At 40.5% G+C, this 71,207-nt stretch overlaps 3 protein-coding genes across 7 annotated transcripts in view; 2 read left to right on the top strand and 1 right to left on the bottom strand.

Moving 5' to 3' along the window:
- The window catches only part of GREP1 (glycine rich extracellular protein 1), a 29,080-nt gene extending 2,914 nt beyond the window's left edge, over positions 1 to 26,166 (top strand). Inside the window, exons 2-18 of one of the 3 annotated variants that reach the window (XM_034423422.3) lie at positions 1,702 to 1,758; positions 2,260 to 2,313; positions 4,218 to 4,262; positions 5,863 to 5,919; positions 7,054 to 7,083; positions 9,704 to 9,748; positions 11,974 to 12,006; positions 15,528 to 15,593; positions 16,638 to 16,685; positions 18,139 to 18,210; positions 18,701 to 18,781; positions 19,283 to 19,354; positions 20,795 to 20,848; positions 21,925 to 21,987; positions 22,786 to 22,869; positions 24,987 to 25,040; positions 25,721 to 26,166. In XM_034423422.3, the coding sequence (XP_034279313.2) occupies positions 1,702 to 1,758; positions 2,260 to 2,313; positions 4,218 to 4,262; positions 5,863 to 5,919; positions 7,054 to 7,083; positions 9,704 to 9,748; positions 11,974 to 12,006; positions 15,528 to 15,593; positions 16,638 to 16,685; positions 18,139 to 18,210; positions 18,701 to 18,781; positions 19,283 to 19,354; positions 20,795 to 20,848; positions 21,925 to 21,987; positions 22,786 to 22,869; positions 24,987 to 25,040; positions 25,721 to 25,746 (941 nt within the window). In that variant the 3' untranslated portion in view covers positions 25,747 to 26,166. Of the gene's footprint in view, positions 1 to 1,701; positions 1,759 to 2,259; positions 2,314 to 3,914; positions 4,118 to 4,217; positions 4,263 to 5,862; positions 5,920 to 7,053; positions 7,084 to 9,703; positions 9,749 to 11,973; positions 12,007 to 15,527; positions 15,594 to 16,637; positions 16,686 to 18,138; positions 18,211 to 18,700; positions 18,782 to 19,282; positions 19,355 to 20,794; positions 20,849 to 21,924; positions 21,988 to 22,785; positions 22,870 to 24,986; positions 25,041 to 25,720 lie in introns of those variants that run through there. The other 2 variants (XM_034423423.3, XM_034423424.3) reach the window with 2 other exon arrangements.
- Positions 26,167 to 29,121: 2,955 nt separating this feature from the next.
- Positions 29,122 to 41,065, top strand: PKMYT1 (protein kinase, membrane associated tyrosine/threonine 1). 2 transcript variants are annotated; one of them, XM_034423420.3, is made up of 8 exons: positions 29,122 to 29,409; positions 35,880 to 36,250; positions 36,774 to 37,264; positions 37,443 to 37,549; positions 37,737 to 37,909; positions 38,354 to 38,613; positions 39,665 to 39,763; positions 40,296 to 41,065. In XM_034423420.3, the coding sequence occupies exons 2-8, from the start codon at positions 35,882 to 35,884 to the stop codon at positions 40,528 to 40,530; spliced, it is 1,734 nt and encodes a 577-aa protein (XP_034279311.1). In that variant the 5' UTR covers positions 29,122 to 29,409; positions 35,880 to 35,881; the 3' UTR covers positions 40,531 to 41,065. The 2 variants fall into 2 exon arrangements, with proteins under 2 accessions (XP_034279311.1, XP_087748039.1); XM_087891913.1 differs by lacking the exon at positions 29,122 to 29,409 and having other exon boundaries at positions 35,765 to 36,250.
- Positions 41,066 to 48,205: 7,140 nt separating this feature from the next.
- Positions 48,206 to 70,722, bottom strand: PAQR4 (progestin and adipoQ receptor family member 4). 2 transcript variants are annotated; one of them, XM_034423418.3, is made up of 3 exons: positions 70,043 to 70,722; positions 53,181 to 53,399; positions 48,206 to 51,337 (listed from the first exon to the last, which is right to left on the bottom strand). In XM_034423418.3, exons 1-3 carry the CDS (start codon positions 70,206 to 70,208, stop codon positions 50,904 to 50,906), a joined length of 819 nt encoding a protein of 272 aa, XP_034279309.1. In that variant the 5' UTR covers positions 70,209 to 70,722; the 3' UTR covers positions 48,206 to 50,903. The 2 variants fall into 2 exon arrangements, with proteins under 2 accessions (XP_034279309.1, XP_087748038.1); XM_087891912.1 differs by lacking the exon at positions 70,043 to 70,722 and adding an exon at positions 64,059 to 66,099.
- Positions 70,723 to 71,207: the final 485 nt, after the last annotated feature.

Here is a 71,207-nt window from a genome sequence, read left to right as displayed (position 1 = left end):
GGGAAACATTGACACACTCTTGCAAAGCCATAAAGGGAGGCCAGCCAACTCTCTATGCCAAGAGACACTGCAGTTCTAGGGTGACTTAGAAGTTCTGAATGTTTCCCCACAGCGATTAAATAATCCTTTGGCATGAAAGACTCAGGCTCTGAAAGCAGCTTTGTGAAAAGGCCCAGACTTGACCCCATCAAGTCTGTCATGAAAAATGTTGCATCTGGTGGATGGTTTCCACCAGATGCAGCAGGAAAATTGATCAACAACCAAAATGATCAAGTGTTATAGCAACTTGAAGTGCTACAGCACACAATGGCAGTTGAAGACAAGAGTACATGTGCTGGTCACTGTGGACCTGTTGCTCCATCACTTCCAGAGAGCAGGGTCCACGGTCTGGGACAATGGGAATGGTAATTCAGCAAAATTGGAGGACCTGAGTAAGAAAGGATGTTGTGTGAGGATGGATGATAATGATGATTAATTCAACCATCTGATATATATTACAGAATTACTGAAGAGGGAATTACTAAAGTCTTCTACCCAAAAGACATACTGGAACTTAGAACACAAAAAGCAGATTAAAAGCAGATTAAACTAACCTCACTCATAGTTCATTGATTTATCTTTCTCTGAAACTAAGCTCAAATCTAGGATGAGCATATGCATTTCATAATGAGATGCTGTATCTTCTCCCCCACCCCTTAAAGAAGACAAGGGAGATCGTAGATTGCATAGTATTTACATATAGTAATTTATATGAATAAAAGCAAATGTATAATTGCTATAATTATTTCTACTTAGAAATCTTTCTGAGATAAGATTGGGAACTTAGAGAACTTAGAGAATGTGATTGGTTTGTTTTTTTCATCTGCTAACCAGATGCTAACGGCTGATGGCCAATTTGATAGCTTCTGCCAATCGCTGTTTAAAACTTTCTACCTTTAAACCTGAATGGATTGGACAGCCCTTTCAGTTACAAGATGTTTTCAGCCTTTTTAGAACTGCAAATGATAATTGCAATCCAGTTGAATTTAAGGCTAGTTGAACTAAGGCAGAAAGGCTATGACGTATAGGATCTGTTCGCACAATCCCCATGACATCACTAAGAGCCCTGGTGACGCAGTGTCTAGAATGCAGTATTGCAAGCTAATTCTGCTGACTGCCAACAATTTGGCAGTTCAATTCCCACTGGCTCAAGATTGACTCAGCTTCTATCCTTTTAAGGTCAGTAAAATGAGGAGTCTGGTTGTTGGGGGCAATATGCTGACTCTGTAAACCGCTTAGAGAGGGCTGTAAAATACCATGAAGAAGTATATAAGTCTAAGTAAGTACTATTGCTATTGCTATTTTTCTCCTTGTACCTTAAGCAAGGCATGGATATCCAATCACCATGAAATGAACTGTAGGTACAAACCCAGCTGCTTTGGTTCAGGTCATAGCAGTACCAAAAAGAATTTGACACCGGGAATTTGTGTCTATATAATTTTTTTAGGAATATAAAAAAAGTTTGCCATTTTTTGTCCTACATGATTTTTCTTTTTCTTTCTTTCAAATTTACCACTTCAGCCCTAACAGGCTCTATGCTGCTTAGTTAGTTACTTTAGATCTATGGAAACAGCCTAAGTGTTGTCACCTAGTTGGGCTAGTCAACAAATTGTGATTTAACCTGATGTGACTCATTCTCAATTTTTCCCCAATTTATTTTAGGAGTGAAACCTCAAGTAAGTGGCCATGGAGGAGGTTACTTTTCACCTCTAACAAGAGGTAAGTATTTTGTGTTATTCCCTCTTCCTCAGCCTTCTTAGAAATAGAGTGGGATGCTACCGTAATTAATTGATGGAGGTCCCTTATTGTCAAAGCCTATTCCAATGAGTGATTTAAAATTTTGTACATAGAAATTGAGCTAATTTCCATGCATTCATAGCACAATGTGGTTCTTTTGGAAGAGGTAATAATCTAGCGACAATCATCCACTATTCGTTTCTTCCTTTTTCAAGGAATTCACTCCTTTCAACAGACCTGGTTTATAACTCAACTGAACTCTGAAACTTAACTAAGGAGGAAGGGAGGTCTGTGGATGGGTTAAAAAATGTCCAGAGAGTGGGTATGGGTGCATGGTTGAACCCCCCCCCCCATTTATATGAATTTATATGCACATGATGCATATAAAAAGTGATGGGGATTCAGTCATGGAGTTGCAGCTGCCATCCTTGACCCATGGATGTCCCTGACTTCAGCTTTCCTTGTTTGTATCCTGTCTTTCAGGTGCAGGAGCTCTTCAGCCAGGAGCTGGAATGGGACTAGCTGGAGCCAAAGCTGGTAAGTTATTTATTTTATTTATTTATTTTATTATATTTCTATACCGCCCTTCTCCTGCGGGACTCAGGGCGGTGTACAGCCAAGATAAAACATAACGTATAAAATTTAAAAACATTTTAAAAAACAATTAAATAATTTTGGCCCGAATTTAAAACAACCCAATTAAAACCGAATTCGATTAAAAAACTGAGAGGATGGGATCAAGCCAGCCCAGCTAGATGGAACAAGTGTGTCTTCAGGGCCCGACGAAAAGTCCGGAGGTCTGATATCGTGCGTATCTCAGGGGGCAGGTCATTCCAGAGGGCATAGAGAAGGCTCTCCCCCTGGGGGTCGCCAGCCGGCACTGCCTGGCCGACGGCACCCTGAGGAGGCCCTCTCTGTGTGAGCGAACCGGTCGGTGGGAGGATAACAAGTTGGATAACAAGAGCAAGTGGGAGAAGAGATTCTCTTTACAGGTAGTCCTCAACTTACAACAATTCATTTAGTGACCATTCAAAGTTACAACATTACTGAAAAAATGGCATATGACCCTTTTTCAGCCTTTTAATAGCTACATGGACACGTGATCAAAATTCAGACATTTTTATGATGGTTGCACTGTCCCAGGGTCATGTAACCATCTTTTGTAATCTTCTGACAAGCAAAGTCAGTGGGGAAGCCAGGTTCACTTAATGACCGTGTAACTAAATTAACAATTGCAGTGATTCACTTAACATCTGGGGCAAGAAAGGTCATAAAATGGGGCAAAACTCACTTAATAAACATACCTGTATTTCAAAAGAGGAATAAAATGATATTATTATCCCTTTCTGCCTCTGTTATCAGTTATTATGCACTGTCTTTGATGTAGTATCAAAGATATTTTGCCTCTTGTTGTATAAAGGCACTGGGATATTAGGGAACTGCAGCTTGAGATTGCTCTGAAATGTGTTTAGGACAGGGGTGGGCAACTGTGGCCCTTTTACAACATGTGGACTTCAAATCCCAGAATTCCTGAGACAGCCAAGCTGGCTCAGGAATTCTGGGAGTTGAAGTCCACTGGTCATAAAGGGGCCATATTTGCCCACCCCTGGTTTAGGACAAGGTTCATCCATCAGAGTCATAGATGGGAACAAAGTGAATACCTCTTCGATTTCAGTGATGGCATGATGATCCTTTAACTACAAATGTTCTCTCTTTTTGTCTCTCTCATAAGTCCCAGAATTTCTTAGCTTAGTCCCTGCCATTTTATCGACAGCATTTTTGGAAATGTTTTGCCCTCGCCTTCTTCCTAGAGCCAAGAAATAGAGACAGCTAGTTTTGTGCCTAAAGCAGGATTGGAATTCTTGGTCTCCCAGTTTCTTGCTCAGTGTCTTTAACCTCTGCCTCAAACTGGCTTTTTTATTTGATATGAATTATAATTGTATCTTACAATTTATGATCTATGGCTTGTCACTTTGTTGTTTGTATGAACACTGAAAGCTTATGCATAAATTTCTTGTATGTCCAATCACACTTAGCCAATAAAGAATTCTCTCCTCCCCTCCCCTTCCTTCCCCTCCCCTTCCCTCCCTCCCTTCCATTCCATTCCATTCCATTCCACTCCATTCCGTTCCGTTCCATTCCATTCCATTCCATATTATCCTACTATTAAGGAGTTGAAAGGATTAAGCAGGGTGATCTCCCCCAAATTATCTCTGTAACAGCACCTTAAATTAAATTGAGGCGTAGTTGTTAAGTGATCTGAAGAACCAGTGGGTGTCATAGATGAGGAGGCACAAACCTAGGGGTTTTTTTTCCTGGTTCATATTATACTTAGCATATGGTAAAAGTTAAAAAGCAATATCGGTCATAATTTGTAGCACAGACTAACCTGTTATTATCCTTGTGTTTATATTTTCCATTTTTGTCTTTTATCAACATAGGAAAATACTCTGCCTTTGGGACCCAAGGACTTACTGTAGGAGTAGGTAAGTTTAGCCAGATAAATTAAATAAATCTAAGAAGTATGACACTTTTGGGGTGGGTTTTTTTGTTTTGTTTTTTTTTTTTGTTGTTGTTGTTGTTTTGTATTTGTGGGCTAGAGTTTGACTGGAACAGAAACACTTGTATTTGCCTTCTAAAAACTTGAAAGGACTGGAGCCTCCTTTACATTTGGTGACATAGAGTAGAAAGAATTTGTTGACAGAGTCAGCTCTTGAATATATGACAAATACCATAGAAGCAGAAAGCTAAAAGAGTGATGGAAAATGCTACATTTTCCTGATGTGCCTGAACACAAGTAGTCCTCAACTTACACTACAATTATAATGGAGCCTGCCCATTATAGCTGTGACAATTGTAAAGCAAGTATCACATGACCAGACCCATTTTATGATTTTTTCTGCATCACCAGATCCATTTTTATGATCTTTTCCCTGCAGTGGTTGTTAAGCAAATGCAGCTGTCATAAAGTGAACCCACTGTTCACCATGGGCTGTTTTTGCCAAAACCCAGAAATAAATGCTTGTTTTGAACAAAAACAGCATAAAACATGTGACTCTAGGACACTGGAGCATGAGAGGCATACATACAGGCCAGTTGCCAAACTTCCAACATTTGGTCACATAAACTGGGCGGGGGGGAGGGGGGACAGCCATTGGAATTCAGAACTAGGTCACAAGTACCTTTGGGGGGGGGGTCTAATGTAACTTTGAAGAGTCATTAAACAACTGGTCATAGGTCAAGGATTACCTGTCTATGTTAGTTATTTGCAGAGTTGGTTATTTATTCATGTATTACAATAGTTATGAACCTTTCAAAATATGTTCTACTGATGTTAAATAGTCAGCAATACACTAATATTCAAGATGGCTGATACGGTGTTATCCTCATACATGTGCAAAAGAAGAAGGGCTTCTATTGTTATGCAGCAATAGAAGCAGTTATTTTGATCCTCCCTGTAGAAGGCGTTAAGTCTAGTCCACCTTGATATTTAGACTGAATGTAGACCCAGGCATTTCTAGAACTCGGGTGTGCAAATTTCCCCCCAGAGAAAGTTTGAAGCTAGAATTTTCCATTTTGATTCATTCTGAGGGTTCTGAGTAACCTAAAGACTGTTTGAGGATGGACCATTTCTAAAATGCTTCAAACACTCAGATTAGGTTGGAAGGTCCAAGTCATTTATCGACCACTCTGAACAACCCACTGCAATCTCCAAACATTTTGAACATGACTACTAACAAGTTCAAAATGTGGACTTCTTGATTTTAAAGTAATTGTTTCATATATTTTTTTCATCCCATTTTTCCATCAGTTAAAGAGAGACTTGTTCTTTCTTATTCAATACTTTTATCTTAATAGCAATCCGACTAGGATTTCTAGACCAGCACAGTAACAGTGATTGATAAGCCCATTCTGTTTCTCTGCTGCTGCATTCATCACAACCAATCTAGTCTGAAAGATAGTCTGATGCAAAATTTGGACTCCTCCGCTTTGCCAAAACAAACAAAATGTATGGTTTGAGGGAAATAACCTTAAGTCTGCCTGCAGTCACATACAAGTTTTAGCTTTCCTTGTCTATCCTTGCAGGAATTCAAAATGGATTTGAGGCTAGACGAGGTTCTGGGGGCAAACCAGGGAAGCCAGGTGAGCAATGCCTTTGTTGATAGCCGGATTCCAATCTGTCAGTACAAAATCCTATACTGACAGTTTGTGTGCTAAATATGCATCTGAGACTATGACGCCTACTCAGGATAGATAGAGTAATTGATTTCTTTTACTCAGCATAATGAACCCAACCCTGAGCATAGAAAAGGTAAAATTCCTCCTGTCCAGTCATGTCTGACTCTAGGGGGCAATGCTCATCTCTGTTTCATAGCTGAGGGAGCCAGCGTTGTCTGAAGATGCTTCTGTGGTCATATGGCCGGCATCAGTGCTGGTATTCAGCTGGTTCAATCCGGTTTGGGTGAACCGGTAGGGACGACTGCAGGATGCCCCGCCCACTCACACGGATGTCATGATGTTCCATTTTTCCATGTTTTTGAGGCTCTGTGCATGCATGGAAGGCCTTGCGCATGCGTGGAGATGGCAAGTAAAAGCATAGCGAGTGCACATGCATGCATGCACACATTTGCAAACCAGTAGGGAAGGTAAGTGAATATCACCCCTGACTAGCATGACTATACACTGAGGCGCACAGAATGCTGTTACCTTCCCACTGAAGTGGTACCTATTTAACTATTTGCATGCTTTTGAAGGAGGAGCTGGGGCAAGAACAGATGCTTACCCCATCATGCAGTGCTTCAGTCTTGAACTGCCAACCTCCCAGATGACAAGCCAGTGTCTTAACCGCTAGGCCATCGCATCCCTTAACAATCAAGTTCTTAAGATATTTGTGATGCGCAGATTTAAAAGAGACTTAGCAAAAATGCAGAGTTCTTTTTGGAGCTGAAGACCACCACTGCCTTTTCAGTGGCTTCAGACCAAAAAGGGGACAGGGCTAGGAGATTACTACCTATTTTATTTAATCATTTTTCCTTTTGTGACAATTTAGGAAGAAGCTTGGAACAATAAACTTGGAGGAGCCTGTTAGGTCACAGATTTGCCTACTATGTAAACAACAATTACTGCAGTACTTTAACAGCAATCCCTCTTTGAAATAATAGAAAATACTTATAGCTCGGGTTTTAGATTTTGGCAATCCCTTTTTCATTTTTTTTCTGAAGTGATTGATGTTACTATCTAATGCTTCTCTGTCTGAATCTTTCTATCTCTCCACAGGTTACAGAATGCCAGCTGGATATGGAACTGGTATGATGGGCCTTTCTTGTTCAGTTTCAATACATGCACTGTTCCATGTTCAAAATAGGTATTCAGAGTACATTAGTCCAACATAAAAACAAGCCTAATGTGAACATTTCACATTGTCAGTCTTCCTGGGTAGATGAGACCAGACAGGAGGCATGACCAGATGAGTCAATTCTACTTTATTGCAAAGGATTAGTTTATTACTTTATTAACAGAATCTTGCAAATCTGAAAGTACAAATCTCTCACCCCTTTTACAGACTGAGAAATGACTGAAGTTCCTTTCTGAGTTTCTTCCTCTTCCCATTATGCAGCTGCAGGCTGTGCCATCTCTTATCTGATCATTTCCTAAGTAGCACCTCTTCCCCCACCCTTCCCAATGCCATTCCCACATTTCATTACACACGTGGTATCACTTTTGGAAGATCTAAAGCAGCCAAGGTCACAATGTTCTGTGATGGCATATTCTACACACACCTACTTAAAACTCAACATTGGGAAATGTTGAGCTCAATATCATGGGAAGGTTGAGAGATAAGAATTCGATTTTTGAAGTCTTCTATCCACTGAGTTGAAGTTCTCTACCCTCATCCTTGAGTCAACAGAGGATTACATGCAAGTACAGCTTGCTACCCCACTGTTGATTCCTGTCCTGCTTCAAATGGCTTTGTTTCCAGTTATTGAAATCAATTGATTTCTCTTCAAGATAATGAGGGATGAAATGAAACAAATTTTCTATACCGTAAGACTGTCCTTAGATGCTGTCCAGATAAGGAGGGAAAACCCCTACTTTAAGACTGGAATGACTTAAGCCTGTCTCACTTTTTACAAGAGGATAAAGTAGGAAAAAGATGTTTTTAAGATGTGTTTGTGCTGTAGTTAAATGTATGTGAGACAAAGTCCATAGAAATTCCTTTGGTTATTGGCAGCTTTAGCACAAAATGGGGGGTCTCACCTCTCAGTGCTCTGTTATCAAGCGAACAGAACTGTAGGAGAAATCAGTGGTGAAAAATGAACTACTTTATTAAGCCTAACTCTGTTTGCATTATTGAATAATATAATTACTTACGGAATTTTGTGCCCCAAATGATTGGACTTTATGCACAAATAAGAAAGACCGTGTCTTCACATTTGACATGATTCATTGGAAAGAGAAGAGTTAAAGCAGATGGAAAGGAAAGTGAAAAGCAAAAGCATTGGAAAAAGCAGAGTGAATCATCATGATAACAGGCCCATCCAGAGAAAGAGCTTCTAGTAGAGGAGGACCAGTTATCTGTTGGACTATGTAAACCAGTTTCCCAGTCTTTCTGGGTTGGCGGCCCAGAGCTGCAGGGAAGGGGAAAAGAGGAAATAATTTTGTGGGAGGGGCAGGCATGTGCACAAGCACCTGTTTGCTCACGTGAATGGAGTTGAGAACACCTGCAATGCTTGTGCGAGTGGGGTCGTTAGCCCCTGCAATACTCGCACGAGGGGCTGTGAATGTGCCAGTCGGCCACTCACACGGTCCGGTTGCAAATAGGCCGTGGCCCACAGGTTGGGGACCCCTGCTGTAAACTAAGAAGACTGTTGAAAGAGCAATGGTATTGATGCCTTCTCTAGACCTCTGATGGTGGAAGATAAGACCAAGGAAAATTAATATATATTTGCCTGCACAAAGATGAGAGATGGTTGGCATTTTAAAACATTATCTTCAAAATCAGAGATTTGCTTGAATTTTATGATATTCAATGCCAGGAGTAGGAGCCAGCTGGCTCTGTTTTTCTAATGGTAAGACAGACAGGCCATGGACGATTTGCTGATGACATTTGATTACAGCAGTATTTCTAATGAAAACATGAAGATTTGATATGGCCTAAACACAGAGCTCTGCCCATCTTTATAGATATGGGAAGGAAGCCACCTGCTCTGTGTTTTGAAGAAGTACACAGATCCCCTTTTTAAAACATTTTGCAAGATTAGGTAATTTTGCAGGACTATTAAATAAAAACTATGTTTGATTAAGTGCAGAGAGATACATCAGGAACTATTTTGCCCAATGATTTGAGAGACAGTTATGGAATATTTCAACCAAACAGGTTGTCTTAAGCAAATGCTTCTACTGTCTGGCATTAAAAAGAAATCTGAAATACTATGAAACTTCTTTGACTTAGATCTGTCAGAAATGATGTAGGGTCTCCTGCTTGGGTGGGGGTTTGGACTAGATGACCTTCAAGGTCCTTTCCAACTCTATTAATCTGTTAAAACACAAACTTAGGATAGGCTGATAACTGGGTATGAATTTGGGAAGTCATCTGAAGTCTTTAACATTAGGTCAGCATACTTTTCTCAGTCCTTATTATGCTCTAGCCCAGGGGTCTCCAAACTTGGCAACTTTAAGACTTGTGGACTTCAACTCCCAGAATTGAAGTCCATAAGTCTTAAAGTTGCCAAGTTTGGAGACCCCTACTCTAGCCTATAAAAATATCTAGACAGTATCAGATTAAGGAAAACTGATTTGATATGATTATCTAAAAATGCATTGTTCACCTAGAAATGAAATATAACTACTGATAATTTAAAAGTTTGAAAAGAAATGAGCATCGTCCAAACTAGGATTTAGCTCATGATGCATCTTTGCTTTCCAGGCATCAGAGGTGTTGGTTATCCCCATCAAGGTCCCCCCTTGGGAGGTAAGAATCCTGGCTTGGATATTTCTTCTTCGTTTTATGACTCTTCTTCCCAGCTGAAGAAGCACTTCTTTTCTAAAATGTTGGGGAAATAAAAATAAGGGAAGATTAGAAAATACAGAAATCGCATGGAATTTTTTTGCAGAATAATGTATGGTAAATTAGAACAAGGTACAAATTACTAGAAGAACCATCTCACACTAATAAATCCATCTGAATTAAAACAAATGTAAAATTGATTGTGACAGTTTAACACCTTAGCATTTTCAAAACTTATATTTAACTATAAAAGTAAAATTTCAGATTAGCTGAATGATCTATACAATAAAACTAAACAATCTTAGTCAACAACTCTTATTTTAAGATAGCCCAATCCTCAGATAAGGCAGCAAACCACATATAGTCTTGTGTTCCATATATAGTTTAAACTGAAGTTGACTTTGGACCAGCTAGATGATTCTACATTTTTTTCCCTCTTAACATTTTTGTGCAAAACACATCTTGCTCGAAGTATGACTTTTTACAAGCTTAGAGGCCCACCAGGTGATTTAATTGCATTTCTTGGTTAAAAACAACCCTTCTTTTGCCTGTGTTGACTTTCTGGAAACAGTTGGGTGCCTCTTTCATTTTAAGATTCTTAGGGATCAAGTCTTGTAATGATTAGTTTGCTGATTTTTCTTTCCTTTTATGTGAAATCTTAGATTGTTTATTTAATTGATAGCTCTTGTTGGGTCCATTTGAATATTTTGGTTTTCACTCATTAACACTTGGCAGCAGTCAGCCTAATTAGCCCATTATTTCTATTTATTGTGGCAGATTCTTTTTTAAGTGTTTTTCTTATGCAAATCATGTTTCCAGTTTCTTCCTTTGGAGTCTGTCTGTATGAGAGTATATACATGTATATATATACACGACTATAATAACGTGACTGTTATTAGTGTGAATGCTCAGAATGTCATTCTTTAGAATTGCAGATGTTACCAAAAAAAAAAAAAGATGAGCAATGCCAGATTTGCATGTATTATTAATAATAATAAAAAAGGAGATCACTGTTGATTTTAGAAAGAGCCTGCATAATCATACTCCACTTTGTATTAAGGCTACAGCTGTGGATGTGGTCAATAGTATGAAATATCTAGGATAACTAACAATCTGACTTGGTCTCTTCATGTTACCTTTAGTGAAGCATGCAAACCAGTATCTGCATTTCCTGCATCGGATAAGGAGAGCACATCTTTCTCCTTCTCTCCTGGCTACTTTTTATAGAGGCACAATTGAGTGTGTTTTAACAAATATGTCTAGCAAATAGAATAACAGAGTTGGAAGGACCTTGGAGGTCTTCTAGTCCAACCCCCTGCTTAGGTAGGAAACCTTACACCATTTCAGACAAATGGTTATCAATCTCTTCTTAAAAACTTCCAGTGTTGGAGCATTTACAACTTCTGGAGGCCAGTTGTTCCACTGATTAATTATTCTAACTGTCAGGAAATTTCTCCTTAGTTCTAAGTTGCTTCTCTCCTTGATTAGTTTCCACCTGTTGCTTCTTGTCCTGCCCTCAGGTGCTTCAAATTGCATAATTGTTTGGTTTGCTGCCCGCAGTGCCTCAGGTAGAAGGTCCATACTGAGAATGGTAAGGACAGCCAAGAAGATTATAGGAAGCTCACTTCCTATTATTCAGGATACTGCTTATAAGCACTGTGCACTTAGAGCTCGGAGCATTGTTACAGACCCCACACACCCACTTTATGGTCTGTTTCTATTGCTCCCCTCTGGGTGGAGATTTCAAAGGACCTATAGCAGGACTACTAGATTCTGTGACAAATTTTGTTTCTTATGCCATCCATCTTGCAAAATTGCAGGATTCTTTTTTTTTCTCATCAGTATATGTATACATTTGAACTAGACTGATGTTTCTCTGTCATATGTGGGTATATGCATAATAGTTATTTTTTCAGAGCTGAATGTAATGAAATTTCATTTTAACAGCAATGTATGCTGATTAGTGACATTTAAAGTGACAATAAAGTTTTTAGTCTAGTCTAATCTAGTCTAGTCTATCCCATCCTATCCCATCCCATCCCATCCCTATTCTACTCTACTCTAGTTCCTGTTCTGTTTTGTTCTGTTCTACCCTGTCCCTGTCCCTGTCCCTTTCCATTCTAGTCCATTCAAAAAGCTTCATCTGCAGAATATATAGACGTCTGACTTCTCACTCCGTCATCCCACAGGTCTTGGAGCAAGAGGCAAGCCTTCCAAAGCAGGTAACAGGATCTCAGCTTCCCCAGTAGTTTACTTTTGGGACACCTGAAATATATACAAGGTAGTCCTCAACTTGCAACTGCAACTGAGACCAAAATTTCTGTTGCTAAGCAAGATTGTCGAGTGAGTCCCACCCAATATACTGACTTTTTTTGCTATGGTTGTTAAGTGGGTCACTGCAGTTAAATGAATTATGTGGTCATTAAGTGAATCCAGATTCTTCCATTGACTTTGCTTGTCAAAAGCCAGCTGGGAAAGTTGCCAGTGGCAATGACACAATCCCAGGACACTGCAACCATCGTAAATACGGGTTACCAAGTGCCTGAATTTTGATCACGTGACTCTGGGGCTGCTGCAGTGGTCATAAGTGCAAGAACCGATTGTGAGTAATGTTTTTCAATGCTGTTGTAACTTCCAGCGATCACTAAACAAATGGTTGTATGTCGAGAACAACCTGTATGTCAAGCACCAGGGAAAATCAGGTGATTTAGGCAGTTCAAATGAATATAAAGATTTATTGTAAACTTAAGCTCTCTACAGGATTCTGAGCTCCTAATGGTCAAGGGTAATGAGCAAGAATTAAAAAGGCATTCAAGGTGGGCTCAACTTAGATATCTTGTGAGCACGCAGGGACTCATGGCTTATGACATGTTTGGCCCCTCCCTCAGGCTTAGCTTGGTCATCTCCTACACTGTATTACATTCCAACACAAAAAGACTAAGCTAACTTGCATACAGCAGCTCACATATTTATATTGCTCAAATTGATGCTGTTTACTTAAAAGCAAGAGCAAATTTTCATCTTGTTACCGCATATGGGTTCTATACTGGTTAAGCCTATCCAGAATATTCGAGCTATTTTTAGCATTCAGTCTGAAAAACCAGAACCTTCATAGTATTCAGCATGTAAAATTGGGACTCTTTCTTCCCATAATCCTTTGTTCTCTTCTAAGCTCTACAGAAGTAGCATCTCTTGTTTTGTTCATCTCTCTCTCTCTCTCTCTCTCTCTCTCTCTCTCTCTCTCAGCATCATCTTAAACTTCTTTCAAGGGAATGCCAGAAAGGTGGCAGCAAAGTAAGCCTTGTTTTTGCAGGCTCATAAGAACTGGGATTTTTGTCTCAGGCCATCTCCAGAAAAGGCTCTGAACCAAGACTTTGGAGGGATTCTATGGCCCACTTGTAAATCTTGGTCCTGTCCATATTGGTATTGAAAGCCTTAAACCGGCCCGTTTTATTATTTCTTGCAAGACATCCATTTAGTTCTTATTAGACTATCCAGAAGTGCCAGAAAACTTGGTATTTCAGGTTGACATGAGATTTATTATGTCCATAGGACAAAGTCATCCTTTTATCAGCATTCCAAAAAAAACCCTGCCAATGTTTCCTGCCAATTGAAGTTTCTGATTTCCCTTTGCTACTGCACTGCATACTTCCCTCCATGTAGATGCAGTTCCAATGCAAGAATTGAATTGAGTGCAACTGATCAGCCAGTTACGAATCCATCTGGTGGTGATACTGTCTTACCCACATTTTTCTATCTTATCAAGCAGTAGTTGTGATCTACTTTATCAAATGCCTTTATCAAATGAACTCTAGGTGTTCTCTGATTCGTTGTTTGATTATCTTTGATAAGTTACCTAACCAACTTATCCTTGTCACTTGGATCCAAAAATAACACACCACATCTTGTAGCTGTCTTTGGATGTGAGGGAATAGTGGGAGTCTCATCATTATAAGCCATGCAGAGCAAAAGAAGGTAAAACTTCAAACCAATGCTAACGTATGAGAAAATTCTGAATAGGTTAAGTCCAGGTGCAGAACCTGTCTGTATGAATTTATAATCAACCAGAGACTACAGTTGTATAAGTGAGCTGTTCTTCCTAGTTTAGGATTTTCATCTGCTACGTTTGAGCCCTTCATTTCATAACATCCCCTTGCTCTTCTCTAAACCATTTTTTTGCAATCTGACTTTCCACTTTGTTTGTTTGTTTGTTCGTTTATTGGCTGCCCATATTACCACGGGGCAGCTTACAATCTTAAAAAGATAAAACTATACAAAATCTAAAAGACATAAATAAAATACTGTAAAGATCCAATTATTGAGACCCAATAAAAAGATGGGGAGGGAGGGAGTAGGGTGAGAATGGGGGGAGGCGGGATTTGTTAATCTGTTTTCTAATTTTTACTTTTGATGTATCTCTACAAAGATCTTCCCAAAGAAGGATTATTTTTTTCCTTCTGGGTCACTTATCTCCACAGAGATTCGGCATTTCCTTCTCCTTATTTATAAGCATGAATTTTCCAAACATGAACATAATGAATAAGTATATAATGTCTTTAAATGTCACATATTTAAATAGGTGATCATCCATGATCTTGTTTTGATGGAATTTTGAAAGTTTGCAGAAAATAGCAAAAAATGCCCACATGCTGGCTTCACTTAATGACCACACGGTTCACTTAAATACCACATGATTTGCTCACTTAATGACCACAGTGACTCACTATGTGACCGGTGTAAAAATAGTTTTAAAATCAAGTTTTAATAATCGCAACAACTTACAACTAAAATTCTGGACTCAGCTGTGGTCATAAGTCAAGGACTACCTGTATGGTGTCAACAATAGGAAAACCCATAATGCAGTGGTCTTGAGCTTGAAATGCTAATGTATCCATGTTCATTGGATATCTGGTGTCATAAAGACAAGGGAATCCTGGGAAATCATATACTGTATACTAAGCTCTCTAGCATAACAGTATAATACATTGCTGTTGCATTATTCAAGGGATTAAGAAAGGAGCAAAGGATTGCTTTTAGGGATTGGTTCAGCCAGATCTTCACACTGTTACTAGTGCCAGGGAAATGAAGAACAAAGGTGGCAACAAGGCAGGATCAGAGAAGATTATCAAGGGAAGCATTCAGAACATTCTTAGCTTCTGATTACCGTGAGCAAGTTACAAACAGGGCTCATTTCTGAACACAGCTTGATAACCTAGGAATTACCCCACAGGGGGTTTAGCTGCAAAACTGTGGCTACAGAGTCACTGAGAGTTTTCTAAAGGTTTATCTCTCTAAAGGTTTAGGCTCAATTTTCTTTTTTTAAAGCATACCTTTTAGCTATTCTCTGTCCCTCCTTATCTGAACAAGAAAGATATTTTACATATCTTCAGAAGTAATTATTTCCAGTTTTCCATGTCAACCCTGCTGTCTGAGCTTTAAGTAAATGATAAGGAAAAATAGCAGCAGCACTTAAAATTATATACCGCTTCACAGTGGTTTACTGTCCTCTCTAAGTGGTTTATAGTCAGCATATTGCTCCCAACAATCTGGGCCCTCATTTTACTGATCTCAGAAGGATGGAAGGCTGAGTCAATCTTGAGCCGGTGAGTCAGCAGAATTAGCCTGCAATTCTGCATTCTAACCACTGCATTACCACGGTCTTAGGATCTCTCTTTCCTAGAAGAGGAAAAGAATGTCTCTCTCTACCCGTGTCTTGGTTTTTATAGTGTATTTTCTTCAACAGGATATATGGGTGGTGTTGGAGCTGGAAGCTTCCCAAGTAATGGAATGCAGAATGGATATGGCAATGGTAAGAAAGCTACACATGTTGTCACACAGGATTCTGAGATGTAGGTACTATACAAATAGACTCCTTCATAGAGTCACACTAATTATACTCTGTTGTTCGTGGACTTGCATGCAAAAAGTTTAGCACGTGCCAACTTCTAGTCAAGGAACATCTGGTAGGAGGTGGGTCAGAGTGACTACTACTAAGCTAGTGGGGCAATAAATGTGTTATAAAGCAGCTTCTTTGGGCATACTATTATGTGCAGATTGTCCTTTTAGTTTCCTCTTTGTTCCCATTTCTGCCATCTTGTTTTGGGATGCTTGAGACACAGGTAGTCCTTGACTAATGTCCATAATTGGGACCAGAATTTCCATCATAAATCATTGCGATCCTAAGTCAAGTTAGACTCAAATTTACCACCATTTTTAAGTGAATTGCCACAGTCATTGAGTGATTCCAGGCTCATTAAGCAAACACCACAATTGTAAGTGCAAATCCATTCTTCCAAATGGGCGTTTTTTTGCCATAAATCAACACTTCAGGACGCTGCAATCAGTCGTAAATGTGAGTCAAACACCTGAGTTGCAATTATGTGAACATTGAGTTGCGTGACAGTCACAAGTGCAAGGATCAGTCATAAGAGTGAAGATTGGATATTTTTCAGCAGCATTATAACTTTGAATAGTCACTAAACAAGTGGTTGTAAATTAACGATTACCTGTCTACAAGTTTTTCACAAAGCTAATCCAAGTTTTTCACAAAGCAGATAAAAATCACGGCTGCATATCTATTTCATGCAAATTGTTCTCGGTTTTCCCTGGTATCACTAATTCACAAGCATAGACAGCTGCATAAATGAAACAGCCCAAAAACATTTGCACATCACTTGCTGCAATAAATAGGTATGTCCAGAATGTGGAGCTGTTGACCAATGTATTAAAAAAATAAAAGCTGTCTTCTTTATCTGAATTCAGCTGCTTTAAAATACACAATAGATAATTCAAGATTGATGGCTTGAGTTTCTAGCTGGCTAGAAAAATCATATCTCTTCTTTTACTTTTTCAGGCTATGGAGCTGGAGGCAATGGATTCCCTCTCGCTGGAGCTCAGCCAGGTGGAAATGAGGATGGGTGGCATTAATTTCTCACATTTGTTTTTCTCCTTTCCTCCAAATAATTTAGAGAGCCGTTTTAACATAACAACTGATAAGGGAGGGTAGGCTAACCAGATGGCAATCTGCTTAAGCCTTCTGGCCAAGTTGATGACAAAAGCCGTATTTGAACATTGGTTGCTCATGTTCAAATTCAGCAGCTGCTGCAGCTGCACCATATTGGTAGTAATGGAGAAATTCACTTGGGACTGAGATAGTATGAAGGAACCAAAGAGTAAAAAAGAAGTGGGCTACAGAAGTTGTTATGGATCTCTAGCTCCATGTGAGAGCTTATTTGGATTATTATTATGTGCTTCAGCCAAGAAAGTGTGACGGTTAGGGAGCAAGTCATTTGAGCTGGTGAAAGTGTAAGGAACACTAGTTGAAGGTGCAAGGAAATTTAAGTGAGACCCAGACAAATATACCAATTTTCTTCAGTGTAGTTCAAGGTTCATGGCAATAGAAATGTTCTTCTGAGTATGGCTCATGGTTGGAATATCAGGCCCAGTCGCTTATACTGCTATAAGTATAGAACCAAGTAGTATACTAGTTTCCCATATTGTCTTGCAATTGTAGTCCCAACTAAATATTCAGCTAAAAGAGATGGCCTACTGAGCTGCAATGTTTTCTCTTTCCAGTGAGATTTATAATTAGATGGATCAGCATTTTGCAAGAGCAAATGTGTTGATTTCACACATTATGCTAAGCCATGATTCCTTTCAATCATGTTTTTTTGAACAAGCCACACTGGGCTGAACCATAAACCACTGATTCCAACTGTCTGTGGCTTTTACCTCAGACTAAGCAATTAACTATGATCCACATAGTGGAGTAAAATCTACAGGGACTCGTTTGTTGTTACTCTCACAACTAACATTCTCACTTTCTCCTACTGTTTACAACTGTGGATTTGGGGAGTGAATACTTTCTCCAGTTTAAAGAAAATAGATTTTAGGAAATATGCAGATTTGTAAGAAATTAATCACAATCGATCTTGAATAATTGAATCAGTGCTGAGATGCAGTAGCTAACCATGTTTTAGCCTCACTTTTGTGCAAATTCAGCCCATGTGGTTTGTTTAAGGTCATGGTGATGCAGTGGTTAAAATGCAGTACTGCAGGCTAATTCTGTTCACTGCTGACTGCTAGCAGTTTGGCAGTTCGAGTCTCGCCGGCTCAAGGTTGACTCAGCCTTCCATCCTTCCAAGGTCGGTAAAATGAGGATTCAGATTGTTGTGGGCAATATGCTGACTCTGTAAACCGCTTAAGAGGGCTGTAAAGCACTGTGAAGCAGTATAGAAGTGTAAGTGCTATTGCTATTAAATTCCAGGATGTTATGCAAACCTCAAAAAACATAGTTATTATGTTGGCTTAAATGTGTCATGTGAACACAATCTTTAGGCTTGTTTCATTCACAGGTGCCCAGATTCCATATGGCGGTCAGCTAGGCGGTCCAGCTGCTCCTGCTGCTGCCTCCACCAAGTATGGAGGTAAGTCTCCAGGCTATGACAAATGAACAGCAATATTCCTCCGCCACTCACTGGCAACCCAACAAATCTTTGTGCAGCTTGAAGTTAGCCAAGTGAACTTTGCCAAGTGATTAGCAAGCTCTGAGTACCAAAGATATGACCTCAAAATGGCTTGAGCAGAACTACATTGACCGTTGTTCTGGTTTTGTGAAGCCTTCTATTATGGCTTCCTCCAAAAACAATCATATCCTTTGACGAAGGCAAAGAGAATTTTTTGTGGAAGAACCATACATCTCCTCAAGATTCTTTCTTAAGGTACTGGACAGAAAGTCACTGCAGATGATGGAACTTCTATTAGAAAAGTACCACATTGGGGAAAGCTGTCTTGGAACTTCAGATCCTTGGAGAGAGGGAATGCCTGTTCCATCTAATTGGAATTAAAGGTGTAGTCGTGTGAGGGAAGGGATTGTCTCTGTTCCAGTTAATCTTCTGACTGCCATCTCTGTTACAGGGGCTGGGCAACTTCCATTCAGAGGACAACCACAGCAACCAGTAGCTGCCGGCCTGGGAGATTATGGTGCTGGCAGATATGGTGTGTGTAAAGCAAAATCAATTGTAGTGGGATTATTAATACACTATACAAGAATAGAAAAATAACATAGATTTAAATCTAACACTAACTAACTCAAGGTTTAGTCTTTTTAAAGATCCCAATTTTTAAGACTTGCTAGAAAGGTGTTCTGCCTGTAAACAGATTAAAACATTTGTAGGCAAAGAGATTTCTTCCCCACTAGGTAACGCTTTTAAGAACTGAAATGATTATCCATATCCATATATGACATATCCAAATATGTCATATATGCGAGTAGAGTTATACTTTATCATCAGTATGGGGAAGAAGTCCAACACATAAGGGTGAAACGATTATACCAATTGAATTCCTCTTCTGGTCAAAGAAAACAACAATAGAGTGGCATTGCATTAAAGAGTTGCCTTCTTGGAAAGCTGAACTGAAGTTCAGGAGTAGATTGCCTGGTGCAGAACATTCATTTCTTTGTAAGCCACATCTCTTGCACTGAATATTTCCTTCTAGGAGGCCCCAGCCAGCTGCCATATGGTGCTCAACCTGCTGGTCTTGGAGTAGAAGGTAAAGCAGGACCATTTGGTAAGACTATTTCTTCTTGGTTTTTTTTTATTGTTTTCCAGAGTTCTAAATTATCTTTGATGGATCTCCTTCCCCTTGCTATACATTTTGTTTCAGAGGTCTGAATCAACTTACGGTTTAATGCTTTCAATATGGCATGGTGGGACATAGCAACTTCCTTTTCTATACCAGTAAAATTAGTTAGTACAAGAGTGATCAGGGCCACATGTCACTCACATCCCAGCGTTTCCCCCCACAATAACTTCATTTGTCTTTTTTTCTACTTTCCAGAATTAAATAAAGGAATGGAACAGTAGGTTTTAGGAGGCAAACTGCTCCTTAAGTTCCTCAAAAACATATGAAATGAGTCTCCAGATGACAATCTGAATCCCCCTTAAATAGGATTAATTTGGCCCTCAGGGGCTCCTTTTCTCACCTGCTGCATTAAAAAACAAGAAAAAAATAGCATATGGTTTCTTGTAATGTCCCCAAAAGTTGAGAAACTGTGTTAAACCCCACTTCTCCTTCCTTCCAGGATTAGACTATATCAGTGATGGCTAACCTTTTTGCCATGGCGTGCCAGGAGAGGGGGGGGCAGGGGAGGGTCGCATGCGCACGTGCCCACGCGCATGTGTGTGCAACCCCCTCCCCCCCCCTCCTGGCACATGATGGCCTGGTAGCCCGTTTTTCTTTCTTACCTGGTTTCAGATCCTCTCTGTGTATGTGGGAAGGGCGAAACAGCCTTTCCCACTCCCTTGGAGGCCCTACGGAGGCTGAAAAAGCCCATTTGCCAACTCCCGGTGGGACAGGAAGTGACATTTTTTGCTGTCCCGAGCCTCCAGAACCTCTGTAGGAGTCTGTAGGAGCCTCTCTAGGAGTCTCTGGAGGCTGGGGACAGGAAAAAACATCACTTCCTGTCCCACCGGGAGTGGGGAAATGGGCCCTTTGAGCCTCCATAGGGCCTCCAAGGAAGTGGGAAAGGCTGTTTTCGCCATTCCCAGATACACAGAGAGGATCTGGAGCCAGGTAAGAAAAAAAAAACGGGCCTCCCCCCCCCCCCAGGCCCTCCAGAGGCAGGAAACAGCCTGTTTCCCTACTTCTGGTGGGCCCAGAAGGCCCGAAAATCAGCTGACCGGTGCGCGCATGTGCCCCAGAGCTGAGCTGGCGTGCCCACTAATATGGCTCCGTGTGCCACCTGTGACTCGCGTGCCATAGGTTCGCCATCACGGGACTATATGATTACTCCTTGCCAATATGGGCTTTGGAAGAAGGAAGCTCCTCTTCCTTCTTAGAAAGATAATGCTGCAAGCCAAGCCTGCTAGGTTGCAAGGAACCTTTGTAGATCTGACACCAACCTCAAAATCCCTAGATTACATCTGGAGAGCCCTGTGTAATATGAAAATTTCTTGTATCTATGAAATTAAAAATTCACTTTCCTGCTTTTTGGTCTCTTTCACCCAGGTGGGCCACAAGTAGGATATGAATCCCAGCCTTCCCAGGCAATAGGGTTGGATGGTAAGAAATTGAATCTTCTACAAGTTAGGATGGAAATAGGAATGTTGCAATAGTTTATTGTGAAAAGACAAAAGTATTCATTATTCATGTCTTCTTGAGAATCTCAAAGTGTGAGTGACCAAGTTAGAAAACACTTAGCATATGATTGACATAATAAAGGAGCTCCAATTTTACTCCTGCATCTTTCTCTTTCTTTTCTTTCATGTCCCAGGGCAACATTCTCAAATTTCTGAGGAGCTGTTAGGCTAGCCTGTTGAAACAAGCCCAGAAAGAGAGATTATTCTGCTTTAAATGAATGATGTATTGTAGTAAGATATGGTTCAATTATGTTTTCTTGAATAAACTGCAATCATCTAAATTTACACACCACACTGCTATAAATCTTGATTTGCAAACCAAAGTGGTTGAGTATATTAAGCCAGGGGGAATCCCTAGCTGACAGAATGTAACTTCAGGCTGCAGATGTGCAACTTTTGACATCCCCTTTGTTAAAATACAATTTAAATAGCGAAATGGTTAAACTTAATGTGCCCATTTTCTTTCAAAAAAAATAAACTCTCCCACCCAAAAGAACTGCAAATCGTTATTTCCCCCATTCCACTCCAATGCAGATCCTGAAAATCAGAAATAAACACACACAAATGACTGTGTCTACATAAAGCTTCCACTCTGCACACAATTGTCATATTTTTAGATGACTAGTTGCTGTTGACAGAACAACTGGACCATTCAGACAGGACAGTCTGTTCAGTGCTCCTTAAGTGTTGTATTAGATATGGAAATATACTGTATTGCCTAAGTTGGATACAGTTGAAGAATAGTTCTCAGATTGCCAGCAGAGTATCCCAGGACACTGAAATATACTTTCATTAGTTTTCAGTGATACTATTTTAGATGGAAAACATAAGTTCTGTATAGATGATTGAAGGTCATTATTGGTAAACTGTGGTCAACAATTCTTCCTAGATTCCCATTCCAACGATCAAAATTTACAGGAGGGGAACATAGTGACAGGGCATTTGATGTGATTTTCTATTTTGCACGTTTTTCCCTTTCTATTTTTCCATCCTTTGCAGGAAACGGAAACGGACTAGGATATTTGAACAGTAGAGATCTTCAAGCTAATGGACTGGGGGCAGGTAAGGTTAAGTGTGAGCCTTCACTCCACCCCCAGAAAAGACTCTTAAATCTTTATCCTGCTGCTAGTTATGTAATTAGCATTAGAGTGTTCTGACAGTCCTAATCTTAATCTTCTCCCTTTGTCACATGATACTAGCTTTATCTCACCGTAGCCCATGATTTAAGCAGTCTTATGTTGATTTTAACACTAACTCTGCTAAAGCCAACACAGAACCATGATGGGAAATGGTCGTTTTCTGTACTACCCATCCCCTTTTAGATGGGTGTATTTATTTGACCAGCTTTGATCAATGGATCCTGGAAAAGTCCCTGTATTTTAGGTGGGATGCTTTTAGCTGTTCATCAGCCAGTCAGCAAATATCCTCACTACTATCAGTATCAATAAGGACATTTCAGTAGCCAATCAGAGTTGTAATAAGAACCAAAATAGCACATCTCATCAGGACATTATTATAAAAAGAGCATTGGTTGAGCTAAGTTAAGGAGCCGTGGTGGCACAGTAATTAGAATGCAGCAGGCTAATTCTGCAGATTGCTGGCTGCCTGCAGTTTGGCAGTTCAGTCCTGACTGGCTCAAGGTTGACTCAGCCTTCCATCCTTCTGAGGTGGGTAAAATGAGGACCAAATTGTTGGGGGCAATATGCTGACTCTGTAAACCACTTAGAGAGGGCTGGAAAGCACTATGAAGCAGTATATAAGTGCTATTGCTATCACCAGGGAGGAAAGGCTCATAGTACCATCAAAGATTATCTTGCCTTTTCGTTGTGCTTAAATTTTGCCTCTTCTTTTATCTGGCAGCTGCATATGGTCCCCTTGCTGCAGGGCAAGCCCCAGGAGCATACGGCAGTCTGCTAGGCCCTGGACAGCCACTAGGAGGATATCGTAAGTGGCATTACAGTTCTGTTTTCCCATCTTTTTTACTCGTTTGCTAATATCCTAAAACTGGTTGGCCTAAAATAAAGAACTTCCAGAGTTTTGGAATGAGAAATTATTTTTCAAACTATGTGTCTGGGTAATTCTGGAGTCTTCCAATATAAGATCCTTAAGAATTGTATTCTTCAACAATTTTATATCTAACTGCTTGAAGTGAAAATAATCACCAACCAATTTAATAAGATGAATTCATAATAATCAATAAGATGGTATTAAACAAAGCATTGTTCTTTAAAAAATTTAGTGTAATAACAAAGGAAGCTTTATGGTCATCAGTTTGGAGAAAGCAAGTTGTCATTTAAATAGAAGCATACTATGTATTTACTCAGTGGTACTTCCTAATCTAAGGACTGTTGTTGAGAAGGCTTCTTTTATATAGTACCTTCAGCATTTTGGACTTCTTTTACTGCTTTCCTGAGTTCATGGTCTAGTTTAAGGCATCAGCTAGAGACCAGGAGACTTGAGTTTTAATCTGGTTTGAGGCATGAAAGCCAGATGGGTGACTTTGGGCCAGTCACTCTCTCTTAGTCCAATTCACTTCACAGGATTATGGCTGTAGGAAAAAGTAGGAAGGAGTATTGTGTACAGTATGTTCACCTCTCTGAGTTACTTCTAAAGTAATAAAGATGGAATAATTAAACCCTACAGATTTAGGCATAATAAATAAGTCCCTCTATCCATCAGCACTCTACAACCAACTATATAGCCAGTGAAACAGTGAAAATCAGTGCATCATGTTCTTATCTACTGCCGCCACCTCTTAAAAATGTAGGAACATAACTCAGAAATAATCAATTTACAAACACTTTCAAGTACAGCCCAAATAGAACACTTAATGATTAGCTAATTTGGGTGTCGCTGAAGCATGAGTGATAGGACCCCGATCTGATGGTAGACAAGCTACCATTAAAAGCACTTCAAACTTCTGTAACTGGGAAAGATTTGAAAATGTACTTGGCATGTCATTGGGATATCTATACAGCTTGTGTACTCCTGAATATGGGCCAGACATCTCTGTAGACCTCCTGGGCTTTTTTGGAAGGCAAATCCAGAAAGAACAGCTTTCTAAAAAAAGGTCCTCTTCCCCAAAGGTTTTCCTACTACTATGCTGCCTTCTGAAGATGATATTATTCCACCTTACAAGCAGTTTTAGATAGTTTTAATTGCTATATGTATTCTTTTTTTCCCCTTTCAGATATCATTTTTAACTGAACAAAAATATGATTTCAAGAATCACAGTGACTTAGCCCTACCCTTAGCACAGCAAAGCAACCATCTTAAACTCAGAATAGAATAGAATGCAGTGATTAACAACTATAGCGAGATTGGTTGTAAAATGGAGCAAAACACACTTAAAAACTGTCTTGCTTAGCAATGGACATTTTGGGCTCAATTGTGGTCATAAGTCAAGGACTACCTGTATAACAGGATATCAAGGGCATTTCTAAATAGCACTGTTTCCATTCTGCATTCCCACCAAATTGCTTTGAATCCGGCTGTGCAAATTGCCTTCATAAATTCAGACTTTGGAATGCATGAGCCAATCAGGGTCCTGCCCCAATTTACTATGGGTCCTAGAACTCCCTACATCATTTCTATTGCACTAAAAACCATATTGTTATGGTGAGAAAATAGCACACCGTTCCCCAACCATTTGTCTCTATGGGTGCACATTGGTACAGATATATCTGTTGGGAAGGGAAATAATGCTTTCTGTTAGGCAGCATGAGCATGAAGTTTATCTATGGGATAGAGAAAGACCAGCCTGGAGCAACAAAATCTCTTCGTCATTCCACACAAAAGAGAAAGAAAAAAAAATGCCAGTATAGACTCACATTCCCATTCAATGCTTCCAGGACATGTTTATGCTATGATTGGATAGACATTGGGAAAGTATGATTAAATTATCTGGATTCATCTTTTGGAGTGCTGCTGTTTGAACACAGATATGAAACAGTTCACATTAAAGTTTGCTAAATAATAAACTTATTGCTTAGACTTACATAAAGAAATATTGTCAATCAAGAATATGATGCTAACTCGTTATTTTTTTTCTTTGGGTTTAGGCGGAAAGGAATCAAAGTACGGAATGAATGGATATATGGGAAATGGCTATAGAAGTAAGATTTAAGAAGATAAAATTCATATATCTCCTGTTATGTTGATTTTTTGTTCACCCTCATACCCACCATCACCCATGCATTCTGTCCTCATTTCCAGGCATATAGGTAAAATTAAAAGTTCCGCACAATCATCAATCATTAAAACTTTGCTAGGTTCCCAAGTCATAATGTGGTTTGTTTGTTTATCTTGTGGGTGAACCCAGTTGTTGTGATTTGCAAAACATGTGTGAAGCTAGCTTGTGATCAACAAATCATGGTTGAAACAAACCATAACCGGTATATTATGTTAAACCAGTTACTGTCTTTCTTGAAAGGCTCGGGGATTTCAGCTTAGGTGAGAAGTATTAGGGATTGCTAATAGAAATCAGTTATAAATTTCAGCATCATTTGAAGAAAATAATGACAAATATATTATTGCTTGTTTAAAACAATACTATATTTGTGCTTTTGACTATTTTGGTTTGTTTAAAAAAAACTGTACTGGGTTATGGGAATATATGCACGGAAGGTGAATAATTTTGAATGTTGGGAAAGCGGCTTCCTAGCTAATAATGTGGGGAATAGGACAGACATTTCCAAAATCATCTGATGCTGTCCCGCAATCAGTCTCTGTAAAAAAATATTTTCCAATGCTGGAAAATAAAATAATGGCTGCCTTTGTCTTCACTTTTTCCTAGGTCGCTGCTCTTCTGGAAAATGCTGAAAGACAATACTTCTCTGCAGAACTTCCTACAGCAAGATCTGACATCTAGGCAATCTCTGGTGCTAAGTTTAAAGACCAACAACTGCATTCCCAATATAAATGGCTGTGTCTTTTTCCTTCTGTATGTTTTATTTTGTCATTAGAAATGTTTCATTTTTTTTTTAAAAAAAAAAGAGTGAAAAACATTGCATGTTAGTTTTTAAAGCTTTGGTGAACAATATTTTCCGAGGACTAATAGTATGTTTGCGACCATATTACACAAAGTTTGAGAAGCTAGAAACTGCTCCCCACCCCCCAAGACATACCCTGTGAATTCCAGATTAGGAAGCAGTCTAGAGATGTTTTTCATCTAATTATGTGTCTGGATTCCCAGACACCAATCAATGTCTTTTTACATAAGAATAAATCCACCATTCTCAATGTCTTGCATACTTGTGGTGTCCTTGTTCACAAAAACAAACTTTGTATATTTGTGTATGATATTTTTCAAAAATCCCATTGAATATCTTCCTTTGCTGCGGTTTCTATAAACTAAGTATATTATGCAGCATTTTGATCCTTTTCTCATGCTAAAATTGATACTATGGAATTTAGAAATTGATTTAAAATATGTTGAAAATATGAATGAATGTTGGCATCTTCAGATCAATTATTGGATGATAAATCATTATTTCTTACACTAAGGATAAATATTATTTGCTTACATTAAAGGATTAGAAAAGATGATTAAATCTTATGAGATCAATAAGCCCATAATTACTTTATACATACTGTTTATTAATTAATCATTTTGATATGCACATTTTAAAAAGGAATTGGAGACCCCTATTTTATCTAGTAGAAAAATAGGGACCACCTTTGGTGGGAAGGTAACAGCGTTCCATGTGCCTTCGGCGTTGAGTCATGCAGGCTGCATGACCATGGAGACGTCTTCGGACAACGCTGGTTCTTCAGCTTTGAAATGGAGATGAGCACCGCCCCCTAGAGTCAGGAACGACTAGCATATATGTGCGAGGGGAATCTTTACCTTTTTATTTTATCTAAACAATAGGAAATTGTCTTAACCTTTGTATCAAAAATGTCAATACGGTCAATCTAATTTACAAAATATTTACAGAAACATTTTATACTTATTTACCCCACTGCATTTCTAGAGAAAATGAATAGATAATAAGTAATTTCATCATGGTAGAGATGAAATGCTTCATTAAAACAGGTTTTTCCAATGTTCTAAAATTTTTATAGCCTAGGAATAAGTCATTATACATGAATTTGTGTCTGAGACAGAATTTAATACCTTCATACAATTATATTCTTTTGATCAATATACCTATTATATGGCAATAGATGACTGGACAACATAGCCTTTCTTATTGCTGAGACATCATTCAACATTGGAAAGATACATTTAAATATACATTTATACACACACACATACACACACACACACTTATATTGTTATATATCAACTCAGTTTACTACTAGGCAGTCACCACACACACAAAAAACATTTTGCAGACAATGGACAATTAACATAACAACTAAGATAATTCTGCAAAAGAACAAAAATACAATTTGATTGTATTTTTGTAATATGGGTAGTATAGTAAATATTTCCAGCTATGCTAGTCCACTAGGTCTAAGTTGCAAACTTTTAATATTTTTCAAAAGTTTTAAAGCAGTGGTCCCCAACCCCCGGTCCGCGGACCGGTGCCGGGCCGTGGAGTACCTGGCACCGGGCCGCGCAGCGGCCGGGGGACATGAACGCTGCAGCGCAAAGGCTCCTGGGCCGTGCGCAAAAGCTCCTGGGCCGTGCGCAATGGGCCGTGCGCAAAAGCTCCTGGGCCGTGCCCCCACCCCTGCGTGCGCTCAGCGGGCCGCGGCGATAAAAAGGTTGGGGACCACTGTTTTAAAGGACTTTTTGCACAGTGCTTTATGATATCAAACATCGGTTGAGTAAGTTGGAGGATATTGTAAAATACTTTGATTGTTCTAAAATATCATTTCAGATTTTCTTTCTGAATCATTGATATAAGACAGAATCTTACTAGTTTAACTTCCAAAATAAATATTCAGATCATAGTACAAAATCAAGCGATTTCTGAAAAACAAAAAATAGATGACAAAAAAGCATATCTTAATTGCCTAATCTGGGACAAATGGTGTTTACATTATATCATACGGTGGTATTATTATTATTATTATTATTATTATTATTATTATTATTATTATTATTATTATTATTATATTTATTTATAACTCAAAGGGCCTTATATAATGTTCCTGCCTAGTTTCCAAGCAAAAAACCTGTGAAGTGGATTGGTATGAGACAGAGAGTGACTAACCCAAAATCACCCAGCTAGATTTCAGGCTGAAGAGAGAATTTGAGCTCACTATTTCTAATCCAGCACCTTAACTAATACACTGAAGTAGCTCTTTCAAACTTCACATAATTTGTAAACTATGTTAAAATTTAGTGTTTATATCCTATACTCTAAAATTTTTTATCAGATGCTTTTTTTTCCTTCCGTTCAACCGTTCTCAAAGATTACTTGGACAAATCTCTTTAATTTTCTTGGCAAGGTTTTTCAGAAATGGTTTGCCATTGCCTCCTTCCTATGGCTGAAGACAAAAATAACTGGCCCAAATCAACCAGCTGGCTATGTGCTTAAGACATCTCCAGGTTTCTACCCTAATGCCATAACCACTATATCAAACTGGCCCTCAAGCTGGCATCTCCTGGTACCACAATGTCAATAAATTGTACATTTTAGTTTTCGACAACTGTAATATCTGGCATGTTGGGAACCATCAAGAAAGAAACAGAAGGTTTAATAATCGCTGCTCAAGAACAAACACTATAAACTAATGCCATGAAAGCAAAGATACAAAAATCCATATTACAAAAATAATTTTAATTAGCAATTTTATGATGTTTGTGTGTCTATATTTTTCTTGACTGTACACCGCCTTGAGTACTACGGGAGAAAGGCGGTATAGAAATATAATAAATAAATAAATAATAAAATAAATACCTAGGACGCTGGCAGCAACCAGTATCAACTATTAGCACCAGTCAATGGTATTTGTGATGCATTTTTGAATGTTCAGTTGACTGAGTTTCATGTTTAATGAATAAAGTAAATAAAATAATAATAATAATAATAATAATAATAATAATAATAATAATAATAATAATAATAATAATAATAATAATAATAACCGTCTTTTAAGAAAATGGGGGAGACAAACGAAACAAGGGACAGGCGAATCTGAGGACCACAGCAGGTGCCATTATAAGAGGGGATTCGGTTGCCAAACGCGCGGACAAACGAGTCTCTGGTGGTTTTTTTTTGTTTGTTTGTTTGTTTTCGTGTTTTTTGGAGCGCATGCGTCTGTGCATGCGCGTATGCGTCGCGATTATGACGTAGACGGAAATGGGCGAGGCCGTTTGGAATTTTTAGCGCGAGCGCGGAGCGTTGGGTTTCCTTCTCGGAAGCTTGGCGCGCTCCTCAGAGGAGGAGGAAGAGGAGGTGGTGGGGGCTGAGGAGAAAAAAAACAACAACAACCCGGGATTGCTGAGTCTGGGAACTCACGGAGAATCCGAAATTTTCTTCTTTCGCGATTCCGAGGGGATTGGGACGGAGGAAGAGTTTAAGAGAGGTAGGAGAATCCCCCGAAGTTTTTCCGAGAGGAAAGGGAGGTGGTTGGTGGAACCACCTCCCTTTCCTGTTGAGGAAAGGGTGCAAACACCCCGCCAGATGCTCTTTGAAGAAGGTATTGTCGGTCGCTGTGGTTGTGAAGGGCAGCGGAGCAGGTTGGCGAAGGGTGGTGCTGTGATTAAATTAGGACGACCCTGCTGCCTCAAATTTTAGGCTTCTTTGCTAGCATTTTAAAGGCGACATTAATACATTTGGGGTGTGTGTGTACATAGAGAGAGAGAGAATTTCATTTATCTAATGTGTGCCACTGTGTTCACAGAAAAAAGTGACAATAATGGTTACCTTATCTTATTTAACATGACAGTCTGGACCTCTTCAGTGTGTAAGAAAGCATGCTTTTTCTTTTAGCCAAGGTAATTTCTTTTGATATGGGAGAACTTGCCTTTTCAGCAACCTCAAATAGAAAGGATATTCTCAAAGTCCTTGAATACACTTGCAACTTTCAAAGAAAGATATTAATGTAGCTGGGAAAAAGTAACCCAACCCATAAATTTGTCACTTGTGAAATGTTATCTAGAATCAATGTTTTCCATCGTTCAAACTTCCCATGCAATCAATGTATTTTACTGACTGATAATTTACTTATTGACTTATCACATATATTGAATGTATGTATTATTCATTTCTGTACTTTATAAAAAGACTTGCTGCCATCCCCCCTCCTCCCCCTCCCCCCAGAAACGTGTTTTCTGTCCAAAATTCAGGATATTGGTCTTTAGCTCCATTTAGCTCCATGCATACTTGTTTTTGTGAGTTTTGAGGCAACACCCAGCTTCAAATCTCCCCTTGGCCAAGGAAACCCATAAATGGCTTTGGGTCAATAATTGCCTCATTCCAACCTTTCTCTCAGGGTTGTTGTGAGGTAAAAATTGGTGCTAGTAGTAGTGGTGTACCCTTGAACTCCTAGAGGAAAAAAAAAGGACAAAATAAATGAGACTGCAGCTTGTTCACCCCTACCTATGTAAATAATGCCACTCTAAGAAGATGTGTATTCAGTTCCCTTTGTCTCAAGTACAGCTACTATCAGGTTGGCTCCAGATGACAGGAACTTTTTTTTTTTTAATTTGATTTATATGCCGCCCTTCTCCGAAGACTCAGGGCGGCTTACAATGCGTTAAGCAATAGCCTTCATACTTTTGTATATTTATACAAAGTCAGCTTATTGCCCCCACAAACTGGGTCCTCAATTACCTACCTTAGAAAGGATGGAAGGCTGAGTCAACCTTGAGCCTTAGAGAGATTCGAACCAGCAGTAATTGCAGGCAGCTGTGTTAATAACAGGGTGCTTAGACCACTGTGCTATCAAGGCTCTTCAAAAACTTACTCCAGCTTTAGGAATTCAATTTATAACGTAAGTTGTATTATCTCTGTTTTCCCTTGTGTGTTAGATCTTTTCAATTTGGTGTCATTCAGACCGCTGGATGTCACCTTTCACTATTCCCAGTTAATTGCCAAATGGCTAGGATGAAGTGATGTTTGTCCAATACTTCAACAAAAGGAGGTCAGACTGTTGAAAGTTACTATTGGGATATTGTACCTAGCAGAATTTCTTTCTTATGTTTTGCAGATGGCAGCATTTGCTTGACTTTGTGAAGGCTTAGAAGCTGATCTGCAGTTGTTCTAGTATTTGTATGGGAAGCTACTGGATAGTACTAGAGTTGTTGGTTAAATTGGAAAATCATTCTTGAAAGAGGCAATGGCCAACTACTTTTGAACTATTACTAAAAATACTGCATGGATTCATGTTCTGTAGTCATCAAGAGTTAAGCTCAATTGAAGGGTAACTTTGCTTTTGTGTAATGCCACAAATTGTACATGTAATTATCTTCCCAAAGAGATTTATAATCTAGATGTAGAATAATAGGAATATTAGAGGAAGAGAAGGCAAATTAAGAATGGCTAGTGGAAAATAGACATATTTCAGTTTTGCTTATTTATCTTTAATCACATTAGAGGTTAGAATTAAAGGAGATTAAGATTTCATGGAACATAGCTTTGAGAAGGGACTTGCAGAAAAAGGTGACTTAATAAAGATTCACATAATACAATGTGTCATGGATTAGCCAATCGTATTTTAATCAAGCCAATGCTTTCGTTTTGATAGTGTTGTGCAAACCCACAACATAATTTGAATTTGTTAAGTAAATCAAAATTAACCATGGGACAGTGTGAATATAGCAAGAGGCATTGGGAAGAATTAATTCTTTAGTATATTAGCATTAACGCTGATGGGTAGAATTATCTGAGAAAGCAGAAAAGTTTCAAAAGTTTAGGACTAATGTATTAGGATTGGAGAAACAAATGTTCCTTTTTCATTTGATGTGTTATCAATGAAAAAGTGGATTTTTTTTCTCTGGGAGTGTTGGATAAAATTGGGTTTTTTTCAAGGGGAATAAATAATTTATTGAGTGAATGATTTCCTCATTCTTTATTTAACTCTCATAAATTAGAATACACAGTTCTTGTATATTGGAATTCAGTTTTATATGCATTAGAATTTTGTAAAATAATTCAAACTTTAAAAAGTAACCCATGGTCATAGAGTAAGTTGTGGTTCTGGAAAAATCTATAGGCCACACCCCATAAGTGAATTAGTTATGTGGGCTAGAGTGGCAGTCTCCAACCTTTCCGGTTCGGCGAACTGGTGATGGCAACAGTGAGGGAGAGGGGATGGTTTCACACACGCACATCCTACTTTCACAAATACACCTTCACATACGCACATTCACCCACCACTTCCACAACCCAGTTCCAAAAGGGCTGAAGACCATGTCTTGGGGACCCCTGGGCTAGAGTACAAAGAAAGCCATAGAACTAACTTTAGTATAGGTAGAATCCAATGACCATTGCATTTTTGTTACCCAATAAACTTACACCCTTTAATATTGTAATGGTATGTAGGAAAGATCCTGGAAACTTGGGCAAAGAGATGCTGCCTATAGAATGATTGAATAACTCACAGCTGGATAGCGGACAGAGCAAGAGGCTCTGAAGAGAACCCTCCCTAGCTTCTTGGGCTGTAAAGACAGTGGGTGGTTTATACTTTCAGACTTGCAAGATTTTGTTAATACAATATAATACCTTGCAATAAAGTAGAATTGGTTTACTGTATCTGGTCATGTTTCCTGCCTGGTCTACCTGGAAAAATGGACAAATATTTTTGGGAGATTTCCATCACAGTGTCTTGGCATACGTTGGCAGGACAGGAAGTCCAAGGATCAGGAGAGGAACTTTGGAGACAGGTATTGCTGCACTAAATGTGCAATTTTCTTAAGATTCTTCTCAGTGCTGAGACCCTCCTGTCTACATCTGATAAGAAATAGTCAGGAAAGTTGGCTTGGCAGATAATCATAGTACATGTTACAATAGACAAATACAGGTATTTCTTTAATCTTTTAAAATTTATCTACAGTATATACAAATTCACTTTCATGAATCAATTATTTGGACATGGATAAAATCTTCCATCTGTCAACGGGACAGAAAAGTATATCAAAGAAAGACTTCTCATTTTAGCAGCCCAAGAAGCTGTTTAGGAAATGCAATAATGACAGGAAGGTAACTAAGAAGAAAGTTAAATATGAAGAGGGAGCCGAGAGTGAAATTAAATTATACCCCCAATTTAAAGTTGGTTTACATAAACTCTGATTTTGGATATTTACCCCAAAATGTTTCAGGTATTTGTGCTGTCTTTTCCTCTCAGTATGAGGTTGAAGGAACAACAGTAGAACAGCATCAGAAATGGCAGAGCAAATGAAGAATTGCTGGAAGAGGAGAAATTTAGAACATGGTGATTGGTGAGGGAGAGGCTAGCGAAAAGGTTTAGTGATGAAGTAACTTGAAATGGTCTCTGAATAAATAGAACTTAAGAGAGGGCTACTTATATTATGGACTATTCTTTAGGTTGTAGTTTTTTTCAGTTTAAAAAAAAGAGAAGAAGGAATATACTATAGTGAGGAAAATCTCTAGCCAGACCCATTGTGTCTACGTGAACTAATAACAGGCTGAAGTACAAGCAACAGGATTAGTACAGAATATTTTAAAGGGAGAATTTAATTCCAACCCTCTACTTCAGATTTGTAGTTCTGTTACAAAAGTATTCCTATTAACTCAACTGCTTCTTTTAAATACCTCTTTTAATGCCTTGTAAATTATTATTTTACTCCAGGTGAGTCCGGTGATCACTTTATTATCCAAAAATGCTTGTTGAACCATTTTTATAATATTTTATAAAATATTTTGGTCAGACCTGCTAGAATATTTTGGTGAGATTTACTCCATTGTATGTAGAACAGAACCAGCTTCATAACCACATTTGAAGCCTTACTCTTAGTCTGATGCCCTGACCATTATAGAAATGTAGTTTGTATCTTTAAAATAAAATATTATACACAGTTACCGTTTCCATGTTGGATAAGAGAGCATATAACATACTCTGTAACATTTATCCTTAAGTAAAAGTAAAGTTTAAAAAGTCCCTGCGGATTTTACTCTACTAGACATTGCCAACTATGGGGGGGGGGGGCTCATCTGTTTCCAGACCATTGAACCAACTCTCCGCTCCTTCTCCCGGGCGACTCACAGGTAGCAAGAAAACACAACGGGACACATGCAGGTTTTTCAGTGAAGTTGGTTTAATGCTTAGCAGGAGCTCCGGAACAACGCTGAGCACTATAGTAGTTTAAAGTTAGCACTACGAACAGCAGCTACATAGCGCCCTTTATGCATTTGCTCCACCCCTTCCTAATTTACTGGTTGGAGAGCATTCAGCTGTGACAGGCCATCACGCATGCCTCTCTTCCAGGCGCCTCGTTCCTGGGAGCGCCCCTGTCACCACCCCTCCTCCGCCGTTCCCTAGCCCGCCGCCCCAGCCGCAAAACCCCGGTGCCACCACCACCACTTGTGAGTTTCTGTGTTCAGCATCTGGATGCAGTCCTGTGTCCTTGTTTGCTTAGCTTGCTGGGCACAGTCTTGCAGTATCAGGTACGTGTGCCCGTTCTCTTTCTCCTCCTCCCCATCCCATTATTGTCGAATGGAGGCTTGGGCTCGACACCAACACTGTCCAAAGACATTTCCACAGTCATGTGGCCAATGTGACATCACGGAGCACTGTTACCTTCCCACCAGAGTGGTACCTATTTATTTCACATTTGCATGCTTTCAAACTGCTAGTTGTCAAGAGCTGGAGCAAGGATGAGCTCACCTCGTCACTTGGCACTCAGGTCTCGAATCTGGGCTGTTAGCTTTCCAGCCAATAAGTCCAGTGTCTCAACTACTGATTCACCATGCTGCCCATTACCCTTAAATAATCCCCACTATTTTCAGTACAATTTATCGCCAAAAAGCATATATTATTACTTCTTCTTTTTTTAAATACCTTATGATGGATTATGTAAGCAAGAAACTGGTGGAATAAATCAATACTTTGAAACTTTTATATTCTCCAACTTGTGTTCCATTTATTGCTTGTTCAATTTATACTTCTGCTGACAATTGTTCTTTGAGTGCTTCTAGAAACTAACAAATCATATTTGTCAGTTTCATTTGAATGTCACGTGTCTTATCAGGAATCACTAAGGAACTTCATGACTGCTATTGAGGGATTCTGGACACCTGCAGCAGATAGATGAAATCCATGTTACCTGAAATACTCTTCAAATGGCCAGGATTTGGAGATAGCAGACCACAGGGCATTGATTTTGTCAGATGGAAATCTAGTGCTAATTGAAAAGCATGATTGTTACTAAAGCTTTTAGTTGATAAGGGTTTTTTAAAGGACAAAATAAAGAGAATCTTACTGCAAAAAGAACTGAAAACATCAGAATTATTAATATCAAATTAAAGATTGTTTCCAGAATTGTAAGCTAGAAATAAAGAAGCATTTGTTTGGGCCATAATAGCAGTAGAAGTCTCTCAGACTGTAATGTTTCTAAATATGCTACTACTTACTTTATTCCTTCTATTTAGCCATTTACGTGCATCTAAGGAAGAAATAAACAAAGCAGACAGATGCATAGCTAATAGGCTTTATAGATTTGGCTATTTATATTAGCTCTATGAATTTCATAGTTTTGTTAAATATATTTACTTACATTCATACAAGTTAAGGTGAAAAATGTAAGGATGCTTATTACATTTTATTGGTTTTTTTGTTTTATTTTTACTTATGGTCACTGGCTGTAACAGTGTATCCCTCTAATATGCTATTACGTTGTATGAAAAAATGGTTTAAACTCAATATATGTCATGATCTATATTATTTCAGTTAGGTTAAATATGAGGAATAGTTTGTGACCATGCTTATATTCAGTTTTTATGACTGATGAACTTGAAGGAAAACTTGATGCTTTCTGGGTTAGGCTATAAAGGAAGGTATTGCATAATCTTACTGATTGCACTTCCTACTTTCAGACATGCCGGTAGCTCTTGACTGTTCAGGTGCTGAGTCTCAATTGAGCCATATTCCTCTGCCAGTGCCCGCCTTCTTCAAGGAAGCAGAATGCAGTTTTTCCATCAAAAAGACCCGCCAGCCACTCAGCTATACCCTTCCTCCACGGCCACGCCACAAGAATACATTAACTGTGAGCCGAATTTTCTCTGACCGCCGTGTGCAGCCTTGGACCAAGCTCCAGCCACGTAGTGTTTCCTTCCATGGCTTGCACAAGCAGGAATCGCCTCTACATAGTAATCTGTATGATGCCTCTAAAAGAGAGTTGTTTTTCAGGCAATGTTTTCAGAAACTCAGTTGTTTGGGACGGGGATCTTTTGGGGAAGTATATAAGGTAAGGGGTCATCAAGTAATAATTAGTGGTTGGTAAGATTATAGAAATTAATGGAGACTATATTAATGGATTGTAGTTGGGACAGCTAAATGGAAATTCCACATTCTGCAGGCCTATGTGGTGACTTGAAAAAAAGTATTGGGATCATATTCCACTTGCAAACCTCTTTGAAGCATGTGGCAGACAACCCGAAGAAACAAATTGAAGTTTTGTTTAGGCAGCAGATAATTTCTTATATTTAAGTGTAACTTGTTTGAAAATACCTGTTGGAGAAATTTTTGCATTTCAGATGACAGTATTTTAAATATTTGTGATTTAATTTTGGCTGCCTTAGTAATTACAATAAATGTAACATTTATTTGCAGTCTAATTACACGATATAAACACTACTCCCTGACAGAGAAACTTAATATTCTTGGCATAAAATGGTACCACTCATTTGGATGTTGTGGTTATCAAGTAGGATTCCTAATTTAAAGCATTTATGTGGACTGGCCAGGTTCCTCACTCTTCTCTCTTATAGGTACGGTCTCGTGAAGATGGTCAGTTGTATGCAGTAAAGCGTTCTGTGGAGCCTTTCCGGGGTGAGGGTGACAGGCAGCGCAAATTGGCTGAAGTGCGCAAGCATGAGCATGTGGGGCACCATCCCAATTGTGTGAGCTTTGTACAGGCTTGGGAGGAGCGTGGTCAACTCTACATCCAGACAGAGTTATGCCCGGGCACCCTGTTGCAGTACTGTGAGGAACATGGCCCTCTGTCCGAATGGCAAGTTCAGACCTTTCTATGGGATATGCTTCAAGGACTGTGCCATTTACATGGTCGTAACCTTCTACACATGGATATCAAGCCAGCTAACATCTTTCTATCATCTACCAATGTCTGCAAGTTGGGTGACTTTGGGCTAATGCTGGAGTTGGACTCTGGGGATCTGAAAGATGCTCAAGAAGGGGATCCACGCTACATGGCCCCGGAACTGCTCCGTGGAGAATATACCAAGGCTGCTGATGTCTTCAGGTGCGGGATGTGATGAGAAGATGGGAACTAGATTTTCTGATGCTAGGAATGGCTACTCTTGCATAGTGTTTGCGCCTTTGCCTCAAATGTTGCTAACCATGGGTATTAAAAATCAGTGATATGGTTTAATAGTGCTGCCTGCTTCAGTTGCTTGATCTATGTCTTTCTGTCTTCCCAGTCTTGGCATAACTATTCTGGAAATTGCCTGTAATATGGAGCTCCCCAATGGAGGTCAAGGCTGGCAGCAACTTCGACAGGGTTATTTGCCCCCTGAATTCACTGCAGGTGAGCAGCAGCAAAGGGGACATCTGTGTGTGTAATAGCTACAGTGCAAGAATTCTGCTGACAATCTTCTTAAGAACCTGGCAAACTGAAAAACAGAATGATCAAGTGAAGAAGCTGCTAAAATAAAAAAAAAATCAGTATGCCACACAATTAAAGATAGGTGACTGAATCTTCCTATCCACTTCAGGTCTCTCGGTTGAGCTGCAAAAACTTCTAGTTGCCATGTTGGAACCCAATCATCTTCTCCGGCCCTCAGTGGAGATGTTGCTTAATTCTAGTCTCATGCAGAAAACAGAGAGGTGGCGAAAACTCGTGTTGTTAGCGCACTCTGGGATCCAGCAGGGTATCTCTATGTACAAGGTAAGCATGAATTTAGCCAGATATTATCTTGGTCCAAATTCTACAGCAATCTTTAACCACATACTCTTTGGTGACTTCTCATTTCTATGTATGTTTGCTTCAAAATTGGTTAAACATCCTTTTTAAAATAAATACTCCATAGGGCTGCCAGAACACTCTTCCTTATAACTATGGTCATGACTTCTACACTTGTTACTTTTGCCTGTGATTGAATGAAACTGATCTGGTTCTATTTCTCCTTGAATTCTTGGATTTCTTTGGTACTTATTAGTACAAAACTCACTGATTTATATCAAATGTTTATTATCATTTAATGCTAGAATCCTTTCTAGATTCAATTTTACTGTCAAATTTAGGTGATGCTGTATTTCATGGTTGTTTTTTGCACAGTGTGCCTGCTGATCTCTTTCTCAGAGTTTGATCTTTTCCTTTTGCTCATTCCAGACTCTCCTCAGGTTCATGCAATGGCTTTGGGGAGCTCTGTGCGGTCCAGCTCAGTGGTTGCTCTTTTGGCATAAGACTGTTCCAGTCACACCACCACATTCACCCTTTCTTCTTCCCCTGGAAAACAGCAATCTCTCTAGTGACTGGGGTGAAGAAGAAGAGGGTGATAAAGAGAGCGTTGGCGAGGATGTACTTGAGCTTTCAGAGATAAGTAAACGACATAATCACACTTGCCCTGTGGAGCTGCAGTCCTTGGATAGGTAAGTTAGAGATAGGCATATACCCTTTTCTACCTATCTCAAAATGTGGCAGAAGTAGAAAGTGAACATGAACAAGTGGCCTGCATCAGAATATATTAAAAATAGTGGTAGACAAATCCTAGTGTTTAAGGTCAGTGTAGTGCTTGCCTAATTTGAAAAACAAATAAGCTCAAATCTCAAAATCCATTGGAAAAAATCCTTTTTGATACTGGAATTGATGAATTAGTAACATTTACTCATCCTTTTTTAGAACTTAATTCCCTAACACTTCAACTGCATGCCTTAACCTTATCTCTGGTTTTAGCAGTCTCTGAAACCCAAAATAGAGGACAGTGATTAGGCTTGTTAAAAGCACTTGAAGAAGCATTTTGCAAAGAGCCCTACCCAATTTACTGCTTGGAGCATAAGTGACAATCAAGGAAGAGCTTCAAACTGATAGTACCAAGTCTTTGAGAGAGAAACTGCCTCACTAGTCCAAGCAGTAATATCGTCCAATGCTTTTTATAGTAGTCATAATGATTCTCCAAAACACCAACCCAAGCCTGAAGACATTAGTAAACTTATCTAATTCTGTTTTTCATATGACAATGTATTGCTCTTCTGATATTTTCTCTAATTATGAAGAAATGTTTTTAGCTTATGAAATGCTGTCATCAATTATTGTTTAAGTATTTTAAAAAAATAATTGAAACTACTCGTTCAGCTTTTCAATAAAATTTCATCTTTTTTAATTGCTAAGGATAGCCAACTGCCCTATCAAAAAATAATTATCCCCTGATATTTCAAATTATTTCTGGCTAAGAATTCACTTTTGGGGGGGGAAATGGTTTGCTTTTTTCTTGAAGGACAGAACAGGCCTGTTATACACCTACAGCTTGTATGATGAATGAAAGGGAGAAAAGGAGCAAAGGACTAACACAGCCTACTTGTTCAAAGATGTTATGCATAATTTATTATATGTTGGTCTGAATTCTCCACCCATTCTCCAACATATCTTTGTCAGAGTTCTGCTAAGCCTGGTGGTAAAACCTCCTATTTACTTTTCTTCCAGACCACCTGGTTCCCCTCTGCTTACCATATGCCCATGTGCAGGAAGCACCTCCACGCCACGGCATCCCTCACCCCAACAGACTGGTTGCAGGAAAAACAGGTGAGATGTTATTGAAGCAATGACTATAAAGAAATATTTGTTTTCATGTGTGTATAACCAGATATAATCTGGTTTGTTTTGATTTACATGATTGTGCAAATGTAATATTCAGTAAAGTCCTATTACTTAAACCTAGGCTTATTGTGTCTAAAACCAGTCAGTAACTAAACTTCTGGAGACTTTTGCAGTCACCTGCAAACTGAAGTTACAAAATAATATTCAGAATGCTTGATGACTTAGCCAGGCAACAACTGTAGTACTGGCCTAATACTTTAGTTGCATGTTTTCAGCTCTTCAGTAAAAGATAAAAGTATTTTGGTATTTTGAACCTTTTTTTAAAAAAAATTGATTTATATGCCGCCCTTCTCTGGAGACTCAGGGCGGCTTACAATGTGCTCAGCAATAAGCAACCTTAAGACTTTCCCAAGACTCTTATACTGTGGAGAGGCCAAATGCTTTAGTTTCTTTCCTGCCAAGTTGTGACATTTTCCATAATTTCTTCCTTTTTAACTTTTTTTTTTATCATTCACAGGTCTTTTACATTCCAGGGAAGTCCCAACCTTAGTTGCATTAGTTTGAAGTCCCCATGCAACAGCCCCACTTCATCAAACATGTTACCTGCAAATACATTACAGCACACACCAACATATGATGAAACAGAAGATGAATGGGAATCGGTTTTACCTCAGTGCTCCACTTTTGAGCCAAAAAATTTGCTAAGCTTATTTGAGGATTATCTGGAAACTAAACAAAAATGTCAGAGCTGATGGGGGAACTATATTTATTTGCTGGCTTGCTTAGCGCCCCCCCCTTTTTTTTTGGAACTTTTTTTTTAAAAGCATACAAGCATATTTTTTAAAAAAAAATATGCTCAGGTACCAAGTTCAGACTAGCAAAGGAAAGGCAAATTTTTACAGATGCTTTGCTGTGTGTATATTTTATCTACTTGAATTATATATGACTGTTTTTCAATATAAGAATATTATTTTGCTGGCTATCAGAAAGCATTTTATAATCTGTCACCACTTAATGGAAAAGACATTCTACTTTCATACAAATTTGAGAATTGAATACCTTCTGTATGAATTTCTTTTTTAAGCTTTGTCCTTTTCTGTTTGTGTCTCAAAGATTTTTTCTTATTTGTGGAATTGGACTTAAATCTTTCATTCTGGGGATTTACAAATGTAGCTGTAAGTCGTGATATTAAAAACATTCAGAATTTCCAGTAACTGGTCTGTTTCCTTTTTAAAACTGTAAAAACTTTACTGACTGTAAAATAAAACTCCATTAAGAAAAAAAAAAGGCTTAAAGGAGATGTTATTTAAAGCCAAGTCTAATAGATGATGAGGGAAGCTATTTGAGTTTTTTGTTTAATGGAAGGAAATCTTGAAAATGCAAACCTTTAGAGAAGTGACTAAATCGTGCACATTATTATTAGCTGCCCATATTTATTTTGTCTCTCTTGGTTTCAGGATTTTCCAATCAGATTATATGAGATGCCCTATTCTTACTAGGTAGAGATAAAAGTGACTGGTGATTGATTAAAAATGTGCTTTTCTGGAAGTTTGTTCATTCTACTTTAATGAGCTTCACTTAGGATATAATTAGGATGCATGTATTCTCATTCTAGAATATCTAACTGGGGCCTTACTGATGAATGTATGTGCATCATTCAGTTAGTAAAAAAAATCTGTACAGTATCAACATGAAATTTGCCACCGGTTACCAATTCCTGTCCCACTTCTGCGGCATCTGTTCTGCCTCATAAAATGAGACTGCTTTGATTTTATGTAGGCAATATCTCACAACCAAAGCAGCTGGTTTTTCTGTTATAATTTCTCTTCTGCATATCTGCTGGTAGGAAAAATAGCAGCCAACCAAGGCACTACAGGAAGAAGTAGGAAGTGAGGAGGGACAATCTGATTGCAGGCAATGTTTCTCATCTATAGGCTGACTCTACATTGTATTATGTTGTAACCCAAATTGAAGTTAAAAAGTCACTGCAGAAGCTGACTTTTTTTCTTTGCTTCCTTTCTCTTAAATAGGCAATACATGTGAACTTCCAGATTGCCCTATGCTATTTAACCAGCAAAGGGGCAAAAAGTACACTGATGCCATCATTCTTTATTAGGACCTCGCGATGCACATGACCAAGATGGCGCCGCCTCCCTGAGCCCCGATACCGATGGGGGCGATTTCGGGCCATCTGAGGTCTTTGGGGGCTGGATGGATCGTCCTCCCCTGCCAACCCGGCTGTCTAAGCTTCCTGCCGGCCAGCTGAGAGCTTTTCCGCTCTCCGCAGTGCCATGGCTGGGACGGGGCTGGCATTTTTTCTATACCAGCATTTCTTCTGTGTCACGAGGGTGAGGAGGCCAACGGCGAGATTCGGGGCAGCAGCGGCGCCCGGATTGTGGCGGCCTGCTGTCTTTTCTCCTGTGGGCTGTGGTTGGGTGCTGCGGCGATGGCGGGGACCACGTCGGCTGCGGGGCGCTGGGGTCTCCTGGCACATTTGGAGCCTCCATGGCGAGATTGCAGCGCTCAGGGCAGCAGCAGAAGTGGCGGAGATGGAGGAGTCCTGCGCTGGCCATTGAGAAACATTTTGAAATCCAGTAGCAGCCTTGGCAGCCCTGGATAGATGCTGCTGGGATATCTTTCTATCTGTCTATAATTTACCATCACTGTACCTCCCGGACTGTCGCGGGATACTTGGTTTTACTGGAAGGGGCGGTTCCCAGAACCACCTGTGATCCATATAAAGACCAGTTGAAGTTTGGGGGGGGGGAATAAAAAAAAACGACCCTGAAAACTTGTAATGGTGAGCGGACGATTGTGGAATTGTAATCCCAGCCGCCTCATATCACACACACACACACGGTCTGGTCTTGAAGAGTCATCGATCACTGACCATCTGATTATCCCGCAGCAAATTACATCTTCCTTGTATTCCATTGCTAATCCATCTCATCTTCTCATAACATCACCACCAGCAGGATCCTATAGACCGGCCCTATACTCTGACAGAGAGTTAACAGCTAGGATACGGGTATTGCAGGAGTTGGTACATTGCTCTATTCACCAGAAAGATTGCAGCCTTTGTAAGAGGATGGCCTTGGACATTATTTCCTTGGTGTTCTTAAATAACATAAGACTCCTCCTACTGTTATGAAAGGACAATAGAGCTTATTCTACCATCATCTTGATCTACATCTTCCTTCTCTCCAGGACTTCAGAATTTATGTCATCTTCTTGGCCATTCTAAGATTACCTCCTGGTCACCGGATATACTCAGCGGCTGAGCTTCTTGCTCTGTGAGACTCCCCCCTCTCGTAGACCTGGCCCTCCACACTATCGAGGGCCTATCTTGATGACGGATTTTGGAATCCCGAGGTGGCATGTTGCAAAGAGGGGGTTGAGGGTCTTTTTATCTAATTTCCTATCCAAAATTTTAAAAATTTCTAAAAGGGGGGTAAGTGGGAGCGGGGTGGGTCATGACAGAGGGAGGGGTTAGATGATGATTTTTTTAAAGAGGAAGACAGATACAGCACAGAGTTATACCATAGGATGTACGGAGCTGGGAATGGAGGGGCTAAATACGTGTATGGAAAGGGGTTGCTCCATCAAGGTTGTGGTTGGGAGGGGCAGATATGGTGGGAGCAGGGGGCCACATCATATTAGGGAGATACGCACTCGCTGTCTTCAAGTGGTGGCACGCTCCGACCCCCAAGGCTCTTCTCATTCCCTGGGTTGCTCAGAATCTCAGGGCCTGAGCCTTAGGCTGATGTTATGCAATGTCAGGTCTACAACTAACAAAGCCCCCCTCATTTGTGAACTAATTCAGGAGGGGAAAGCAGACCTGGCGGGTATTACAGAGACCTGGTTGGGCCATGAAGGGGGGGTCCCCCTTGTAGAGATGTGCCCACCAGGTTTCCGCGCATTCCATCAGCCAAGGGCACAGGGTAGGGGTGGCAGTTATTACAAAGGAGAGTCTTGATCCTAGGGAGACCACTGTTCCTCAGACAGATGTGAGTCCCTCGTGAAATGGGGTCATGGGTTACAGATGGCCTGCTGATTACATACCTGGCTCCCTGACACGTAGCAGCAGCCCTGCCTGAGCTCCTCAACGTAATAGCCGGGGTGGCAGTTGAGACTCCTAGGCTTCTGGTCATGGGAGATTTCAACCTACCGTTCATCGGTGAAAAGTCTGAGGTAGCTCGGGAGTTCTTGGCTTCCATGACGGCCATGGACCTGACCCAGTTAGTTCATGGCCCTACTCACACAGAGGGACCCACTCTGGACTTGGTTTTTGTATCTGACCAGTGATTGAATGGTCTAGATATAGGGGATATAGTCATCAAACCCTTGTCATGGTCAGACCATTCTCTCCTTAGGCTTGACTTTCTGTCCGCTACACCCCACTGCAGGGAGGCGGAACCGATTAAGTGGTTCCACCCCAGGTGCCTGATGGATCCCGATAGATTCCAGATGGAGCTCGGGCCATTTCCTGAGACTCTCGCTCACAACTCGATTGAAGACCTGGCAGCAACCTGGGATAGGATGGCCGCTGGTGCTTTGGATCGGGTTGTGCCTTTGCAGCCTCTGACCCAGCGTCGAAGTCACTGGCTCCTTGGTTTTCCGAGGAGCTGAGGGAAATGAAGCGCCGGAAAAGACGCCTGGAGAGTAGTTGGAGAGCCAGTCGTTCTGAATCTGACCGAACACTGGTGAGGTCCTATATTAAGACCTACTTAGTGGCGATAGCAGCGGCAAAATATAACTATTTTTCCGCTATTATTGCATCGGCAGATAATCGCCCAGCCGCCTTGTTTAGGGTGACTCGCTCCCTCCTCCACCTGGGAGCACAGAAAGACCCCTTACAAGGTCGAGCTGAGGATTTTGCACAATATCTGCACAATAAAATCGCTCAAATTCGGGAAGGCTTGGACTCTGACTGGGTAGGTTCAGACGCAGTGATGGAGGCGGATCTTGAGGATATTATTTGGGATGAGTTTGACCCTGTGACCCCTGAAGATGTGGACAGGTTACTGGGGAAGTTGAACGCGACATGTTTATTGGACCATGTCCCTCTTGGTTGGTACTGGCTTCCCAAGAGGTTACACGAGGTTGGTTCCAGAGGATTATAAACGCTTCTCTGAGTGAGGGTTTCTTGCCTTCCGCCTTGAAAGAGGTTGTGGTGAAGCCCCTCCTCAAGAAGCCCTCTCTGGACCCAGCTGTTCTAGCAAACTACCGTCCTGTCTCCAACCTTCGCTTTGTGGCTAAGGTTGTTGAGAGTGTGGTGGCACAGCAACTCTCGCAGTATTTGGATGAAACTGTCTATCTAGATCCGTTCCAATCCGGCTTCAGGCCTGGTTACAGCACTGAAACGGCATTGGTCGCATTGGTTGATGATCTCTGGAGAGCTCAAGATAGGGGCTGCTCCTCTATCCTGGTTCTATTAGATCTCTCAGCGGCTTTTGACACTATCGACCATGGTATCTTGCTGCACTGACTGGAAGGGCTGGGAGTGAGAGGCACCGTTCTATGGTGGTTCTCCTCCTCTCTCTCCGACCGATTGCAGTCTGTTCGCAGGAGGGCAGAGGTCGACTTCAAGACACCTTACTTGTGGGATGCCGCAGGGGTCGGTCCTTTCACCTTTTCTGTTCAACATTTATGTGAAGCCACTGGGTGAGATCATCCGTGGTTTTGGGGTGCAGTGCCATCTTTACGCTGATGATACTCAGCTGTACATCTCCACCCCAGACCACCCAATGATGCCCTTGCAGTGATGTCCCAGTGCCTCGAGGCCGTGCGGATCTGGATGGGGAGAAGAAGGCTCCGACTCAACCCTTCCAAGACCGAGTGGCTGTGGCTGCCGGCATTCCGATATAGCCAGCTGATACCATCGTTGACTATTGGGGGTGAGACATTGGCCCCCACAGAGAGGCTCGCAACTTGGGTGTCCTCCTGGACACGCGGCTGTCTTTAAAAGAGCATATGACAGCCGTGGCCAGGAGAGCTTTCTATCAGGTTCGCCTGATTCGCCAGTTGCGACCCTTTCTGGATCGGGACTCCTTATGCACAGTCACTCATGCTCTTGTCACTTCTTGACTGGACTACTGTAATGCTTTCTACATGGGGCTCCCCTTGATGTGCACACGGAGGCTCCAACTGGTCCAGAATGCGGCCGCGCGGGTGATATTGGGAGCGACATGATGCTCACATGTAACACCTCTCCTACACGAGCTGCACTGGCTCCCAGTGGCCTTCCGAGTGCACTTCAAGGTGTTGGTTCTTACCTTTAAAGTGTTCCATGGCTTAGAACCTGGGTACCTACGAGACCACCTTCTGCAATCGATAACCTCCCACCAACCAGTACGCTCCCACAGAGTGGGCCTTCTCAGGATACCGTCACTAAAGCAATGTCGACTGGTGGTTCCCAGGGGGAGAGCCTTCTCTGTGGGGGCACCTACCCTTTGGAACAGGATACCCCCAGGAATATGAATGATCCCAGATCTTCGTACTTTCTGTCGTGCACTTAAGACCTTTCTGTTTCACCAAGCCGGGCTGGCATAAATTTTATCTAATTGTCTAAATTTTATTCTGAAGATCTTAACTTAACTGATGAGTCAAATTGGCTTAATAATTTTAATTTGCTTCTATTTCACATTTTTATATATATGTTATTTTGACTGTTCACCGCCCTGAATCCTTCGGGAGAAGGGTGGTATAAAAAATTAAATAAATAAATAAATAAATAAATAAATTATATGATTTCAGCCTGGCACTAACTTGGTAAAAATGATAAGATTAAATCATTGCTAGCTGAGCAGTCTAGCCTAGTCCTAGTATATAATTCTGACAAACCACCAGCATAGTGCTGCTGTATCCTTGTTTTTATGGATAACCAAGGTTCTGGTCAACCTTGCCTGGAAGCAGGCAAGGTTGACCAGAAAAGAAGGGACATGCCCAAATAGCAAGAAATAGGCAATAAGCACCTTGTAGTTTCCATCAGTGCTGACAACCTGATTTTAACCTCTAAAAATATAGATGACAAAGTATAATAGGTTTTATACTTTGTGGCTGCTAATGGGAAATCTCTGTTGTTTTTTTTACATAGACAAAATGAATGTGTCCATTTATCAGAATATTTAACAGGTGTAGTTTTCCAGTGCCAATCTTAAATTTCAGTAGCAAGATGTCCATGATACAAGATTTAAGGCAAAAATACCTTAAATACTAGTCATAACCTTTTCAGCCAATATGATTTTGTTTAACTGTGTTATGTTAGTCTATTTACCTGATGAAGAGATCTTAGAAATTCCAAAACTAGCATCTCATTTTCTAAAATTTAAGTCAATCATACAAAGTTCCTTCTACATTTTTTTTCTTTTAGCCAATATAACTGCTTCATAGCTGATTTAATTCTTATTCTCTTTAGCCTAGATCAGTGATGGCTAACCTTTTCCGGACCAAGTGTCGAAAGCACGCACATGTGTATGAATGCACACGCGTGCCCTAACCTGCAAAGTGCAATGCGAGCGCATGTGCACTATGCATCCACCCCGCCCCTCCTGCAGATGTTCACCAGCTCATGCACCTTGCACATGTGCGGCAGAGACCCAAAGACCAGCTGGGCCGGTGGGAGGCGCGCATGTGTGCATGTGCAGCAGAGCTGAGCTGGGGTGATGGCTCACGTGCCCAGAGAGGGCGCTGTGTGTCACTTCTGGTACACGTGTCATAAATTCGCCATCACAGGCCTAGATTGTAAGAGGAATGAGGTGTTAAATTTCTGACCAGGCATTGAATTCCAGAATCTGAATGTATGTAGATACTTTTAAAATATAAAGACATGTAATTCTAGTTGAAAACCAAAAGTAAAAATTTTAAAACATCAAGTGAATACAGGGTACAAAGTCTTACTCTTTTTCAGCTGAATATGATGAAACTTTTAGAATGTAGTGGTTTAACTGAAAATTAAATTTTCAATAAGCAGGTTATTAGCACTAAGCTGATCTATGTCTCGCTAAACATTTTTTGTAGTTAAATTTTTATAAAACAAGCAATTGTTTTATAAAAATATAGAGCTTACAGTACCAGTAGAATCTTCCAGAAGAAACATGTCCTTTACTTGTAAAAGATTCCAATTAGTTCCCACCAGCCTGGTGTTTTAACTAAACCACAATTCAAGTTCATAGATCTTACCCTTAGCAGCAATTCATTCAAATGTAGAGAGACAATAAAAGCTGTCAATGTGAAAGTATTTTAAGACCCCATTTCTACTGCTTCAGAATGAAATTTGATGAATACCCTAACAGACATATGAAGGAGCCATATGGCATTAGGGATAGCATAGCCACCATAAGCTGAAAAAATTCAAGAGATTTGAAGTAGCAGTTCATTTCAGCCCCATTTTAAACATTTTTTTTATCAAAAGCCCAAATCTGCCACTTGCCCAACTTTTTTTTCAGCCTTTATTTAAAAAGTTCTGGATCTTAAGTATTTAAAATTCCCTTCTCACCCTCCCTCCCATATGAAGTGCATTTTTTGGATGTGGTGCCTTGCTCTTTTATTTTAAAGATATGTGACGCTTCAACTTCAGAAGCTGTGAACATCAGCAATGTCCATCTAACCTGAGATAACAAGAGACAAGACTTGGTTAGCAGCAGATTAAACCCACTTCCAAAATGTAGTTGTATGACACAAAATTCACATTCTAACACAGAAGGTTTAGGTCAATGTTTCCCTTTTCATAACACAGATCTACTTGCAATCTAGAACAAAGAAATTATTTAACCTTCACTCTATTCCTTCAAGGATTTGTTTGACTCACTTTTCAGCTTGTTAAGTTACATCAGACACTTTCATATTTTATCCTAGTTACGTTTTTGAAAGAGGATACATCCAAACTAACATATTGTATAGATTAATATTAGGGGTTTTTTTTCCTGATTCTTTTAAAAATCAAAATTGGTCTCCACATCTACATGGTTGTTTTTCAGTCTGGCTGGTTTTAACAAGGTGGATTTACAGGTGCTGCAGGAGGACAATTTTGATCTTTAAAGGAAGCAGAAATGATTTATTTTAGCTGATATGTTAGTCACAATATCATCCTCTTCCCTTTCCAAATTTCTTTCATTGGAGAAAGGAGTTTCCATTGCCATTTATATTCTTAGAAAGATACAAGTAGATTTTTTTTTCTTATTTGACCATAAATCAAACTAAAATCCAAGTGGGTTGGCTTACTATACATTGAAAACTAGTTTTTAGTAAAGGTCACATAAAATACTTTAACCATTTTCTTAAATATTCTGTGCCTCGCTGACTAAAACAATATGAAGTAACTTGTGCTGCATAGAAAATAGAGAATTCCCCCATTTCAAGTAGAACCTCTACACATAGCTTTTTAAAAGCCAAATTACAGGGATCTACATAAATGCAAAATATAAAGGGCTTCCAAATATTGAATGGGTTGCTTGATTTAGGTGTATTTTGAGGCTAAACCAAAAAAACTGATTTTAAGATCTGCCATAAAATACTAAAACAAATTCCACTTGAAAACCGATTTTACATTAAAAGTAGCATTATGCACAATTATTTGAGTGTTCAGATGTGGAAGATCATCAGGACCTGTAAGATCTCTCATACTTTACCCCTATTTAGACAATAATCTTACATGCATCAGGATCTAATTCAGCGGCTAAGGACTATGAGCTAAATTTAGGCACCTAAAAGAAATGCTAGCTCTCCCAGTTCCTAATTTTAAGACAAGAGAAGATTTCAAAGGGATTGTAAAATATTTGCTAGAATGCTGTTTTGATCCTCAACTTGCCACTTCTGATTATGTTCTCAAAAAGTACCCCCCCCCCCAAAATTCTGACCATGGAACAAAAGTTAAAATTTTAATTCTTCAGAGGAAGAATCAATCTCAGGATTCTATTTGTATCAAAAACAAATCAAATTAAAAAGCAAAATTGGTTCAGAATGGACCAATTCAAGAAGCTACTGAAAGAAGGGAACCAAAATCTAGAAACTGTAGTTAATGGACCAGTCAGGACAGTAACAAAGGGGAAAAGATAGCAGCGCTTGCCCATTATTGATTACTGCAATTGCAGCAGCCATATCAATGGAGTAGAAAGAGTTCTTCCAAATTCATACAAAACTATAAAGCTTTGAAAAGCATTGCTCTGGTCAAGGTAAAATTGGAATGTGGTAGCAGAAAAAAGAATTCCAATCTGACCATAAACATTGTATACTCTGCCAAAAGAGAGATAAGAAACTGAGGTATGCTGCAAAAGAGTCATGGCCCTAAATTTGATGACATTAGCCAGGAATTGAAATCAGGACTCTTCAACTTCAACCCAAATCCAGTTTCAAGGCTCCTGATTATCCTTCTGGCAAGTAAAGAAAAACTAAACTATGCAGCAGAGTTTAATATTCTGGTGTCTGACAAGCCCTTTTAAAAATCAGAAAGTATTGCATGGTGTCTGAAAGACACCTGGATAAAAAGTATTTAAGTAACTGCCTCTAAAAAGCAGAGAAGTTGCACTCAGCTCCAACATCTTCTACTAAGAACATCTCTCTTTTCCCAGTGCCCGTTTCATTTTCAATGCAAATTAAAAACAGAGAAGCAACTAATCAGATTTTTCCTACTATCATCAAAGCTACCTGAAGAACAGCTCTGATGACAAAAAGTACTACAGCAAATAAAAGTTAAGAGTTGGGGATGGGATGGGATGGGAATCTTCGCTAGTACAGTGGATTATTTCTCTGATTCTATCTTATTAATGATCAAGATTGTTTTTAACCAAATTATGTTTGCCTCTTGCAATTTGGAAGAATAGTTGAGCTGCACAAACTGATCTAAGAACCTCAAGTGGTGGAAATTCATTACTTTAGACTCAGAAGTATACAAATCCTAGACAAGTTGATCCATGAATAATCAGCCAATAGGAAACTACTGTATTAACCCCACAGGGAAAAAAATGCAGCCTCTTAAATAAATCACATCCAGAAGATGTCCTTTCTTATGTACTTCAGCCCTTGTAGAAGATCTTGAACAATGAGAACAGTGGTTCACACCTTATATGTCACCCACTTCTCAGTCAGCAGATTTTCTGTGGAAGGGGTGAATTCAAACATGATGTGGTCATTCCTTTGGACAGGCATAGTTGGCAATCCAATGAAGATCAGCCACTACTCCCCAGTGAAGATAGAGTATACTGACCACCACCAGCACGTGCATAATCTGATGGCTGTTGAACCAATAGTCAAAACAGCCTGGCTTCCAGCGCTCAGGCACTCGCGAGATGTTGATGACGCCCCCAAGAAAGGCCAGACCGTCCATAATGAGGTATGAATGCAGAGAGGCGGGATTGCCAGTGCCTAATCCCACCCACCGCAAATAGAAGAAGAAGAAGCGGAAGAGAGCCTGCCAGGCAAAGGCTCGTAAGCGCCGGACACTGGAACGAGCAGTCACTGCACAAAAGATACCATAGCTTGACAAGCCTGTGTAGGCCAGCAGGGCAATAGAACGAAGAAGTGGGGAGCAGGCCAGCGTGCAGTAGATGATTGGTAGAGCACCTGTGTGGAAAGAGACAGTCAGTCCACCAAGAAATTAAGGATAAAAACAATGGCAATCAGCTTACGTGGCCAGTCACTACTGGTAGTCCCCCACGACAATGGAGCCTGGAATTTTGTAAGCCATTGTGGCCTAAATCAATAAATTGACCAGATTCAGTTTTACAATCTTTTTACAGCAATTATAAAGCAAGTCAGCAAGTCACTTGGTTGAACCACACGGTCATTAAACAAATCCAGCATATCCAATGGTTTGCTGTTTTCTGCTGGAAAATGGCAAAAAAGTTGCAAATTATGATCACATGACTGCGGGATTTTGCAACCAGTCACAAATGCTTGCTTGCCAAGTGCCTGAAATGCGATCATATGATCTCAGAAGAATGCGTGCAGAAGGCATAAATTTGATAATGGATCATAACTTTTTTTTTTACATCTATTCTAAACAGTTATCTAGTGGCTGTGGGTATCAAGTAGCTGTGGGTATTGCCTCCTAAAGACTATGTCGATTGTCCATCCTTGGTTCTGGCGGGGAAGAAATTGTCCCACTCAGAACGGGCTCGCAATTTGGGTGTCCTCCTAGACTCACAGCTAAGATTAGAGCAACATCTGATAGCTGTGGCTAGGGGCGCCTTTGCACAGGTTCACCTGGTGCACCAATTGCGACCAGGAGGCTCTCCTCACAATCACTCATGCCCTTGTCACCTCACGGTTAGATTATTGCAACGCGCTCTACATGGGGCTACCCTTGAAAAGTGTTCGGAGACTACAGTTGGTCCAGAACGCAGCCATGCGAGCTGTCATGAGTGCACCTAGGTACACCCACATTACACCAATTCTCCATGAGCTGCACTGGCTCCCTATTGGTCTCTGGTCACAATTCAAGGTGTTGGTTATTATATTTAAAGCCCTACATGGCTCAGGGCCAGGTTATCTTCGAGACTGCCTTCTACCGCATAGATCCCACAGAGTTGGTCTCCTCAGGGTCCCATCAGCTAAACAATGCCGGCTGGCGGGCCTGTGGGGGAGGACCTTCTCTGTGGCTGCCCCAGCTCTCTGGAACCAATTACCTCCTGAGGTCCAGACTATCCCCACCCTATTGGTCTTCCGAAAAGCAGTGAAGACCTGGCTTTTCCGGCAGGCCTGAGGCCATTGATCTCGCTTTGCGATCTGTCGAGATCCAGCCATGAATGGTGTGAATGGATTTTAAAGTTTTTAATGTTTTTAATTTTTAAGTGTTTTTATAGTGATTTTTTGAGTGTATTGTGAGCCGCCCTGGGTCTTCGGAGAGGGGCGGCATATAAATTGAATACATACATACATACATACATACATACATACATACATATATACATACATAAAGTTGTTAAGCAAGGACTACATGTAGCACTCTTGAAATATTTCAGCTGTCCTTCAGATTCTCCCAGAGCAAACAGTCCTTGTATTTACAACAATGGAAAGCCCCCTTTTCCCCAAATAATCTTTACAATGCAAAGATCATTCACGGAAAATATGTTTTTCATTGTTTTAAATTCAGTTTCTTTTAAGTCAGCATGAGTATTTCCTTTCCAAGCATAACCAGAACTGCTCAATTCTAAACCCCTCCTACTCTTCTTCATTCTTGAGCTTTTACCCAAGATGGCTTTTGCAATCACATAAAGATTGGCTCTTCAGTACCCAAAGTCAACACAATTTGGCTTGTATGTCCTCTATGCAACTTGCTCCCAGCTCAAAAAATACCACTTTCAGCCCTCCTGTGTTTTCAGCACCCAGTGCAACTTTGTCCCTTTTTTGCTGCTCCAATCCAGTAAGTCATATCCATGGATAACAAGAGAGCATTTTAACTCACCCAAAGTGTTGACCATGCATACCCCACACATATCCAGGGTGAGCAAGGTATGATAAACAGCAGGGCCTCCCTCATGATTCATGAAGAGATGGTAAAGCACGCTGCCCAGCTGTGGAAAAATGCAAGCCAAATAGTGCACAACTCCCAGCCATGATTCTGAAAGTCGAGCCCATGGAATGGTCAGTGGCAGCACGAAGAGAAACCCCAGCAGAGGGATACCTGAAAGAAGAGGAAAGAGAAAGAACTGAGAGAAAGGATTATTACTCAGTGTCCAAATAGGGATAGTATCAGAGATCCTTGTACCTTTTTGCAATCAGCATTTCCTGCATCTTATCCCACCCATAGTGTATGTTTGACCCAAGCAGCAACCTTTGTTCATCAGCTGTCACAGAGCAACAATGAAAGAAATTTCATGAACCCAGAAATTACACCAAAGCATTTTTGTGTGGGGACACTCTTCCTATTTTTAAAAGCCCTCATTTTAAGAGATAACTTTTGCTTTAGTACAACTTTCCTATTCCTTCCACAGCTTGACAGCTTCCTAATGTGTTGGGACTGCATGCAGGATGGGAATTCTGGGAGTTGAAATCCCAACATATCTGAAAAATATCAGACTGGGGGAAGCTGGTTTATTGATTTCCTCTTGTTTACTTCAGGTGAGGAAACCTTCAGCAACACTCAAAAATGTTAAGGGACAGGGGATGAAAGAAATGGCATCCTTGTGCCAGTCTTTTTTGTGAATGATATACTGGAAATTTGTCAAAAGAAAGCACAAATACAAAGAGAAAAAGTTAGAATTAAAAACCACTTGCAGATCTCCAAATTTGTAATTTTTCTTAATCTACACTATTAAAACTGCTCTTCGGTTCTCTGAGCAGAGAGGTACAGAGGTACCATTATATCTCAGTGTTTCTCAACATTGGCAAGTTTAAGATGTGTGGACTTCAACTCCCAGAATTCCCCAGCCAAATTTGCAGCTTAAACTTGCCGACACTGAGAAACACTGTCATATCTCTTTGGGGTTTTACATGATTTCCAAACCTCCTTTTGGGGAGAGGGGACACCATAAATTGTCTACGTATCACAATTGAGCCCAGCCTTTCTGTTGCTAACCAAGACAGTTGTTAGGTGGGTTGTGGTCCATTTTACAACCTTTCTTGCCACAGATGTTAAGTGAATCATTGCAGTTGTTAAATTAATAATACGGTTGTAAACCAAATCTGGTTCCCCAGTGACCTTGCTTGTCAGAAAGTCACAAAAGGTGAACACATGACCCCAGGACCCTGCAACAGTCATAAATAAATGCCAGTTGCCAAGTGTCTGAATTTTGATCATGTGACCAAAGGGATTCTGTAAGGATCGTAAGTGAAAAACAATCATAAGTCATCTTTTTTCAGTGCCACTATAACTTTGAATGGTCACTAAACAAATGGCTGTAAGTCAAGGATATATTCTGTGCATTAGCTATCCAGGTTCTGGCATTTAGTGGGTGTCGGGAAGGATCTCTGGAAGTGCTATCAGAATGGCATATGCAGTCTACTTTCCTTTAAATTCTCAGAGCAAAGAGATACAGACGTTACATTACTTCATGTCCCTCCGTACAGAATTTTACATGACTTCCCCATTCTGAAACTACTTTCCATATTCCGTCCTGCAATCACGAAGTGCTGGCAACTGAATAGCTCCTAAAGTTAATGCACTGCACTAACTTGCACTAAGATGCAAATGTCCACGACTTGAATTGTTGGTAGAGGCTTTGAACCCTACAGAATAGCATCTTCTTATCTCAATAAGGACAGAACTGTTCATACAATGCTTTTTACTGTGCAATGTACCGTATTTTCCGGCGTATAAGATGACTTTTTAACACATGAAAATCTTCTCAAAAGTCAGGGGTCGTCTTATACGCCGGTTGTCGTTCTCCTGTAACCAGGCAGACCAGCCCGAAAGGCTCTGACGAGCCTTAAATGGCTCTGACAAGCCAAGCTCTGACCATCTCAGCTGGGTTGCCTGCTAATCAATAGCAAAAATCCTCCCCCCCCCTCCAGCTTGCTTACCTTAGCTGCTAGTCGCAACGCTTGCCTTGCTTCGCTTGCCTGCAATCCATTCCATCAGCAAGCAACTTAATCTTCCTGCCTGCAATCAAGCAGGCAGGGAGTTGTGGACTTCAACTCCCAGAATTCCTCAGCCAGCAAAGCAAAGCTGGCTGAGGAATTCTGGGAGTTGAAGTCTACAAGTCTTAAAGTTGCCAAGGTTGGAGACCTGTGTTCTATTGGGTAAGTTTTTTTCCCCTTTGGGAGCTTTAAAAAAATAGTTAATTGGGGGTTTTTTTAGTTTTTCTTTTTTTAGACCTAGCCATTTAAAGTTTAGAAAGTTTTAAATTTAGCTGCTTTTATATAAAAATAAAAATAAAATAAAATAAAATAATATTTGTGCAGCTTTCTGAGATTTAGTGTGTTTCTGTAGTGTTTCACTCTAACTACACAAACACACAAAATCTCACAAAGCTGTGAAATTTTGTGTATGTAAAGTGTGAAAGTTGGTTTTTGGGACTTTTTGTGGTTGTGTGAGGTTCCTGCTTGTTGCAGGGGCCATTTTGGGTTTAGCACAGCTGCTTTTACATTGTGGGTGAGCCAGTTGTGTTGTGTTGTGTGTGTGTATTTTTATTAATTTTATTTTATTTATTTATTTTATTTTATTTTTATTTGGTATGCATTGGAAGAGGGGTAGTCTTATACTGCGAGTATAGCCCAAACCCTATATTTTAACAGGAAAAGTCGGGGCTCATCTTATGCGCCCAGTCGTCTTATACGCTGGAAAATACGGTAACTAGTAAAACTCATGTGGCATTCTTTGATTTTTTTTTTCTTCAAAGAAAACAACTCACAAATATGAGGATATCTTCACACTTGTTTGATACCAACTCGTCATTCTCAAGGATATGATATATAATCTGTCATCCAGCCCTGATGATTCCTAAAAATTATTCTGAGGAAAAAAACATGGTATGTTACTATTACTATATTCTGGAGATGATTTCCTTTTCATGCCAAACCCAATGAATTTCATCCATTTCTGATTTGCACATGTATATGCTTGACCTTATCCTCTTTTGTCTCATCTCCTGTTTCCCCAGAGGTTGCAGCTTTACACAAACAGATTAAGTCTCCTTGAGCGCAATTACTGTGCTAATTAAGGCTGCCTGAAGCCAGATCTCAATTAGGAAGATGATAAACACCTCCCACCCCCTATCTTGAAGTTCATTAAGGGCCAGCAATTCTACTTGTGTCAGGCTCAAGAGAAGATTCTACAAGTCACGGAGTCAACAAGTAAAACTCAGGAGGCCTGCCACTAGACTAGAGGTAGTGTCACAAATTGAGGCATCATGGCTAGCATGCAGAAAGCTTATGGCCAAATGTGTTTTGCTAACAGGATTTCTGTGCCTTTAACAACAGTATGAAAAACAGTGTTAATTGGTAAGTCATTCCTCCTCATCCAAATTATCCTAACCCTTGCCAAAAAAAATCAGAAAAGATGTACTTCTTTCAGCTTTGTCCGACATATATCAAGAGCACTGGGAGATAAAAATACAAAAAAAAAAAGAGGGTAGGAATTGGTTTATTTAACTTACATGCTGCCCATCTTGCCATAAGCAACTCTAGGCAGTTTATAGTTATTCAATTAAAATGCAGTCTAAAAAATTAAAAAATAAATAAATTTAAATTTACAAGTCAGTTAAAGTAAAATTGACCAAGACAGAGAGGCAAGGAGCAAACAGGTGGGGGAGTGATATTTAGGAAGAAAAGCTTGAATCTCTTAAAACAGGGTCGTCAAGGCCTGGGGGGCCAGATCCAGCCTGTGGCCCATGGGGCCGCTCTGGAAACAGTGAAAGACCGGCCCATGGTGCCTCTGCCAGTGAAAATGGAGTTCGGGAGGGCTGTGGGCAGCCCTCCTGAGCTCCATTTTCACTGGCAGAGGGTTGTAGGAAGCCATCGCGGCCGAAAATGACTCCATTTTTGCTGGCAGAGCACTTGGGCCACCATAGGCGCCCCTGACACATGTGATGTTGAGCTGGATATGCCCACCCTGGCCACGCCCATCCCAGACCCCTGAGGTCAAACAACCCTGATGCAACCCTCAATGAAATCAAGTTTGACACCCCTGTCTTAAAACATCCCAAGAGTAGTACTTTCATCATGAAAGGCTCAGCAAGAACTGATAACCTTGGTAGACCAGGTTACTTTATCTTGATAATACAAAGAGAAAACTCCACTTTTTAAATCTGGCCAAAGCTCCATCCAGAAAGGGACAGGCAAAGTTTTACTCCAAGCCTTCCTTTAAATTCAGCACTGTTTAAACCAGTGGTTCTCAGCCTGTGGTCTACAGACCCCTTGAGGGCTGCAATGTCATCAGAGGGGCTTGAAGAAATGTTAGGATGATAAATCTTGGGTCTGTGGCCTTCATCCGTGGCAAAAAGTATTTAAAGGGGGTCCGTGATGAAGAAAAGATTGAGAGCCACAGGTCTAAATTAACAGTTCCCCAAACCTGGGCTCTCCTACAACCCCCATAATACAAAGCAGCACATCTCTGACTGTGACAATCAGAACTACAGGCAACCACAGGTTAAGGAAAATTGACGTAACTTTTCCTGCCTGAACTAAACACTGGAATTTGGATATTTTACATCCAAAGCATGTACAGGTAGTCCTCGACTTTCAACAATTCATTTAGTGATCATTCAAAGTTATAATGGCACTGAAAAAAGGTGACTTATGACCGTTTTTCACACTTATGACCGTTGCAGTATCCCCATGGTCACGTGATCAAAATTCAGACACTTAGCAACTGGCTCATATTTATGACAGTTGCAGTGTCCTAGGCAGTGGTGAAATCCAAATTTTTTTTACTAACGGTTCTGTGGGTGTGGCTTGGTAGGCATGGTGTGGCTTGGTGGGCATGGCAGGGGAAGGATACTGCAAAATCTCCATTTCCTCCCCACTCCTGGGGGAAGGATATTGTAAAATCTCCATTTCCACCCCTCTTTGGGGCCAGCCAGAGGTGGTATTTGCCGGTTCTCCAAACTACTAAAAATTTCCGCTGCCGGTTCTCCAAACTGGTCAAAATTTCCGCTACCGGTTCTCCAGAACCGGTTCTCCAGAACCTGTCAGAACCTGCTGGATTTCACCTCTGGTCCTGTGATTCCCTTTTGCAACCTTCTGATAAGCAAAGTCAATGGAGAAGCCACATTCACTTCACAACCGCGTTGCTAACTTAAAAACCCGTAGTGATTCACTTTCTGGCAAGAAAGTTCATTAAATGGGACAAAACTCATTTAACAAATGTCTCACTTAGCAAGAGAAATTTTGGGCTCACTTGTAGTCCTAAATCGAGGACTACCTGTATGTTCCTACCAAACTATGGGTTCCACTGTCTTTAAGAATGTTCCCACTGATAGGGAGGATTATGGGCTTGGAATCTAAAACTTTGCATTTAAGGATCAAAGAAATGATGATCATAAAACGAAGCCACTGAAGCCAATACCAGGTATTTCAGTGAAGAGATACCTAAGTGTTTTTTCACCTTAGTTCTCACTGGTCCTTAGAAACTCCATCGAATGGGATGACAGCCTCAAGGACAACAGGGATGGTGTATCAGCAGATAAATTGCAACTTTACATTTTGCTGACAGAAGAAATTTGGTACCCAAGCTCTAACTGTACAGCAGCAAATGCCTCCAAAATGCAGCCAAACCAATTAAACAAGCTATGCAGCAACTTACTTCCTGGAGGAGGATGTTTTTACTTTAGAAGAAAATATACCAAGTTGCTGTCGCATACCCACCCTCAAACTACCGAGGAACCTGATTTCTAACCTAGAGAAGAAAGGTAACAAAACCTGAATTCAAACATCCAAACTTTCAAGTGCTAAGAAACTTGAAAAAGCAGCTGAAACTAGCTTTTAGAAATTGGGTGGGGAAATTAGGTTTAAAAATTGGGTGGGTCTGTACAGGGTAATGGTTGAAATTGTATGTGAATGTCTTTAACTACACCATAAATTTAAGCTGAGGGTGCAAAATTTAATGCACTTAAATGGGAAGGTTCTAGCTCAGGAGTGTCAAACTCACGGCCCGCGGGCCGGATGTGTCACGTGCTGGCCCGCCTCCACCCAGTTTAGTGAAGGGGGGGAAGTTCTGATACATCACATGACGCCACCGTGACAAAGCGAGTTTGACACCCCTTTTAGCTCTTTGCTGTAGTCTGACATTTCAGTTCTATACCAGAAGTGGGAGAGGCAAGTATGTAAATCCACAGTTAGCATAAAGCACAATGATGGCCTTGGGAAGTCATGGTGTATTAGACTTTCATCCAAGATCTCTCTCTTGAGGGGCACAAGGCAGTGGTGAATCCAAATTTTTTTACTACCGGTTCTGTGGGCGTGACTCGGTGGGCATGATGTGGCTTGGTGGGCGTGGCTTGGTGGGTGTGGCAGGGGAGGAATACTGCAAAAACTCCATTCCCACCCCACTCCAGGGGAAGAATACTGCAAAATCCCCATTCCCACCCGACTCTGGGGCCAGCCAGAAGTGGTATTTGCTGGTTCTCCAAACTACTCAAAATTTCTGCTACCGGTTCTCCAGAACTTGTCAGAACCTGCTGGATTTCACCCCTGGCACAAGGTATACATAAACTTGAAGAATTGTACAGAATGTTAGAGACTCGGAAGCAAGTGGCCTTCAACTCCATCCAATGTCCAGGCTCAAGAAAAGGCAGCTAACTGGAGTTTTCCAATTGTATCTTACCTTTCCATTCAGTGTCTCTCTTGACATTTCTCTTTCTTACTGCATACATCCTGACTTTGCTTGCTTCCCTCAAGGTTGCATCACCGATGGGACTTTTAACTCAGAGGCATCATGGCAATATAATACTAATCAATAACAATGATACTCCCCAAGCCATACAATTTTGGGCAAGGGAAAATATGTTGCACCATGCTATTATTATTATTATTATTATTATTATTATTATTATTATTAGTATTAGTAGTAGTAGTAGTAGTAGTAGTAGTAGTATTAGTATTAGTATTAGTATTAGTATTAGTATTAGTATTAGTATTAATTGAATTTGTATACTGCCCTACTCCCTAAGGACTCAGGGTGGTGAACAGCCAAAAGATAAAATACATATAATACAAATGTTAAAAAACCATTAAAATACAATTAAATTAATTACAATTTAATTACAAATTAAATACAATTAATTTGGCCCAGAAAACAAAATTTAAAACACCCCAAATTTATAAGACAAATTTAAAAATTTAAAATTTTAAAAACAGTTTAAAAAAGAAGTTAAGCCAGGCTGGCCTGCTGGAATAGTAATGTTTTGAGGGCCCGGCGGAAAGCGCGCAGATCTGTGATCCTCCGTATCTCCGGGGGGAGCTCGTTCCAGATGGCAAGTGCTCCCACAGAGAAGGCTCTCTCCCTGGGGGCCGCCAGTTGACACTCTTTGACCGACGGCACCCTAAGAAGCCCTCCTCTATGGGAGCGTACTGGTCGGTGAGAGGCTACTTGTGGCAGAAGGCGGTCTCACAGATACCCCTGTCCTAGACCATTTGAGATTCCCTGGAAGGGGGGGGATTCCCCTTCTTTCCACCCACCGTCACCCTCTCTCATGAATCAATACACCCTCCCTTTGCTCTTTGCACCAAACCTTTTCCTGGCTACAAGACAAACCTCACTTATTTCTATGGGTTGTCATTTATATATGCAACACATGCAGCACAGAGGAGCATGCTGAGCATGGGGCATACGTAAGTCATTCTAAAAGCTCTTTAGGGGCTAAACAGAAAGCTAACCACTCTCTCATGAGCACTAGAAGAGAGTAAAACTTCCATCCTTCCTCCAGCCAACTTGTAAGCAAAATTAGATTTCCCAAAGCTAAGGGAAAACAGTGTGGCTGTGCCACAGCAGAGTTTGCATGCAGGCTGAGCAACTGAGGGCTATATGCAGGAAACACAGGACTCTGTCACGAGCTGATGATGATCTAGATTTTCATTGAAGGAGCAGCAGAAAGAAGAGACAATGATGAAAGCAACATTAAACGGGCTGTGTGTGAATATAAATGCACATGTACATATACAGTACATACATAAACATGTGCAAAAGGTGTTATGCAAGGCCAACAATTTTGTGCTAAAACACCCAAAACACCTTTGCAAGAGTTCATATCGGCTTCTCCTTGCCACCTACAAGGTCAGCTGCTAAAGTGTAAACCATTTAGATCAGAAACTACGATTTCAGCATATCTGGGATAGGATGAATCTTCCTTCCCACGGGACCTGTGACATGGGTCCTCTGGCTGGAAAGAAGGAGGGAGGGAGAGAGGAAGGAAGAGAGAAAAGAGCTGAGCCTATAATAGGATCATTATTAGCTATTTGGAAAGAAGGAGATAGGAAGATAAATAGAAGGTGTATAATTGTTCGTATCTTTGGAGTATTTCAAGATGAGCTCAGGAAAAGAGTGCAGGACTTAGTGTTAAACCTTCCATGTGATAGGATAAAGTTAAGAGTAATTATGGTTCCAAAGTCACAAAGAATTGAAAAAAATGGACATAATTTGGGGTTCTCAAAAGATTTAAAGTCCTGACAATGTAATCTGATGAGCTGTTTCTGCAAGCTGCAAAAAGGGGGGTAACAAAAAAGGATTCTCTGTCCCCAGTTTAATTATTTTTTTTAAAGGATATTGCAAAAAAAATCTACACTGAATAAAATGGTTTTAGCTAACCCCAGACTGGTGTCCTCCAAAACCACAATTCTCTTAATTTGTAAGGGAATTCCAATGCAACAGATCTGGAGCACCCTAGACAGTTTATTACAAACCAAGATCTCTACACTCGGCTTCAAATGGATATTGCTATGAATGGATGCTTCTCCTTCCACTCACTTTTTTCAAGTTGTTCCTGCCAACTCTTTGAAGATCCACTGTCCCAGGCAAATTGCAGAATTTTGGCTACATGGAGCAAGATAATTCAGAGTCTGCTTTTTTGAGTCTCCTATTTCTGGTGGCCAGTGGGTAACTTTTCCCGGGAAGGCCTTCTCTGTGACAGCACCACAATTATGGAACTCAATTTGTAAGCATATTTGCCTGGCACAATTGCCTTTCAGATACCAGGCGCAGTTTATCCTGTTCTCCTCAGCCTTAAACAGCAATTAATATTGATCTTTTTTTTTTAGCTACTGTTGACCCATTTACTGTATTTGTTCTTAGAATGTATTATTTAATTTTCTAGGCTGAGTGAATACATCTTATTCAATCGGGATGTTTTTCAAATGTTTGTGAGCCATCAAAAGGCAGATTTAAAACTTCTAAACAATAATGAATTCAGGTTTTACCACTCCCGTCCCACCCCCATAAAGTCCTGGCTGAATCCCAAGCTGTCTGCCTCAATTCTCTATCTGTGAAAGGAGAGTCAAAACTCTTTTCACTACGCAAAGGATTCAGAATCGCAGCAGACTTCAACGGATGTATTGGTTCTCTCGCCCTATTTGGACAACATCCTCCAAGCCAAAAAGAAGGAAGGATGAACACATACAATCTTCTTTTACCACGTGCAGCATTTAAGAGAAGGGGACATCCAGGTCAATGTCCTCTTCCTACCTCATGGCCACACAATGTCACTTAATTTCTCCAAGCATGGACTCATCAAACCCAATCTCTGACTTCAAAAATCAGCATGAGCTCATTGAAAAACTGACATGGTTAGTATGATAGATCAGGAGTGGGGAACTATGGCTCCTTTATGACTTGTGGGCTTCAATTCCCAGAATACCTGAGCCAGCCATGCTGTCTCAAAAATTCTGAGAGTTGAAGTTCACAGGTCATAAAAGGGTCATAGTTCCCCACCTCTGTGATAGATGAATGTTTACAGAATTACTCTGCAGCCACCTTGCTCTATAGAATCTTTACACTAATCTTCCCAAACTTGGATGTCCTCCAGATGTGTGCATTTCCATTCTTAGCAATATATACTGCCTGTGGAATTTTGGGATGTAACCCTAATCAAATAACACCTCCTATGGCTATTATACAGTCTGTAGCCTATGGAAATTAGAATAGACAAGAGTAAAGTGTTACAGAAAGTGCTGCCTCTTTGCCATATCTGGTCAATGGAATTTTTGTAACTCAAATATGGTAATCATATCCTGTCCTTATCCTTCAGTATTGGGTAAAGAATATGAAATACTTAAACAAGGTTTCTTCTCCAATCCAGCAGCAGGCCCTTTTATGTTTATAAGCTATAATACCTTCTCACCTCCCAGCAGGACTCTTCAATTCTACAAGAGATGAAAGCTAAGCTAGGCTGAACTGGAAAGAAAGCTCCCCTTGGACAGATTAAACTCCTATATATTGAGCTGTACCACAAGCCAATTAGATGACTTGATAGCTGGAACAAGAACGGTCCAGAGGTCATCTAGTCCAATCTGCTCCTTGGGGTAGGATCTATAGTCAGCATAGGAGAAAAATAAAAAAACCCATATCAAAATAAACCACAAAGACCTAAGAATAGCATGGTTTATTCAACTGCCAGTGGCTTTATAAAGCATCAAACAGAATCTACTCCTGCTCATTATATGATATTCTTTAACCCCGAAATTACAGTTGGGCAGGGCAGAATGCTGGTCAAAATCAAAAGTCCTCCCACAAGCAATGGCTAATAGTTAGAAGAACTAGTAAAATCCCCACATGCAAATGCAGTATAGCTTAGAGAATCGCCGAAGAACAAATAATAGATGAGTAACATTTACATGTTCTACCTCTAAGCTTCTCAGAAGTTTTGGGTTAGTCATCACTAGAAAAAGAATGTTAGATCAGATCAATGCTTACCTTGTCCTGTTTTTACCCCACCCTTGTTTCTTCCTTTTGCATTCTTGGGCCACAACCCTAAGAAGTGACACTGCCAAACCAACCTCAGGCATCTGGTAAGGACACTCCCTGGATATCTCCACCCTTGTAACGCTAAAATAATCAATAGCGTCCATAAGTCGATTTTCCTGGGAAGTGAGTATAGGCAAACACCCAAACACACACACTTAGTTCCATTTGACTCAACAGCTGTCATGGCTCAGGGATCTATCTGAACCTTAGCTTTTTTGCTGGAAGAATTAGATTTGCGAAACAAGTTGTTGCAATTAACTTGCAGTTACTGGATTTCTACCTTAGCATTGCCATTGCTCTTTCCTAGCTCTCTCTCCTGCCCTCCCACTTCTTTATGATCATCTTCCCTAACTTGAGACCCTCCACCCATGAGGGACTACAACTCCTGGAACTCTCAGCCTCCTTTTGGCCATGCTGGCTGAAATTCCAAAATTTAGGTCATTCCCCAAGCAATCCGGAGATGCAAATTGTGTCTAAAGTATGGAATAAGCCGGATGAGAAAGTTGCACGTCCACCATTATCTAGCATGCCTGAGAGCTCTCCCTTCCCAGAATCCTTTGCAATATACAGAGATTCCTTAGCAGACGGACTGGCGTTACCTTGACAAAGAAAACAATGTAGAAGGAAATCTCTCCATTTAGGAACTTGAACTCTAATGAGCTAAGCCAGGGCAGGTTTTTTTTTCTTCTTATTAGAGGGAAGAAAACTAAATGTCTGTCTTCTCTGTGGGACAGTGATTCATTAAACAACATGCACCAACACACCCACCCTCAGGGCTCCATATCTCCAGAACAGAGTTTCTCAACCTTAGCTGCTTTAAGAGGGATGGACGTCAGCTCCAAAAACTCCCCTCCCCCATCTGGGAGTTGAAGTCCACCCCTCTTAAAGCAGCCAAGGTTGAGAAATATTGCTCCCGAGGAAACTGCCCTGGGTGTTTTCTGAGAACTTCAGAAGTTGCTACATATATTGTTCAAAGTTATCTATCCTGCAAATGCTTACTGCTGTGTTTTACCAATGCCATTCAACACGCTCAGGCAACTACAACTGCTCCTCTGTTCTCTTGTTTTTCCTTGCCCTCATTTGACATCAATGGACTGACAACATTGCCCTTTCTCATTACGATGCTCTTGTTGACCAGCTCAGGAACATCAAGGAAAAGCTTACTATTCAAGAAGGATGCTTTTAGAGCAATTGATATGCTATTTTTCCAAAAGACTTCAGGGTAACCAGATTCTTACATTCTGGTTTGTTGAACATTTCTGATGACCAAGATACACTTGAAAAATGCACTTTGGGATTGGTGATGGGGATAGCATCAACTCGAGTAAATTGAAATAGGTCCATTTAAACAAAGTGTATCTAGGGAAGAAAGGAACACTCTGGAAACAGTTTCAGGGAGGATTCAGCCTCAACCCACAGATTCTTGTTTTGTGCAAATTAATATGCACCATCTATGTTGTAGATATGATAGAAGGAGAGCTGGTTAATCTATGATGGCCATAAAATCAGGAGCTTGGCAGAACACACATTTTTAAGCACGTATTGCAGCTCACAAGTGCTTATGCCTCTTAATATATTTTGTAAGGTGGAAAAGGTCCTATCACATTCTTGATTTCTTTAACACAAGTAGATGGGAAGCTTTTGTAACCCCAATCTTGTAAAACACCTAAGAGGAATTGTGGTGGCCACAGACAAACATCTCTTCTTGTTGTTGTTGTTAGTCACAAAGTCATGTCCGACCCATCGCAACCCCATGGACAACATTCCTCCAGGCATTCCAATCCTCTACCATCCTCCGGAGTCCATTTAATCTCACGCCTACTGCTTCAGTGATTCCATCCACCCAACTCATTCTCTGTCATCCCCTTCTTCTTTTGCCCTCAATCGTTCCCAGCATTAGGCTCTTCTCCAGTGAGTCCTTCCTTCTCATTAGGTGGCCAAAGTATTTGAGTTTCATCTTCAGGATCTGGCCTTCTAAAGAGCAGTCAGGGTTGATCTCCTCTTAAAACCATCTCTTAATCTATATAGGACAAATAACTCTTAATTAATTAAACAAACAAATACTATCCTTAAAAAAACTGAGAATCTCTAAGCCAACTTTTCCTAAGGTGGCATTGTCTAAATCAATGTATCTCAACCTTAGCAACTTTGCAATATGTGGACCTGAAATCCCAGAATTGAAGTCCACCCACCTTAAAGTTTCTCAGGGTGAGAAATACTGTTTTGCTCCAAGTGATCTGGTAGGGTGAGGAGCACAAAGGAACTATAGTCTCCCTGTTGGAAGGAAGCCAAAATGGGGAAAGCTATTCGCACAAAAAAAAAACTGTTTAAGAAAGGAAGTGTTCTACTTCCTTCTTTCCCTGCAACAAGCAACAATAAGCAGCAGTTTTGCATAACTTCCCTGAGCACTTTGGTTGATTAGGCATAAGGGGTCAGGAAAGGCTGCCCTTATTGGTCAACTGACAAGAACAGCTAGCAAAAGGGAATTTGTAAGGTCCTAAGAAATTGTTACAACTAGTCTTATTCTCTTTTCACTCCTTTATTATTTATTATTATTATTTATTATTCCAGACTAATGCACTTGCCCACAGTGGAAACATGGCTCTTCTTATTTGCTCACAGGAAATAATGAAACAACAAAAAATGCATTCATTTCCTATAAGCTTAGCTCACTGGCTGCTGTTTAAAGAAGACTGCAAAAGTTCAGTTCTTGAAGGCACCTATCTTAATTTGTTTATTTTATTTTATATTATTTTATTCAGTGATTAGATTTCTGTCTAACAAATATATCTAATTCCTTGCCTTTTCCCAAGGAATTTAGGGTAGGTACACAAACATCCGATGTTTCTCATTACAGACTATGGCAAACAGGTTGGGCTGAGAGTAAATGACCAATTTTAAGTAATCTGGGGAGCTTTTGTCTTTGAAGACGACTAGAACCCGACCTCACAATTCCAACACCTTAAATACTGCCCTTTATAAATGTGGTATATTGACAGTCTGCTTCTTTTCCGTAACGGAAAGCAAAATCACATATACAGGATCCCCAAACAATTCCTAAAGAATGGTGACTGCATCCATTATTTCCTATAGGTATTATTTCTTTACATGCTCAAGTTAAAAGCTAGATTTTGAAATTGGATCACAACTTTTGTAGTAAGAAGGGCCAAGTTTGTTTTTTGTTTTTTTAATTTGATTTATATGCCGCCCTTCTCCGGAGATTCAGGGCAGCTTACAATGTGCTAAGCAATAGCCTTCATCCTTTTGTATATTTATACGAAGTCAGTTTATTGCCCCCACAACTGGGTCCTCAATTTACCTACCTTAGAAAGGATGGAAGGCTGAGTCAACCTTGAGCCTGGCGAGATTCGAACCTGCAGTAATTGCAGGCAGCTGGTCTTAATAACAGGGTGCTTTAAACCACTGTACTACCAAGGCTCTTTTTGAGGATAATATGAGAATGCATCTAAAAATAGCTTACACAAATCTTTTAAGATACATTGATTTTAGTTTTTACAGAATTAGCTGTAGACTTCTGCCTGCATGGTTTTCTTTCTAACATTAGAACCTTTTTAAAAATGAAAGAGTAAAACATACCATTCCATTCAGTTTACTTTGGATGCAGCAAACAAAATCTGAATATACGTTGCTTCCTTAAACAATAAAGTCCAATAATTTGGTGAATCATTCTACATAAAGTTTTTTGGGGGGGAGGTTAAATAAATTACATTAAAAATATGTATAATTTATGTAGTTATGTAATTAAATACATTTAAACATACACCCTCTTCCCAATTGGTTCATAAAATAAAGGCCTTACAGTACATATATACTTTCAGGAACAGGTACCGGCATTTCCTTGAATACAGTACTTGATTAAGCCCCAGGATAAATTATATGTTGCAAACCATGGTTTTCCTTCAACAGTAAATTAATGCAATAGAATAACTAAACTACGAGCAACACTTCAAATATCACCACAACCAAGTACTCACAACAAAGTTTTCATAAACATCAGGAATATGGGGATGAAGCTAGTTTACAAAGATGTTATAAGAATTAATGAAACTTTATCCCCAACATCCTTTGAATTCTCAAAAAATGAGAAAGAATGTTTTAGATACTTATGCCTATTTTTTTTCCAATCGACAACCCAAAACAGATTTCCTTAATTTGTGATCCACCAATGCAAAACTATATTCATGAGGATCCCTGCTTTTATGATTGCAAGCTGGCAGCAAGTTCAGGAAAGGTACCAAAGCAGTGATACAAATGATCCTGCTACTCAAGTGAAGGAGCAGGAGAATTCTGTGTAGTAGATCTGCTTCATCAATTTGAAATAAATGAAATAAACGTATTTCCATTTGCATTTTTTTCCTCTCCATATATTTTAATTGCAATATTTTTTGCTTACATCAGATTGGAAAGTGGTGCAGACTATTGAATATATGTCATGTTTTGCAAAGTCAGAATTTTTCATTGGCAGTCGTTATTTATTTATCTGACTTTCCGAGCATAACTAGGCAAGGCCAAGTTTGCTTCAGGATCAACATGTCACAAAACAATTCACATAGCTATGTAGTATGGGGGGGGGATGATGAGGACTAGTCACTTTCTTTGCTTCCTTGAACCTAGGAGAATTTTAAAACAACCCATTCCTACTCACTTTTTGATAAATGGGCATACTGCAACCCTCTAAATACTACTTAAGAACAACTCCTTTCATTGATCAGAATTGTGGTTTAGCAACATTTAAATTCTCACTTAGGCTCAGTGGTGGGATTCAAGTAATTTAACAACCGGTTCTCTGCCCTAATGATTTCTTCCAACAACCAGTTTGCCAAACTGCTCAGAAAGTTAACAACCGGTTCTCCTGAAGTGGTGCAAACTGGCTGAATCCCACCACTGCTTAACCTCTTTCATCAGGGATGAAAACTACAGAATTAAGTCCAGGACAGGATGCATACTAAAATACCAGACCAAAGGTTAAGAAGAGGCGATAATCAATCCACACCAAGATGCCAGGGATTGAACCCTAGGCCTTAAACATACAACGTGCAAGCTAAATCCTTCAGTTTGCTCACTGAAGCCCATGGAATCCAAACTAAGGCTCCCATAGCAAACTTGCTGGAGAAGGCAAGGCACTGAACTCATACAATCAAACAACTCTATGGCCATGCTTCCCTGCAGAACTTTGCCCCAAGTATGGCAAACTTGCCTTCTTTGCCATCTTGTAGGAGTAATCCCTCACTTGTCAGCAAAAAAAAAAAAAAGGGGGGGGGCACAATAAAAAGTTGAAAAAAGTCTAGATAAAAACATATCTGTGTGCAAAGAAGAGGCAGGTTGGTATCTCAACTACCTTGAAGGAGGGCTGGCTGGCAATTGGGGTTGTTGTGTGTCTGAGGATGCTGTGCAGGAAAGCTAAGCCGGCAGGCTAAGCGATTCCACCGGTATCACTATTGTACTGCACAGGGCTGCCAAAAACAGTATAGTGAGGTTCAATATTTAAATGGACTGAACTATAGATTTAGGACGGGGAAAAAGCAGAAGGGGGTTGGTTGCAAATCCTTGACCGGTGGGAAATAACATATCCAGGCCCTGAAAGAGTGAGATCGGCATCCTGGCTCTGTGGGATGGCCGGCGTCCGAAAATCACTGCTGCCACTTATTTTCTCATCCTGTGAAATACGGGAGCCATGTAAGGACACCGGGACCGGCTAAAGCTGCGGGGCGGGCGGGGAAGCCTCCCTGTGCCCCACGCAATTCCCGGGTTATCTGGGTGGGCAGAAGCGCGGATGGCGGCCAGGGCAAACCGCGGGGACCGGCCCTGCAGGGAAGGCACGGAGATCGTAGGGCACCGGAGCCCGGAAGCGGAGGGGTGAGAAGGTAAGGGAAGCAAGCATGGGGTTGGGAGGACAATCTGCCGCATCTCACCGTGGGTATAGATGTTGCCCAGCTCGTTGTGCAAGTAGAAAAGGCTGCGGAGACAGCCGGACCCGGAGCTTACCGGCCGGTAGCCCGTTAGCACGAAGCGGTTGAATTGCAAATGACGGGGGGAGCTGGCCCAGTCCAGGAGCCGGGCTCCCCCCAGGAAAGCCATGGCCGGGCTCCCCCCCCAGGGTCAGCTACTACCCGGGTTCTGCATCCTTCCAGCTCTGCTTCCTCCTCCTTCTGCCGTTGCTGATGGGGCCGCTGCAGGCGGGGACTCTTCCTTGGGCTTCTCCCCCCCCCCCACTCCTTTTCCCCTCCGCAGCCTGAGCTCACAATTCTGCCCCGCCCACCGACCTCATTAACATAATAGATGCGAGTGTCGGCCGCCGCCTTTGCCCGGACTTCTTGCAGGCAACGCGCCCTGCCCTTCTTCGTTTGCATCTTCTTATGCAAAGCCGCGCCCACTGTCCCTCGTCTCGTTTGCATAATCTCTGCACCGCAGTTCGGTATGCATGGCTGTCCGAACCGGGATTCTCTGCGTTGCGTAATACTATAGGATGTAGAGATGCAAACCACACCTATTCTATTTTGAGAGCCTATCAACTGTCCAGGAGAAAACTATAGCGTTCTATTATTAGCATAACCGAAAGCCTTCCTCGCATCGGTGCTCGCTGTTCATAAACGTCAGCTTTTTGCATAAGCATTGAGACACGCCCTGAGTCTCCTCCCAAGGAGGACTGTGATTGGGTAACGCGGCGCGCGCGGAAGACAGGCAAAAGACGCCCTCCAAAGGCTGAAGGGTGTGTAAGGTTAACGCCGCATGATTCTAAATCCTAATTAATCGGAAACTACTGTACACTAGCCTGTTAAGCCTAAGCGCCTCAGCAGTCTTACATCTTCTTGGAGGAGGACTATTTTATAGGGTCTTAATAATTATTATTTTATATCATATTTAATACACAGGTGGTCCTCCACTTACAACCAGAATTACACCCAAAATATATGTTGTTAAGTTGGACATTTGATAAGTGAGTTTTGTCCCATTTTACGACCTTTCTTGCCAACCTTAAGTGAATCATTGCAGTTGTTAACTTGGTAACATGGGTTGTTAGGTGAATCTGGCTTCCCCATTGACTTTACTTGCCCAAAATTTGCAAAAGCTGATCAC

The sequence above is a fragment of the Pantherophis guttatus genome, chromosome 4, assembly GCF_059756535.1.
Source record: "Pantherophis guttatus breed Tessera chromosome 4, ASM5975653v1, whole genome shotgun sequence".
Lineage (NCBI taxonomy): Eukaryota > Metazoa > Chordata > Lepidosauria > Squamata > Colubridae > Pantherophis > Pantherophis guttatus.
The sequence above is the reverse complement of the archived record's forward strand: the minus strand, read 5'-3'. Positions and strand labels throughout refer to the sequence as shown.

Coding starts and splice junctions, on each gene's coding strand:
- PKMYT1 (XM_034423420.3), top strand. CDS start 35,882: ATGCCGGTAGCTCTTGACTGTTCAGGTGCTGAGTCTCAATTGAGCCAT. Junction 36,251..36,773: donor CTTTTGGGGAAGTATATAAG/GTAAGGGGTCAT, acceptor TCTCTCTTATAG/GTACGGTCTCGTGAAGATGG. Junction 37,265..37,442: donor AAGGCTGCTGATGTCTTCAG/GTGCGGGATGTG, acceptor CTGTCTTCCCAG/TCTTGGCATAACTATTCTGG.
- PAQR4 (XM_087891912.1), bottom strand. CDS start 64,293: ATGACAGCTGTTGAGTCAAATGGAACTAAGTGTGTGTGTTTGGGTGTT. Junction 53,400..64,058: donor TGGGGTAAAAACAGGACAAG/GTAAGCATTGAT, acceptor CTCTTCTTTCAG/GTATCCCTCTGCTGGGGTTT. Junction 51,338..53,180: donor ATGCATGGTCAACACTTTGG/GTGAGTTAAAAT, acceptor CTTTCCACACAG/GTGCTCTACCAATCATCTAC.